Genomic DNA, 72089 nt, shown 5'->3' on the forward strand with positions numbered 1-72089 from the left:
GGGATCGCAACAGTTTTCGAGGGTAGAGTATTCAACCCAAATTTATTGATTCGGCAGAAGGGGAGCCAAAGAATATTCTCACGTATTAGCAGTTGAGTTGTCAATTCAACCACACCTGGATAACTTAGTATCTATAGCAAAGTGTTTAGTAGCAAAGTAATATGATAGTAGTGGTAACGGTAACAAAAGTAACGGTAGCAAAAGTAATATTTTTGGTGTTTTGTAGTGATTGTAACAGTAACAACGGAAAAGTAAATAAGCGGAGAACAATATGTGAAAAGCTCGTAGGCATTGGATCGGTGATGGAGAATTATGCCGGATGCGGTTCATCATGTAACAATCATAACATAGGGTGACACAGAACTAGCTCCAATTCATCAATGTAATGTAGGCATGTATTCCGAATATAGTCATACGTGCTTATGGAAAAGAACTTGCATGACATCTTTTGTCCTACCCTCCCGTGGCAGCGGGGTCCTAATGGAAACTAAGGGATATTAAGGCCTCCTTTTAATAGAGTACCGGAACAAAGCATTAGCACATAGTGAATACATGAACTCCTCAAACTATGGTCATCACCGGGAGTGGTCCCGATTATTGTCACTTCGGGGTTGCCGGATCATAACACATAGTAGGTGACTATAGACTTGCAAGATAGGATCAAGAACTCACATATATTCATGAAAACATAATAGGTTCAGATCTGAAATCATGGCACTCGGGCCCTAGTGACAAGCATTAAGCATAACAAAGTCATAGCAACATCAATCTCAGAACATAGTGGATACTAGGGATCAAACCCTAACAAAACTAACTCGATTACATGATAGATCTCATCCAACCCATCACCGTCCAGCAAGCCTACGATGGAATTACTCACGCACGGCAGTGAGCATCATGAAATTGGTGATGGAGGATGGTTGATGATGACGACGGCGACGAATCCCCCTCTCCGGAGCCCCGAACGGACTCCAGATCAGCCCTCCCGAGAGGTTTTAGGGATTGGCGGCGGCTCCGTATCGTAAAACGCGATGAATCCTTCTCTCTGATTTTTTTCTCCCCGAAAGTGAATATATGGAGTTGGAGTTGAGGTCGGTGGAGCGTCAGGGGGCCCACGAGGTAGGGGGGGCGCCCTAGGGGGCAGGCGCGCCCCCCACCCTCGTGGACAGGGTGTGGGCCCCCTGACGTGGATTTTTCTTCCAGTATTTTTCTTATTTTCCAAATAGATGTTCCGTGGAGTTTCAGGTCATTCCGAGAACTTCTGTTTCTGCACATAAATAACACCATGGAAAGTCTGCTGAAAACAGTGTCAGTCCGGGTTAGTTCCATTCAAATCATGCAAGTTAGAGTCCAAAACAAGGGCAAAAGTGTTTGGAAAAGTAGATACGACGGAGACGTATCAACTTCCCCAAGCTTAAACCTTTGCTTGTCCTCAAGCAATTCAGTTGATAAACTGAAAGTGATAAAGAAAAACTTTTACAAACTCTGTTTGCTCTTGTTGTTGTAAATATGTAAAGCCAACATTCAAGTTTTCAGCAAAGATTATGACTAACCACATTTGTAATAACTCTTACGTCTCATGTTTACTCATATCAATGGCATAATCAACTAGCGAGCCATAATAATAAATCTTGGATGACAACACTTTCTCAAAACAATCATGATATGATATAACAAGATGGTATCTCGCTAGCCCTTTCTGAGACCGCAAAACATAAAGGCAGAGCACCTTTAAAGATTAAGGACTGGCTAGACATTGTAATTCATGGTAAAAGAGATCCAATCATAGTCATACCCAATATAAATTAATAGTGATGGATGCAAATGACCGCTGCGCTCTCCAGCTAGTGCTTTTTAATAAGAGGGTGATGACTCAACATAAAAGTAAATGGATAGGCCCTTCGCGGAGGGAAGCAGGGATTTGTAGAGGTGCCAGAGCTTGGTTTTAAAGCAGAGATAAATAATATTTTGAGCGGCATACTTTCATTGTCAACATAACAACCAAGAGATGGCGATATCTTCCATGCTACACACATTATAGGCGATTCCCAAACAGAATGGTAAAGTTTATACTCCCCCTCCACCAACAAGCATCAATCCATGGCTTGCTCGAAACAATGGAGAAATTGGATCTTTTGCCCCACTTTACTTCTCCATTTGATCATTTGCCCCCCCGTGAGAGGCTACCGGGTGGGGCCCGGGGCCACTGTCATTGAGACAATCACAGGGCAAATCATCCAACCCCTTGTAAAGTGAGGCAAATCATCCAATCCCCCCGAAACAACGAGTGCCTCCAACAAGCAACAGTCCCGGGGGGAGTTTTGTTTGCAATTATTTTGATTTAGTTTGCATAAAGCATGGGACTGGGCATCCCGGTGACCAGCCATTTTCTCGTGAGTGAGGAGCGGAGTCCACTCCTCTTGAGAATAACCCGCCTAGCATGGAAGATAAGGGCAGCCCTAGTTGATACATGAGCTGTTGGGGAACGCAGCAATAATTCAAAAATTTCCTACGTGTCACCAAGATCAATCTAGGAGATGCTAGCAACGAGAGATAGGGAGTGCATCTTCATACCCTTGAAGATTGCTAAGCGGAAGCGTTACAAGAACGCGGTTGATGGAGTCGTACTCGCGGTGATTCAAATCGCGGAAGATCCGATCTAGCGCCGAACGGACGGCGCCTCCGCGTTCAACACACGTATAGCCCGGGGATGTCTCCTCCTTCTTGATCCAGCAAGGGGAGAGGAGAAGTTGAGGGAGAACTCCAGCAGCACGACGGCGTGGTGGCGATGGAGCTCGTGGTTCTCCGGCAGAGCTTCGCTAAGCACTACGGAGGAGGAGGAGTTGGAGGAGGAGAGGGCTGCGCCAGGGGAAGGGTGCGGCTGCCCTCTCTCTCCCTCACTATATATAGGGGGAAGGGGGGTGGAGGAGGCGCCCTAGGGTTCCCTAGGGGGGGGGGGCGGCGGCCACAGGGGAAACCCTAGATGGGTTTGGGCGCCCCCACCCCTAGGAAACTTCCCCACCAAGCCGGGAGGGGTGGCTGCCCTAGGGGAGGCGCCCCCACCTCTCCAGGTTACGTGAGATGGGGTGGGAGGGGCTCTCAGCCCCTTAGTGGGCTGATGTGCCCCCTCCCCTTGGCCCATAAGGCCCCCCAACGCTTGCCGGGGCCTCCGAAACCACTTTCGGACATGCTGGTCGTCACCCGCTACCCCCGGAACAATTCCGGACTCCAATACCCTTCGTCCAATATATCGATCTTCACCTCCGGACCATTCCGGAGTTCCTCGTCACGTCCGGGATCTCATCCGGGACTCCGAACAACCTTCGGTAACCACATACTATTTCCCATAACAACTCTAGCGTCGCCGAACCTTAAGTGTGTAGACCCTACGGGTTCGGGAATCATGCAGACATGACTGAGACATCTCTCCGGCCAATAACCAACAGCGGGATCTGGATACCCATGTTGGTTCCCACATGTTCCACGATGATCTCATCGGATGAACCACGATGTTGGGGATTCAAACAATCCCGTATACAATTCCCTTTGTCAATCGGTATGTTACTTGCCCGAGATTCGATCGTCGGTATCCCAATACCTCGTTCAATCTCGTTACTGGCAAGTCACTTTACTCGTTCCGTAATGCATGATCCCGTGACTAACTGCTTAGTCACATTGAGCTCATTATGATGATGCATTACCGAGTGGGCCCAGAGATACCTCTCCGTACGGAGTGACAAATCCCAGTCTTGATTCGTGCCAACCCAACAGACACTTTCAGAGATACATGTAGTGTACCTTTATAGCCACCCAGTTACGTTGTGACGTTTGGTACACCCAAAGCATTCCTACGGTATCCGGGAGTTACACAATCTCATGGTCTAAGGAAATGATACTTGACATTAGAAAAGCTCTTAGCAAACGAACTACACGATCTTGTGCTATGCTTAGGATTGGGTCTTGTCCATCACATCATTCTCCTAATGATGTGATCCCGTTAGCAATAACATCCAATGTCCATGGTCAGGAAACCATAACCATCTATTGATCAACGAGCTAGTCAACTAGAGGCTTACTAGGGGCATGTTGTGGTCTATGTATTCACACATGTATTACGGTTTCCAGTTAATACAATTATAGCATGAACAATAGACAATTATCATGAACAAGGAAATACAATAATAACCATTTTATTATTGCCTCTAGGGCATATTTCCAACATGAGCTATTCGAGCATACAAAACAGAATGTTTATTTGAAGATTTAGAGTTTGGCACATACAAATTTACTTGGAACGGCAGGTAGATACCGCATATAGGAAGGTATAGTGGACTCATATGGAATAACTTTGGGGTTTAAGGGATTGGATGCACAATCAGTATTCCCGCTTAGTACTAGTGAAGGCTAGCAAAAGACTGGGAAGCGACCAACTAGAGAGCGACAACAGTCATGAACATGCATTAAAATTAATAAACATTGGATGCAAGCATGAGTAGGATATAATCCACCATGAACATAAATATCGTGAAGGCTATGTTGATTTGTTTCAACTACATGTGTGAACATGTGCCAAGTCGAGTCACTTAAATCATTCAAAGGAGGATACCACCCCACTATACCACATCACAACCATTTTAATAGCATGTTGGCACGCAAGGTAAACCATTATAACTCATAGCTAATCAAGCATGGCACGAGCAACTATGATCTCTAATTGTCATTGCAAACATGTTTATTCATAATAGGCTGAATCAGGAACGATGGACTAATCATATTTACAAAAACAAGAGAGGTCGAGTTCATACCAGCTTTTCTCATCTCAGTCAGTCCATCACATATCATCATAATTGCCTTTCACTTGCCTGACCAAACGATGTGAATAATAATAAGAGTGCACGTGCATTGGACTAAGCTAGAATCTGCGAGCATTCAATAAACAGGAGAAGACAAGGCAATATGGGCTCTTGGTTAAATCAACAATAATGCATATAAGAGCCACTTCGAAAATTTAATTATGGTCTTCTCCTATCGACCCCCAAAGAAAAGAAAAGAAATAAAAAATATTTACACGGGAAAGCTCCCAACAAGCAAAAGAAGAACGGGAAATCTTTTTGGGTTTTTCTTTTTAATTATTACTACTACAGCAAGAAAAGTAAACTAACTAAAAGTTACTACTATTTTTTTTGGTTTTTTCTTAAGGTTTATCAAACACACAAGAAGAAAGCAAGAAAAAGGAAAATAAACTAGCATGGATATTACAGTGAAAGAGTATGAGCACCGACATCTAGCAATGAGTGTGTGTGAACATGAATGTAATATCGGTGGGAAATACATACTCCCCCAAGCTTAGGCTTTTGGCCTAAGTTGGTTTATTGCCACGGATGGCCTGGTGGATACCCGTAGTTGTAGCCGGGGTCGTACTGAGCTGCAACACTTATTGCCTCCTGAGCTGCAGTGTGGCGGCGAGCTACCTCCGCCCTCCTCTCGTACTCATCTGCCTCCTCTCTGGTAATAACATATCTTCCTTTTGCCTGATAATCAAAGAAGGCAGGAGCAGGGAGAGTAATACGGACAACACGACGTCTGTCAAAGATTAAGCGATACCGGAGAGGTGATTCATTCCTCTCAACAAACTGGTGGTGGACCATAGCATTATAGTCTAAATAAGTAGGGGGCAACTCAATATCATCCTCACGAACGTCCACACCAAGAAAATCAGCTAAGCGGGTTGCATGAATTCCTCCAAAGAAATCTCCATTAAATCTATTATGATGCAACCTACGTGCAACAATGGCTCCCAAATTATACGATTTGTCTCCTAACACAGCACTCCTAAGAATACTGAGGTCAGGAACACACATATGACATGCTTCATCTTTACCATTTATGCACCTACCTATGAAGAGAGCAAAATAATGTATAGCAGGAAAATGAATGCTCCCTATGGTAGCTTGTGCTATATCTCTAGATTCCCCCACAGTTATACTAGCAAGAAAATTTATAAATTCAGATTTGCGAGGTTCACTAGCACTACCCCATTGTGGAAGATTGCAAGCAGTGGTAAAATCCTCTAAGTCCATGGTATAAGATTTTTCATAAAGATCAAACAGGACAGTGGGAGAATTACGTGAAGATGAAAATTCAAACCTCCTCACAAAGGAACTAGTGAGATAGTGGTATTGGCTGCACTTCTCTGCCTCGAAGCTCACAAGATCAGCGTTACGCAAATATGCGTTAAATTCTTCCTTGATTCCCGCTCGATCCATAAAGTTCTCTGAAGGCCATTCACAAGGCCGCACTGGAGCGTCCCTTGGTGGACGGCGGTGAGCATCATGGTCCAGCAAGCCTACGATGGAATTACTCACGCACGGCGGTGAGCATCATGAAATTGGTGATGGAGGAAGGTTGATGATGACGATGGCGACGGATTCCCCTCTCCGGAGCCCCGAACGGACTCCAGATCAGCCCTCCCGAGAGAGATTAGGGCTTGGCGGCGGCTCCGTATCGTAAAACGCGATGAATCCTTCTCTCTGATTTTTTTCTCCCCGAAAGTGAATATATGGAGTTGGAGTTGAGGTCGGTGGAGCGTCAGGGGGCCCACGAGGTAGGGGGCACGCCCTAGGGGGGCAGGCGCGCCCCCCACCCTTGTGGACAGGGTGTGGGCCCCTGACATGGATTTTTCTTCCAGTATTTTTCTTATTTTCCAAATAGATGTTCCGTGGAGTTTCAGGTCATTTCGAGAACTTTTGTTTCTGCACATAAATAACACCATGGAAGTCTGCTGAAAACAGCATCAGTCCGGGTTAGTTCCATTCAAATCATGCAAGTTAAAGTCCAAAACAAGGGCAAAAGTGTTTGGAAAAGTAGATACGACGGAGACGTATCAAGGAGGCCGTGCTGGCTAGGGTTTAACCCTAGCATATAGAGCGCCTCCCTCGTTGCCGCCGCGACGCGAGCGTTGGTGACCTCCTGCTGCGTGGCGGCGGCGGCAGCCTTGACGGCTTCATCCCTCGCGTCCGCGGCGTGCCTCCGACCCTTCCTCTTGGCCGACTCCCTTGCCCGCTGTTCAGGCGTCAGCGCCTTCTTTGGCTTGGGCGCAGCGGCGGTCTTGCGCGGGGCACGAGGCTTGCCTTTGCCGAAGGGGGTGGTCGTCATGTCGGACGAAGCGAGGGAGGTGTAAGGGCATATTTCTCCCTATGTGGTTTTGGTGATTGATGGCAATGCTTTTGCGGACTAATCGTGTGGAGTGAGCATTTCAGATATATCATGTCTAGGCACAAGACGATTCGGTGCCCCTCGGTACATATCGAAGACGGCGTTTCTCTACGTTTCTTTTCCGTGGACTTGAGTCGTAGGAAATACGTACTATTAACAGGGGCTCCGCTTTGGAAAGGTTTGGGTGGAATCATCCTTTTGCACCACCTTTCCTTTGCCTCTTTGGAGCCACCACCATTTATCCGTGTCTTTGCAAAATGAAGGACTCCTAGTGATTGCTGTGTTGTGGCATGCGGTAGTACTGCTCATGGGAGCAGTTGTACCGCAGAGGCCCACGGTAGTACCGGCCAGGGACGCGGTAGTACCGCAGGTCCTTGCGGTAGTACCACTCCCCGAGCGCGGTAGTACCGTCGCCTCGGGCCGGGCACAACAGCACGAGCGGATGTAGGAGTAGATGTAATTTTTTACATCTGCGCCCTACGCGGTACTACCGCTCCAAGTTTGCGGTAGTACCATGTCGGATTTTTGCACAGATCGAAACTCAACAAAAGTAGCCACGGATGTATTTTATATGTCCGTGCCTTCCCAGCCTAGACAAACCCTGCCTTGCGGTAGTACCGCAAGGGTGAGCGGTAGTACCGCTCTCTGCTTCAACGCAACAGGGCTGGTCTAGCTCCTACCGCGCCAGCGGTAGTATCGTAGTGCCCCGTGGCAGTACCGCAGGCCCTTATGGTAGTACCGCATGTCTGGTGCGGTAGTACCGCTCGTCGCGGGCTGGGTAAGTGGATAACGGTTGGATTTGTCCTATCACTATGTAAGGGGAGTCTTCTTCTCCGAGTTGACTACCTCTTCCATCCCTAAGCTCCATTGTTGCTCTAAACTCCATTTTCGCCTTATCTCTCTCCCTAGCCAATCAAACTTGTTGATTTTCTAGGGATTGGTTGAGAAGGCCCCGATCTACACTTCCACCAAGAGCCTTGCGGATCTTGTTACTCTTGGGTATTTGAGCACCCTAGATGGTTGAGGTCACCGCGGAGCCATATTCCATTGTGGTGAAGCTTCGTGGTGTCGTTGGGAGCCTCCAATTAAGTTGTGGAGATTGGCCCAACCTTGTTTGTAAAGGTTCGGTCGCCGCCTCCAAGAGCACCAATAGTGGAATCACGACATCTCGCATTGTATGAGGGCGTGAGGAGAATACGGTGGCCCTAGTGGCTTCTTGGGGAGCATTGTGCCTCCACACCGCTCCAACGGAGACGTACTTCCCTTCAAAGGGAAGGAACTTCGGTAACACATCCTCGTCTTCACCGGCTCCACTCTTGGTTATCTCGTACCTTTACTTGTGCAAGCTTATATTGTGTTGCATCCCTTGCTTGCTTGCGTGCTTATTGTTGTTGCATCATATAGGTTGCTCACCTAGTTGCATATCTAGACAACCTACTTTGATGCAAAGTTTAAATTGGTAAAGAAAAGCTAAAAATTGTTAGTTGCCTATTCACCCCCCTCTAGTCAACTATATCGATCCTTTCAATTGGTATCAGAGCCTTGTCTCTTTATTAAGGACTTTGCCGTCCGAAGAGTATGGTTGACACCGTAGACGGTGGAGAGGAGCACTCCGGTGTGAATCCGTTCTCGTCTACGGCCGATGGGGGAACCGCGGTCTCTCGTGAGGACTTCAATGTGGCCTTGGACACATTGAAAACCTCCATGACGACCGAGGTTGAAAGTATGTTTAACAAATTCTTAGAAGGCCTTAAACTTTCCACCGCACCAATGAAAGTGGGTGATCCCGCTAACAAGGTGACAGATGCTAACTCCGACAAGGGGGAAGCTACTAGTGACAAAGTTCCTTTATCTAGTGGTAGAAATGGTAGTGGAATCTTTGCCCATGTTGAACCTCCACTTACTTATGGAGGACTGGTTCCCTCCACTCATTTAAATCATGCTGGTTCTCCTCCTAAGATTGTGAAAAATGAGGATTTTGACTCTTGGGTGTATCGCTTTAAACGCCATTTAAATCATGTTAATACTAATCTTTGGTGAATAATTGAGCGAGGTTTCTATCCTCATGACCCAAGCGACTTCACCCCTAGAGAAGCCGCGGATCATCAATTCAACGAGAATGCTCTCTTCATCATCCAAGATGCAATTCCATCCGAAGATATTGCCCATCTCCGACCTTTCACCGTGGCCAAGGAAGCATGGCACCATGTTGTTTCCCTTTACAAGGGAAGCGCAAGCATTCAACGCTCCAACTATGAAGTGGTGCAAGATGAAGCCGATGAGTTTTCAATGAATGAAGATGAAGAACCTCGTGAGCTTTACCGGAGATTAACCACTCTCGCGGTCTCACTCCGAGATCATGGGAGCAAGGATACGGATGACAATTGGATCAAGCGCAAGTTCCTCAAGGCCATGATTCCTTACCACAAGGCCATGTCCTCCATCATCCGTCAAAGGCCGGACTTCCACACCTTGTCCTCAAGTGAAGTGTTGGATGAGTTTGTGGCAATGAGGATCTTGGACAAGACCGCCGACAATGCGGTGTTGCATTCTCAAAGAGCAAAGAAGCCCAACCTTGCCTTGAAGTCCAAGTCTAGTGTGGAAGAAGAGGACAAAGAGGAAGAATAGGAGAGCAACCCCGAAGATACGAAATATGCTTATCATGAGCACATGGCTCTCGCCTCAAGGCAATTTTGGAGCAGAAGAACACAAGGCCCAACTTCAACAAGAACAACTCAAGTGGCGTGAAGGGCAAGCAACGTGTGAGGGCTTGCTATAATTGTGGTAATGTGAGCCATTTTGTTGCGGAGTGCCCATATGAGAAGAGGGAAGACAATGGTGGCAAGCTCATCCGTAAAGACAAGGCCAAATCCTTCCCCAACAAGAGCAACTTCACAAAGAAGACTCCTCCCAAGGGGTTGGTAGCACAAGAAGAGTACAATGAGGATGATAAAGACGGTGAGTCGGTTGCCATGGCCTCCATTGCCATTGCGACAACTCCAGGGGTGTCCCTCTTCGACTCACCCAATGAGAACATCACTGCCAAATGCCTCATGGCTAAAGCCACCAACAAGGTAACCCCCAACATCAAAACTACCATCATTACTAATCCTTCTTTGATGGATTGCATTGATGAAAGGGAGGGGTCTAATGAGGAGGAAAATGAATGAGTCTTTTATGAGTAAGCTCAAGGGTAAATCCAAGAAGCACTTTGTTGCTCTCTTGGAACAACTTGGTGAAGCCAATGACATTATCAAGGCTCACGAAGAAACCATCTCTAAGATGGACGGGCATAGTCGTGACTATGCCAATGAAATATTGGATCTCTCTAATGCTCCTGAGGAAGAGCGTGGTCATTGTTTGGCTCTTGAGGAGTCACACAATGATGATCATGCTAAATTAAAGAAAGATCTTGATCATGCTCTTGTTGTATCTCGTGTGCTCAATTCCGAAAAGGCCAAACTTGGGGTTGATCTTGCTAGACTCAAGGAGGAGTTTGATATACTTGACAAGGCTCACAAGGCCTTGAAGGGTACTCATGCTAGCCTTAAAGAGTCTCATGATCAACTCCAATTGAAGCTAACTAAGAAGAAAGCCACATCTCCTCATATGGTTTTAATTGATAATGCAAATGCTACTAACCCATGTTGTGAGCATGTGCACCTTGTTGAGGAGAATGTAAAGTTGAAGGAGCAACTTGAGAAAGGCCTTGTGTCGTGCATACAAGGTGAGAAGAACCTCAACGACCTTTTGAGCAATCAAAAGGAAGTTGTGGCCAAGGAGGGAATTGGGTTCGCACCCAAGCCCAAGAACAAGAAGAAAAATAAAAGTGCCATCAAGATTTCTCTCAACCCGGTGCAACACTTCAAGATGAAGCATATTGAGATTCGGTATCACTTCATCCGGGATCATATTAGGCGAGGGGAGATCGAGCTCAACTATGTCCACACTCATGATAACCTTGCAGATATCTTCACGAAGCCCTTGGATGAAGCAAGATTTCACGAGTTTAGGCATGAGCTAAATATCATTGATTCGAGCAATGTGGCTTGAACCCTTGCACACCACACCGTACTCATCTTGATATCTTGTTTAGGTGTAGGCATGGACATAGGGGGAGTGTTCTCTCAATGAACTCTCCCTCCCCCCATTATGCATAAATTGATCAACTCTTTCACATTAGCCATTTTTATGGTACTTGTGCTTCAAAGACGAGTTTTGGTCATGGGCCCAAGGATAATTCTTCGCGGTGCCATACCAATTGACTCAAACATAGGTGGCTTCGGCCACCGCCCTCTCCTCTAGAGAGGTTTTGGTTTGTGTTTGTTCCTTGTTGCCTTTTTCTTTCTTGTTGAGCCGTGCTTGTGGTTCAGTTGCCTCGTGTGTGTGTGTGCATGTGCGTGTCTGGTCTCTTGAAGGCTGCTGTGCAAAGGCCGTGTTTCTCCTATTTGTCGAAATGTGCATTTTCTTGGGTTTACGGTACTATCGTGGCAAGCCACGGTACTACCGCCGGAGATAAGTACGGTACTACCGCTACCAGCACGACAGTAATTTTTTAGTGCCGCTGGAAGAGCGGTACTACCACCCTGCGTGCGGTACTTCCGCCCGGGCGGTACTACCGCGATGACCAGTGATACTACCGCGCCGTCGCGAGCGGGTGGGGGTCAAGAGCGGGCAGGGGGAGTTCCAACTCCCCCATACCCATTCGACTCAGTTTCCCCACTTCGTCTCTCTCTCCTGCCCAAGACTGACGCCGGAGGACCTCGCCGGATCTCCGTCTCCGGCCGCTCTCCTCGTATTCCGACCGGTGGGATCGATCCCCACCTCGCCCTCTTGCCATGGAACAAGGTTTCTCCCCAAATCCCTCTCTCTTTGCTTCGTAGTTTTGCTTCTAGGTTTTGGGGAGATGCTTGTTGTTCTTGAGATTTTAGGCCAAATCTTTGCAAGAGAAGGATGTAGGAGAGCAGTAGTGCAGTAGAGATGCTATTTGGTATGTTGCCCCATGGTATTTTCAATCAACCGTAGTACTGTTCCAAAGTTGTGGATGTAACTAGATCCGTTCCGTGTCGGATCTGATTCCGAGCGGTACTACCGCACCTCCCGTGCGGTACTACCTCTCTGGCCGTGTTTGCCTCATGCGGTACTACCGCTCCTCTGGAGCGGTACTACCTCTCGGGGCGTGGAAGTAAAATTTTACTTCCACTCTAGGAGCGGTACTACTGTGCCATCCTGGCGCGGTACTACCACGGCTAGAGCAGCAGTAAACTTTTACTTCTGCTTAGTGGTGAGGTGCTACCGTTGACTTCGAAACTACCGTGTGGCGACTACCCAATCTTATTTCTACGTGTTTCGCTTGTATTGGCTGTGGTCTTTGCATTGATCCTTCTCGTTTCTCTCGTGTGTTCTTGTGTTGTGTGTCATAGGTGGTGGCTCCAATGTCCGTCGCTCAAACCCAAGCCGCGACACGAGCTCCAAGCGTCTTCGCAATCAAGAAGCTTCAGAGGGCTCCAATGCCCCACAACGCCGCGTCAAGACCTCAGCTTCCAAGATCAAGGAGCCCACTATGAGCATGGATGAGATGCCTCTCTCCGAGTTCATTCATCGGAGGAGGATCAACCCCTATGTGCACCCTCGTGAGAATGTTCGAGGCAATGATCTTTTCTGGACCAAGCAACAGAATCTCATCTACCTCGATGTGATTAAGTCCAAGCAGAACATCTATGTTCCAGTTTAGTGGATTGACTTGAATCATATGAGGAATGATCGGGCATACTTTGGTGAGGCACTGGATGCAGTGGAGTAGTTTGGCATTGAAGATTTCATCTCGTTCCACAAGGACTTTGATCCCGAGATCGTGGCTCAATTCTTTGCCTCTGTCCACTTCCACACGGATGAGGCAAGGACCATGACTTGGATGACCAATGGGAAGAGGTTGACTGCTACATGGAAGGAGTTCATCGACATGCTGAACGTTCTTGATGAGGGCCTCTCTGTGCCCGTTGGTGCCCGCCCTCATGGCAACCCGGAGTCCGCAAACAAGAACAAGCTTCAGCCCTACTATGTGGAGAAGAAGTTGGCTAATAACAAGAAGTCGTGGGTGCTCAACTCCTACCTTGACGTCATGTACCGGATCTTCCGCAACACCCTCTTTCCACGCATTGGTGACAAGGACAAGGTGCATGCTTATCTCGTTGATATGATGCTTCTTTGTGAGAAGGTCCGTGTCCAAGTTCCTGGCATTTTTGATGTTTCTCACATCATGTGGTGTGAACTCCTGTTTGCGGTCCTCAATCGCAAAGTGCCTATCTATGGACCATACCTGCAGCTCTTGATCTCGCAGACTTGGGAGAAGCTCTTTCCTTAAGAAGAGTTTCTTGCTCCAAACTGGGTTCGTCATGAGCCCATCCGGCTGCGCCAGAAGAACAGGTGGGCCAATACCACTACCAGGGCTGAGGCTGAGGCTGCACAGAGGGAGGATGATGAGGCAGAGGCTGAGGAGGAGGTGGCCGCTGATCGTGCTGGGGGGTCCGCTCCTCCGTCTGCTGAGCCATCTTGGGCTAAGAAGCTCAAGGACAAGATGAAGACTCTTTTCTGCATGCAGGCTAAGGGATAATACATGACTCACATTGCTCAGAAGGAGAGTCGCCGACGCGACAAGAGGATCTTAAGGACTTTTGGCGAGCAGGTTTCGAGTGGGTCAGAGAAGGAAATCACTCCTGAGGCTGCCTGGATGGCGAAGCAGGGCTACAAGTGGTCTGAGTCCGAGGAGGAGTCTATTCCCGCTGCCAACACCGATGAGGAGGTTGATGGATGATCACTGCAATGCGAGCTACCACCTGTGTCGTAGGTGCCCTCTCTGCCTTTTTGGTGTCTCGATGCCAAAGGGGGAGAGAGTGTAGGATTTGCGTGTTTGCGTGTTGAGTCTTGTTGCTTTCCTTTCGTTGAACCTTCGTGCTTTGGTTTGTGTTTGTGCTCGTGTGCTACCAGGAGACTACTATCATATGGGTGTGAGACATATGCACTCTAGCTTATCTTATTATCTAGTATGTTTAGTACTTTGTGAGCTCATGTTAAATTGTGCACTTATCTTCATGCTCACTTATCTGACCTTGCTTCTATGCTTAGTATCCTTTTTATTTTAGCAAGGTTTGCCACGTTTCTAAAATATAGGGGGAGTGGTGATCCTAGTATGTGTGCCGTGCAGTCCAAAGCATATCCACAGAGTGCACACATCTAGGGGGAGCCCGTTTATATTTTATAGATGTTGGGTTTGCTTATGATCATTGTATATCATTATGTGCAAATCCTGTATTGTCATCAATCCACCAAAAAGGGGGAGATTGTAAGGGCATATTTCTCCCTATGTGGTTTTGGTGATTGATGACAATGCTTTTGCGGACTAATCATGTGCAGTGAGCATTTCAGATATATCATGTCTAGGCACAAGATGATTCGGTGCCCCTCGGAACATATCGAAGACGGCGTTTCTCTACGTTTCTTTTCGGTGGACTTGAGTCGTAGGAAAGCCGTACTATTAACAGGGGGTCCGCTTTGGAAAGGTTTGGGTGGAATCATCCTTTTGCACCACCTTTCCTTTGCCTCTTTGGAGCCACCACCGTTTATCCGTGTCTCTGCAAAATGAAGGACTCCTAGTGATTGTTGTGCTGTGGCATGCGGCAGTACTGCTCATGGGAGCAGTAGTACCGCAGAGGCCCACGGTAGTACCGGCCAGGGACGCGGTAGTACCGCAGGCCCTTGCGATAGTACCGCTCCCCGAGCGCGGTAGTACCGTGGCCTCGGGCCGGGCACAACAGCATGAGCGGATGTAAATTTTTACATCCGCGCCATACGCGGTAGTACCGCTCCAAGTTTGCGGTAGTACCGTGTCGGATTTTTGCACAGATCGAAACTCAGCGGGAGTAGCCACGGATGTATTTTATATGTCCGTGCCTTCCCAGCCTAGACAAACCCTGCCTTGCGGTAGTACCGCAAGGGCGAGCGGTAGTACCGCTCCGGCGGTTCTACCGCTCTCTGCTTCAACGCAACAGGGCTGGTCTAGCTCCTGCCGCGCCAGCGGTAGTACCGTAGTGCCCCGCGGTAGTACCGTAGGCCCTTATGGTAGTATCGCATGTCTGGTGCGGTAGTACCGCTCGTCGCGGGATGGGTAAGTGGATAAGGTTAGATTTGTCCTATCACTATATAAGGGGAGTCTTCTTCTCCGAGTTGACTACCTCTTCCATCCCTAAGCTCCATTGTTGCTCTAAACTCCATTTTCGCCCGATCTCTCTCCCTAGCCAATCAAACTTTTTGATTTTCTAGGGATTGGTTGAGAAGGCCCCGATCTACACTTCCACCAAGAGAAATTTGATTCCCCCCACTAATCCCTTGCGGATCTTGTTACTCTTGGGTGTTTGAGCACCCTATACGGTTGAGGTCACCGCGGAGCCATATTCCATTGTGGTGAAGCTTCGTGGTGTCGTTGGGAGCCTCTAATTAAGTTGTGGAGATTGCCCCAACCTTGTTTCTAAAGGTTCGGTCGCCGCCTCCAAGGGGCACCAATAGTGGAATCACGACATCTCGCATTGTGTGAGGGCGTGAGGAGAATACGGTGGCCCTAGTGGCTTCTTGGGGAGCATTGTGCCTCCACACCGCTCCAACGGAGACGTACTTCCCTTCAAAGGGAAGGAACTTCGGTAACACATCCTCGTCTTCACTGGCTCCACTCTTGGTTATCTCGTACCTTTACTTGTGCAAGCTTATATTGTGTTGCATCCCTTGCTTGCTTGCGTGCTTATTGTTGTTGCATCATATAGGTGCTCACCTAGTTGCATATCTAGACAACCTACTTTGATGCAAAGTTTAAATTGGTAAAGAAAAGCTAAAAATTGTTAGTTGCCTATTCACCCCCCCTCTAGTCAACTATATCGATCCTTTCAGGAGGCGAGGCCGGTGACGGCGTCGAGGTCGAGCTCGTCTTCCATGGCGGGTGTGGGGCAGGAGCGCGCGCGGGCGGGAGGGTTTTTGGAGGAAATGGGGGGAAATGGTGGTGGCTGCCACCGACCGGCGGGCCCGAGGAGAGGAGTAGGCGCGCGCGCACGTCTGTCTCGTGTCCGCGCCGACGCAAATGTGGCTCAAAATTGGGCCGGGAATGGGTCGCCATGCAGACGCCAAGCGGACGCGCGTCCGTTTGGGTCGGCGTGTTGGGCCGCCTTTTGTGTCCGTGCCGACCCAAACGGACGCCAGCGGACAAAATGAGTCGCCCCATTGGAGTTGCTCTAAGTGTCGTTGAAATGAGTGGATCTAGACGTGTTTAAAGCATCTCCAATAGATGATGTAGATGCAAAAGTAACAGATTTTTACATCACCGAAGGCACAAAAACGCGGCTTCAACAGATGATGTAGATGCAAAGAAATAATTACTCGAGATTTGCTCCTAATATAAAATAGGGCACCAAGTGATGGCAAATTTTGCATCACTTGGGCCGCTCAAGCAAAATGCGTGCAGCCCCAACTGCCACGCGAAACCTTCCCGACCCCATGGACGCCTCCTAAAACCTGGCGGCCACCAATGCTGCTCCGGCGCACCTCACCATGGCCGCCTCCACGGCGATGTACATTTTACATTATTTGTTGAAGTTGGAGGTTTTTTGGCGATATGAATTTTATATCATCCGTTGGAGTTGGAGGATTTTTGTGATGTAAAACCCCATTTTTTAATGATGTAAATTTTAATTGAAGCACTATTTGGTGATTTATTTCACATCATCTATTAAAGATGCTCTTACATATGCTCATTTCAGCGACAGTTAATTCCGAATGGAGGTGTACATACTTTGTGTTTCGTCAACTTTGTGAGTTATAATAAGGCATTTTTATTTGAGTTATTAATCTTACTATCAAGAGCTTGGATATTGGCATGAATGCTAATTCCTGGGAGTTAATGAAATTAAATGGAATTACTTTTTTCTTTTCTTTTTTGTCCAGAAAAAGGACAAGTCTATCACATGTGAAGTAATGAAATAATGCCAAAACATATCAATCAAGATTCGAGTAGGACCCTTATGATGGTCCTAAGAAGGTTTTTCGTGACCACCAAGGCACCAACCCTAAACACGTACGGCACAAGTTTGCACTGTCAAAACGTTGCCCTCGTTTAGCAAATCAAGCATGGCAATTTCGCTTGCTCTCACAAGAGAAAACACAACGGAAATCATTCATTGATAAATATCCTTTTTTTCTGGCATCAATTGATAATTATCCTAGTACAATTAGAAATTATACTTTTTTTGGCAAGGCCCAAAGTTGAACTAACAATATAGCAAAAGCAGATATTGCAATAATCTATTTTTTAATAATTTCTTTGCATGTAATCCTTTAAAAAATTGCATGCCATAGATGGTCATGTTCTTTCTTTGTAAAGATTCATATTTTTTAGGTGAAGATTCACATGTTTATGGCATAAAGTGCATCTTGCATCTTCTTTGCAATAATTTATGAGGAGCGCTACATGAATGATCTGAAAAGATCGATCACTCCGCCCGCCATCGGATGGAGCCCAAAATAGCCGTCTGATTGATCGCCATGTGAGTGTTAGCCTTTGTAATGCGGTCGTGTTGTTGCAACAGGAGCCTTGTTGCAAACACCTCCCAAACCATTATATTCCTTATGAAACAAGACCCGTGTTGTAGAAAAAAACTGCGTTGCTAACAGAGCATCGCTAGCCTTTGCAACAAGGATAGTGTTGCGCTAGGGCCCTCTGCAATAAGAGGCTTGTTGCAATCACCCCAAAACATATCCTTCTGAAACACGACCTCTGTTGTAGAAACAAAATCCCCTTCGCCTAAGAAAACAGAGTTGGGGAGGTCTCCACCGACGGGGACCTGTGCCTTCGTCGTTGTCGTGGAGATCTACGTCGATCGTCACCACTGCAGGTCCAGCCGTTGACGCGGGTCGTATGCATCGGTCATCGCCGCTGCGGATCCAGCGGCCGCCGTAGGTCGGGGAGCTGTGTCGTAGACAATATGGATCCAACCACGACCGCCTCCCTCGCCCTAGCCGCTCTGCAGCAGACCGACTGTTGCGCTTGAAAGGTTTGCAACAAGGATGGTGTTGCAAACCTCATTCACCTTGGGTCGGGGGGGGGGGGGGTTGTGTGTGTTGCGGGTCGTCAGATCAGATTCTAATTGGACGGTTGGCCGAGTGAAAGCATTTCCGATAATTTATTCTTCTTCCCCCTCTGTAAATTATATATTTGATTCTCCTCCAAGAAATTCCCAAATGAACACGGCATGGCATATGTGGTGAGCAACCATATGAAACAACAAAAAGAAATTCCGAAATGAACATACATGACCGGATACCATCCTCCGTGTGCACCCCAATAATTGCTGTTCCACCACGCCAAAACACCATCTCGTCTCACCGACTGACCGCGTGGACCCACACATCATGTTCATTCCCCTCCAGAGCGAAACGCACCTGTCTCCCGATTGGTCGGACGCGCCGTGCCGTTACCCCCGAACCCACTTGTCAGTGAGGGGTCCCGCCCCTCACAGTCTGGAACGCGCCGCGTGCCACCGACGCGCGGGGCCGCCTGGCCCACACGTCGGTTCCGTGCACGCGGGTATAAACCCCACCGCTGCCGCTGCGGCGACGACTTCCTTCCCACCTCAGCGCAAACCACCGCTTCGGTTTCTGCGACCACCACCTCCGCACCCCCGGCAATCGCGGCGGCGAGGGAGGGAGCGTGCTCGCCGTCGCGCCGCCGACGCGTAGCGCGGTGTGAATGAATGGTGCGGCCTCTCGTCTGGCGTTCTCGTGGATCTGAGCTCTTCCTGCTGGGGTGGTGAGGAGTCGACGGACGGGCGGACGGGAGGTTCCCGAAATGGCGATATCGGCCAAGGAGCGCAAGCTGAGCAGGCTTGGCAGTGGTAAGGCGGTAAACGGAGGAGGAGGCGGGAGCCTCGGCGCGAGGGGTGGTCACCGGCCGCCGACGGCGGGGGGACGGCGGAGACTGTTCGCCGTGTTCTTCGCGTTCCTCTGCGCCGGCGCGGTCGTCTTCGGCGGGGTGCACGCCATTGGAGGTGAGCCGCTTCCCCTGCCCCTGGAATCTGGAGCCCACGTGGGCCAAATTGGTTTGGGTTTAGGTAGGATAGTGGAATTATTTATTTTCTCAGGGAAATCTCGTGGTGGGATCATTTCGAATGATTTTGGAAGAAAGACCACACAAAAAACTTTTTTTTACATGCGAAATTTTGTTTGGGTTCGATGTTCATCGTCTGGATGATGAAAAAATAGAAGTTGGACTCTTTCTCGCGAGGTTGCCGTTAGATCTGATTGGAGTCCTACCATTCACCGGAAAAATTGCAGTTCTTATCACTCGATTCTTGCCTCAATTATAGCAGCTTGCTGTTTCTGAATTGTAACTCTAGCCATCCAGTCAGTCACATGCTGCTGCCTTTTGACTGATTGATCCCAGAATAGAACACAAATGCCTCACGTCGTCACATGAAGAATTTAGGCACGCTAAATCCGTTTGGCTATTTCTTCATGTGATGTGCTAATTGATCTTGTGTTCTTGTGATGCAGCGTCCTTCCGGCCGGTGCTCTTGACGGCCTGGCCGTCCGCGACCCTTAACGCCCTCTCCTCGGAGCGCCGGGTGCAGCAAGCTGGAGGCAACGGTGCTGGCACCGTTTTAGCGTCTGTCCAAATCCGGCATGCTGTCGCTCTGCCGGACCATGTTCTCGTAATCCTCAGTGACGGATCATTGCTGCCAGCTCCCGGGCACTTCGAGTGCCTGTACTCCACTGCCAACTCAACGCAGCTGCGCCGTCGTCCCCTCTCAGTTGCTGCCTTGCCGGATGGACCCAGCCTCGTGCATTGCCCTGCCGGACCATCTGAGATGGCTGTGTCCCTGTCGCTGTCCCAGTCACCTCCGGTGACACCATTCCAATGGGATCAGCTCGTGTACACCGCACTTCTTGACAGCCGGGACAACTCCACCGTTGTGTTTGCCAAAGGGATGAACCTCCGTCCAGGCCGTCTCGGTGTGCCATCACGGTATGAGTGTGTCTTTGGCCGGGACCTGTCGAAGCCGAAGCTCGTTGTCACCTCCCCTGTGGTTTCTGCTGCGCAGGAGACATTCCGGTGTGTGACACCTGTCCGCATTCGCCGGTACCTCAGGATGACAGCTGATGGAAACATCAACAGAAACAGTGCTGGCAAGCCTATGCTGGTCTCCATCAGGACTAAGGGCCGGGGGAGCTCTACACTCCCCTCAATCGCGCAACCAGAGCCACTTCATAGGTATAACAGGCATCGGCATACAAGGCATCGGCAGCAGAAGGTACACTCGATGTGTGTGTGCACCATGCTGCGCAACCAAGCACGGTTCTTGCGGGAATGGGTCATGTACCACTCCCATATCGGAGTGCAACGGTGGTTCATCTATGACAACAACAGCGATGATGGCATCGAGGAAGTCCTTGGTTCCATGGATCCATCCGCATACAATGCGACACGCCACTTGTGGCCTTGGATGAAATCTCAGGAGGCTGGATTTGCACATTGTGCACTCAGGGCGCGGGAGAGCTGCGAGTGGGTGGGGTTCATCGACATCGATGAGTTCCTGCACTTCCCTGGGAACCAAACCCTACAAGATGTCCTCCGGAATTACTCAAGCAGGCCAAGGATTGGTGAACTCAGGACTGCGTGCCACAGCTTTGGTCCATCAGGTCGGACTAAGATTCCGAAAAAAGGCGTCACGACAGGCTACACCTGCCGGCTGGCTGCGCCGGAGCGGCACAAGTCAATTGTCAGGCCAGATGCACTGAATCCATCACTGATCAACGTGGTGCACCACTTCCATCTGAAGGAAGGGATGAAGTATGCGAATATTGGCCAGGGAGTGATGCTGATCAATCACTACAAATACCAAGTCTGGGAGGTGTTCAAAGAAAAGTTTGCTGGCCGCGTGGCGACCTATGTTGCCGATTGGCAGGACGAGGAGAATGTTGGATCCAGGGACAGGGCGCCAGGTCTAGGGACCAAACCGGTGGAACCGGAGGATTGGCCAAGTCGGTTCTGTGAAGTATATGACACTGGTTTGAAAGATTTTGTACACAAAGAATTCACAGATCCACAGACTGGAAGTCTTCCATGGTAGATGGGTAAGGACGGCATTTGATCCGCACAGCACACGGTACATGATATGGAGAGAAAAACAGATAACGAAAGAAGAAACACGAAATTAAGTTTGGTGGTAGAGTGGGTTTTGCTCTTTGGTATATTTTTAGACCTTGTTGTTAGGTTTGCTGTCCGTAATTTAGAAGCATCATTTTTTTTCACTGATCATACTATCTAAGAGAGAAATGATTCTTTTGTAGATACAGATAAGTAAACAGCTCACTGTCGAAAGAGAGAATGCATAGATTGTTTCCCTGTGTTTTCGTCTAATCCTACTGTGGCTGCGAGCAACTAAAATTATAGTGCTTAATTTGTTCATCCCCAATCTAAAATCTGCGCAAATTCGTTATGGAGTTATGGGGACAAAGATGGTACACCTTGCTTGATGTAGTCCTGAAAGAATATTAGACTTTTCCGGGAAAAATGACCTGTGCCGCCTGCTTTCTTTTACTTTCTATATACATGATGGCAACCTTATGCTTAGCATCTTTAGATGTAACCCCGTAGTTGCTTTGGGAAAGTGCCATTCTCTGTCAAACCAGCTATTCTCTTGCACAAATAGAGAAATCAAATCTAACGCAACCGGATCCACATCAAGATCACTGTCATCACGAGCTTTTTTCCGACAGATCACTCTCACAATCATTGCGTTCTTGTCCATCTTTCATTACTGAGGTTTCAGAGGTTTGGTTACTTGCTTACTTAACCAGTTAACCTTGCACATAGACAAGCACACTCTAGTGAAGACCTAGGCTTCTTTTCCTCTTTGAAATGTACTGCCTTCTTACTTTATCCATTTATGGCCTTATCTACTCTCCAACGGTTCCAATTGTGTGTTATTCTACTACTACTACTATTCCTATGTTTGTTTACAGGACAGATTCCTCGTAGTTACAACTTACAAGTCAAAGCAAGGAATCAAGCAGACCAAAACCCTTTTTCTGTTTCCTAATCCCGACCCGCTAAACCAGCCAGTTGTTGCCATATGTTAGTTTAGCTGTGCTAATCAAGGAGAGCTCTGGACAAGAACCCAAGAGCCGGCTGGCGAGTGTGGATTGGCTTGGTGCCTTCTGGGGATGCTGCCGTCTGGTGGTGCTGAGGATGAGTAAACTACACATTTTGAGCTGCGATTTGGCGTCTTGGTGCTGGTGCGCCGTCGGTTTACGATGCTACAACGTCTACATGTATAATAATAACAACAACAATGTTTTGGATGCAGTGCATGTATGTAGACATGTGAGCTGCCGTCCATGATGAGCTGAATGCCGTTCCTAGGTGGCCGCTTGGATGGTTCTTGAATTTGGCAGCAGGTGCCTGGTTTCTGGCTGGAAGGGTATGCTAGTACCTTTGCTTGTCTCTCTGGCACAGCAAAGTTGTGCTTGCTGCAAGGAGGTGCTGTAGCCTGCCTGTTGCTGATGACACTGGGCAGAATGCAACGGTTCACATGGGGTTTGCTGCTGGGTTCCACGCGAATTGCAGCAGTTGTGCGTTTTGCAACTGCGGAGACGGTCACCGAGGGTGATTTAACTGAAAAACCATTCGATTCTCGTACTTGCAGGTCCGAAATACAGATGTTCATTTATGTTCTCACCAGAAAGCTCTTTTTTGCCTCCCATCGCTTGAAACTTTGAGTAGCTGCCAAACCATATGATTTGTACAGAGTGGATGCGCCTGCCATTGCTGTTTCTCTTGCCCTTTCTGAATATCAAAATACTCCGGAAATACTTGTTATCAAAATGGAGAAAAATGAATGTATCTAGATGTATCTTAGTTTTAGATACATATTTTTTTATTTATTTTGATAACAAGTATTTTCGGACGAAGGGAGTACAAGAAACGCAACATGAAAATGCTAAAATACAGGTTCAGTGGCGGGCCTCATGTTAGGCGGTCAGTCGGATGAGGAGCTGCTGTCTACTGAGGCAAAACTCCAGAAGCCATCTTCCGCTGCTGTGCTGGAGCATTCGACCGTTCTGCAAGTAAACGCCAGCCGCATGCATGCACGGTCGCCAACTCGGCGAATCGCCAGAAAATCGAAGCAGAAGAAGAAGGGCAGTCCCAATCATACGCCTAATAACACCAAACTCCCCCCGCGTGGCAAAATGAAATGGACGTGTTCATGTTTCTTCTCCCTTCTCGTCGTTTCCTTCACGTCCTTTTTTCTCACTTATTATCACCAACACGCGTTAAAACGTGGAATCATTCCTTACCTTTTTCCTTTTGATTGAAGAAGAGCGAATTGAAAAGCGTCAGCTGCCACTGGGCCGACACTGAAGCCAATACCAACTGCCATTAGTCCGTCTTGCAACCCGCTCGGTTTAAATGATCATGCATCTTGCTTTTGAAGAAAATGGGGAAAAGTTCAGGCCCTTGGTTTTCCTAGTCGGAGAGGGTAGCCCGGTTTTCTTTTCTACTAGACGAGTAATCTTTTTCATCAGGCATCCATATACGGAGTAGTATATGATTAATTACTGAAGAATTTTGGAACCACTGCAAAACATAGCCATGAGTTACAAGATTTAGATCATTTTTCAGGATATGGAACTGCCAATTTGTGTATCGCCAGTGAATTCATTCATTCGCAAAGCAGAGGGGAAAATGAACTCTTTGTTCTTGCAGCTGCAGGGCTCTTAGCCCGCTGAATCTGGCCCATTTATGGGCCAACTATAAATCAGCTCCGTGTGTTTCCTCTAAGCTGCACAATGCAGCTTCCCTTGACCAAAATAATAATAATATAGTTTTACACACTACACCTCTCAAAATAGAAATGGATGAAAAGATTATTAGGCCCTGTTTGTTTCAGCTTCGCTTGGATTTTAATCACCTGTGGATTGCTTCAGGTTCACCACACCAAAGTGGCACTGTTTGTTTCAAATTCCAGATTCAGCTTCACTGGCAAAGCTGAATCTGGTCGCAGAATGTGAAACAAACGGGGCCTTAGTCCCTCCGATCCATATTAATTGTCGCAGCTTCAATAGAACTTTACTAAAGTTCATAAAGGAGGGAGTAGATAAAGTCTTTGCAACAGCAAACCATCAATTCTATTCCAATAGAAGAACACATGGCGTTGAGCCATTGCAGCAAACTGGCGATTCTACCAGAATTACACACTCACACGGTGCTTTGAGATATACTAGGTACATAACATCCATAGCAGGACTTTCAATCCCAAAGATGCATGAAATTCACCCTACCTAGCCAAGTCCTACCTCCTCCTAAATGAATTAGGGATCCCCACAAAATAAGTTAAGTTCCTCCTCCAACTACAGAAATATAACTGAAGTTGCATGGTCGGAATTCTTTGTCTGACAAACCATCAGTAAATGTAGCTTCTTGGTTCATCTGAAAGAAGGAAACTCTCCTCCAGGAAGCTCCCAGTTGTCACGCCCATCATCGTCGGTGGTTCGCTCCTTCGACCCCTGTTCATCGTCAAATGGATATGGACCCTTGAAACGCCTGCCAGACCAAACTATTAGCACCAATTAAGCAATCAATAAGAAAAATGGTACAGTTGGAATGAACTCAAGGTGCTTCCGGATCACTTATGTATAATCGTGTACTTTACAAACGTTGACAGGCCCCTTGCACACTACAAAGTTTAGTTTAAATTTTGCTAACCCCTTGCACACTACAAAGTTTAGTTTAAATTTTGCTACACAATTCTTCAACGAATAATCGACTTGGAATCTATTATAGGTTTCGTTTCTACGTACTGTAAACGCATACTATCAGCATGAATTCATGATTAAAAATGACACCACAAATGACAGATACGAAGATGACAGTCCATAATCAATCCAAATAATGTGCACAGATACACAACTCTACATATATCATTTGAAATTCATGATCACTTCCATTCTGAACTAGTTTGTAGTACAGTACATAATACAGCTACCGTTGATTGGTTCAATTGCTACTCTGTAATACTCCCTCCATCCCAAAATAAGTGTCTTGACCTTATTACAACTTTGTACTAGAGTTAGTATAAAGTTGAGACACTTATTTTGGGACGGAGGGAGTATATGTACGGTGGTCTGATGTTTAACATAGCAATCTAATGTGGCATGAGTTTGCTGCTTAATTTCGATCGAATTCATATGTGGACGAAATGTTGCTAACATGGATCAGACACAATTGTACAACATTAATCAGTAATCATGTGATCTGTAGCACTTAAAATGGATAGGGCAATAGAGCAACCATTAGTGAGAGAAGATGAACAGGGGAGGGGTTGGGGGGTGGGTGCAAAATGATCGAATTTGCTCATTGGTCCCAACGGTAGGATCACGGGATCAAGCAACAGATCGATGGATGGAGCGGGGCGCACCTGCGGCTGAACCTCCATGCGGCGTCGCGGGACTTTCGCTTGCGCTTGTCCCGCGCGTTCTCGTGCCACCGCCGCCGCCTGACCTCGTGCATGACGCCGGCTCGCCCCACCTCCCGCGTGAACTGCCGCAGCAGATCGCCCCCGTCCACGTCCTCGTCTCCCGCGTCCACGTTCGCGTTGTGGTACTTGGGGTTGGCCGCCGGCGCCCACGGCGAGGTGGGGGCGGAGGCGGAGACCGAGAGGGAGAGCGCGACGGCAGGAGGAGATCCAAGCGGGAAGGAGGCGACCGTGGCCCGCGATCCAGCGTGGAGGAGAGAAGGCGGTGCTGCCGATGAGAAGAAGGATCGTGCGACGGCCGTGGTTGGCATGGTGGTAGACAGGTGGCGCTCGCCGGCGACGGACGGGGACAGGGTGGCGGTGGGCTTTGGGGTTTCGGCCGGATCGAGAAAGTAGGTAGAAAGCTACTAGTACTACAATTGGGCTTACATTTATTTTTCATACCAACTAATACTGGGCTTACATGGCAGGCCACCGGAAACAGCAAAGCTAATCTGCAGCCTCAGAAAAAAAGAGTGCATCCTGTCGGTAACACCAAAGCTGGGGCTATTGCTTTTTTTTAGGAAGGCCATCATGGCAGGCTTTATTGAATTATAGAACACTTACATCGTCCACGAGCTTACTGACAATGACATCAGGTGGCTCGTTTAACCAACTGAGATTCGACTTATTACAAAGGAAGAAGTTAACTAGCACATGCGCCGCTTGATTACAAGAACGAATACAATGCTTAAAAATGACCTTCCCAATCGACGTACTAATATCAACGCATTCCGCGAAGAGAGCCGCAGCTTCATCCCACCATCTTTCTTGGCCATTGCAGAAGTTAATTACCTGAAGAGAATCTGATTCCGCTTCAATATGGTTTAGTCCTAGAGAGTTGGCAAAGAATAGCCCATCCCTCATGGCCACCGCCTCCATTATAATTGCATCCGCCGCCACCGGTACAAAATTGCATTGCGCGGCAATGAAGTTTCCATGAATATCCCTCATAACAGCCGCAGTTGCCCTACTCCCTTCATCTGGAGAAAAGGCTGCATCAACATTTAGTTTTGTGTATCCTGGGTCCGGCTTACACCATTTAGTCTCTGTCATTACATGTGAACTTGTCAATGAATTCTGGAAATTTGAAGCAATCGATAGAATGGATATGGGCCATCTCCAAGAAGGTGGCACCGGCTCATCATGTGTCATTCGCCTACGTATCCACCACAAGTACCATGCTCCCACCATTAGTGCTTGTTTGAAGTTGACATTAGAATGTACCATCAGTAGATCATCCGGAAGGGTTACAAGATGTTCGAATATAATCGAGCCTGACCTATCCACTGGTACAACATCTTCCACCAGCTGCAACATCCCAAGACGCCTCCACACTTCCTTTGCATGCACACATAGAAATAAAAGATGCCTAATATCCTCAGCACCTTGATGGCATATCGGGCACGCCCCATTAGAACCAATATGTCTGTTTGTCAGGATTGCTTTTAGCGGAACGATTCCTCGCAGAACCCTCCACCCAAAAATCTGAATTCTACGTGGGACTTGCACTTTCCAAAGTGTATTCCACAGTGCCAAAGGCGCTGAACCACCAGCCATCTCCATCATATTTGCATGTGCCCTATAAGTGTGCATCCATTGCAAATGGTACGCAATTTTCACTGAAAAAATTCCAGTGCAATTAGGTTGCCAGGCAATGAAATCCTCAAATGCGTGTGTGTTGAGTGGGATCTGAAGTATTCTTCTAACATCCACAGGGTAGAAAAGGCTCTGTAATAGCTTTTCATCCCACTCCCCGGTCACCGGATCAATGAGTTCACAAACTCTTGTAATAATTGATTGGCCTCTCAGTGTAATTACCTTCATATCTGAGCTTGTAGGTATCCAAAGATCCCTCCATATATTTACCTCCTCACCAGTACCAATCCTCCATATGTAACCTTTCTTGAATGTATCAAGGCCCTTTAAAATACTTTGCCATGTAAATGATGACCCATTCTTTGGGGCAGCATCCAAAAGAGTTCCATTGGGGTAGTATTTAGCTTTCAGTACTTTTGCAACCAAGGAATCTGGATTAGTGATGAGCCTCCAGCACTGCTTAGCTAGCATAGCTAAGTTGAATGAATATAAATCACGAAATCCCATACCTCCCTCATTTTTTGGAATACATAGCTTCCACCACGCCATCCAATGCATTTTCCTGTGCTCTTCATCATCACCCCACCAAAATTGTGCAATAATATCTGTGATTTCTTTGCAAATTCCTTTTGAAAGACTAAAAACTGACATGGCAAAAACTGGAATGGCCTGTGCCAGACTTTAATAAAATCTCTTTACCTCCAATTGATAGTTGTTTCTCCATCCAACCTATCAATCTTGCTTTAATTCTGTCAACAAAATGCCTGAAACAGTCACTTTTGTCAGCTCCCACAATTGCTGGCAACCCAAGATACTTGTCAGATAATGCTTCTGTGTCAATATGAAGAATTTGACTAATTTCTGCTTTTGAAACAACTGAGATGTTGGGACTGAAGAAAATGCTAGACTTGGCCAAACTCACCATTGTCCTGAACTTGCACAATAGGTATCCAGTACGTTTTGTAAGGAAGTTGCATTCATCACATCTGCTCTCATGAGAATTAGAGAATTGTCAGCAAAGAAAAGGTGTGAAACTGACGGTGCATTTCTGCACACTCTAATCCCATCTATGCCACCAACTTCTTCTTCAAACGTCAACATACTGGACAACCCTTCCGCACAAAGAAGGAACAAATAAGGGGAGAGGGGGTCCCCTTGCCGAATCCCCCTAGTAGGGGTAAATATCTCAGTCTCCTGGGAGTTGAATCTGACCTTATATCTAACAAAAGACACACAGGCCATTATCATGTCTATCCAACCAGTATCAAAACCAAGTTTTTCCATCATAGCTCTCAAGAATATCCACTCAACCCGGTCATAGGCCTTATGCATATTCAATTTCACTGCACATAGCCCCCCGCGACCTTCTCTTGAGTTTTTTATCTTATGGACACACTCATATGCTATTAGTACATTATCAGTAATTAAACGTCCCGGAACAAATGCACTTTGAGTGGGGGAGGGATAATGTCAAGTAGAATACCTTTCAGTCTAGCAGCCAACATCTTTGAGATAATTTTGTAAAACACATTACATAGACTGATATGTCTATATTGTGTAATTTATTCAGTCTACCTTGGGAATGAGTACAATGGACGTATCATTCCACTCTGCCGGGATCTGCCCTGTATTGATCGCAAACAACACCTCCTAGGAAATCTCATCACCAATAATATGCCAGAACTTCTTAAAAAATATAGCATGGAGACCATCAGGGCCAAGCGCCTTGAGATCTCCTATACTGTGCATAGCCTTACGTACATCATCATGGGTATACGGGTCTAATAACATTTCATTCATTTGCTCAGTAACTTTCGTTTGCACATTTTGTAGAACAACAGGGTTAACATGGTTTACTTCTGAAGCAAAGAGGTTACCGAAATAATTCTGGACATGTATGTTGACTGCTGATGTACCTTCAATCACATTCCCCTGGTCATCATTTAATTTTTTTATCAAGTTCTTCTTACGCCTCGCCGAAGCAAATGCTTGGAAGAAACCTGTGTTCCGATCCCCATGCTTGAGCCATCCTGCTCTAGATCGCTGCATGACATGTATCTCCTCGAGTTATAGCAGAAACTCGATTAGCTCAGGCAGTTCTTTCCTTTTCGATTCACTTTCATCATTCATAGGGCCAGACATAATTTTCTCGAGCTCTCTCTGTGCTTTCCGAAGTCTCTTTTTGGGCTTCTTCAAAACTCTCTGATCCCAATCATGGAACTGATTGTGCATGCGATTTAGTGTTTCATAGACCGTATTTTGTCCCGCAGCTGCGCTTGCCGAGTCCCATGCCTCCTGGAGGACATCCGAGAATGACTGTTCACGCAGCCACCTCGCCTCAAATTTCTTGCTTGCTACACCATTGGCCGCCACTCCCGAGTAATACTCTGTGTCCACACACAAGGGTCTATGATCTGAATGATTATAGTTTAAATTTTGTAATGCAGCATGAGGATAAAGAGTGGACCATGCATCATTAACCAAGCCCCTATCCAGTCGTTCTCTAATCCTGCCTCGAAACCACGTGAATTGGTCTCCCACATATCCCATGTCCCTCAACTCGCAGTCCTCAATGGCTGCGTGAAAGGCGTGCATATACTGCTGTGGTCTTGGATTACCACCTTCTTTCTCATGTAGGAATTGTATTTCATTCAAATCCCCAATCAGAAGCCATGGTAATGTATTATTATGATGCAATCTTCTCATTCTCTCCCATGTTCTATGCTTGTGTTCCCAGCGGAATTCACCATACATGCCGGTTAATCTCCATTCGTTATTCTGTTCATCCGTCACTCTAACATCAATGAACATAGGATCAAGTTCCATGCGCTGCATTTTTATTTCTTTCCTCCACAATAACATCAGTCCACCTTTCCTTCCATCTCCAGCACATACCAATTTCTGATCCATTCTCAATCTCCTCCTCAAACACTCTGCCGGATAGCTTTCTAAGTGTGTCTCCGACAAAAACATCACATCTGGGCCGCAGCTTCGCTGGACATCCAACAAAGCACGAACCGCCGGGGCGTTACCAAGCCCCCAGCAGTTCCAACATAACAGTTTCATTGCTGCACTAGAGAGCCAGCTTCAAAGAGAACCGATCGCTGTCAAACAACGCCGGGACAGAAAACCGATCACTGCACCAGGCAGCGCCGGGACAAAAAGCTTGAACAAATCCAAAAGTTGTCTTCAGATCTGATCAACAACCAAGTTCCCTAAACACTAGCAGGGAAGCTATACACCAACGCAATGGATAAATTCCTCATGGCATGCAAGCACTAGATAGACGATAAGATCGAGTCATGAAGTCAGCACCATCGCCGGACTTGTTGCCGCACAAAAGCAAGGCCGAAACTCTAGCTGAGCACACTAGACCAGCGACGGCACCTCCGGTACCGTCCTGGGAAAGAGACGCCGGCAGCCGCGCCGCCGCCACGGAGGCGGCCGGCGGCGAGCCGGCTAAACCCTAGTCGCCTTGGAAGTCGCCTTCCACGAGAAAAATGCTAAAGCTGGGGCTATTGCTAAAAGAAGGACCCCGATATCTCTCGAACATTTAGTTTGAGAGCTCTCCAGATCGAACGAATCGTTCGCTCGGAATGATCGAACGAAATGAAAGAAAGTGGTCAATGTGGGAGGGAGCCCAGATCGGACGATTTCTCCTGACCTAACTAGGCGGGAGCTCCTATACAGCGCTGCAGACACACGTTAATGATTCGGCGCGTGCAGTGCTGCTAGCAGGGGCTGGCCCACTAGCTTGCCGCCCTAGTTTTTTTTTTGATTTTTTTGTGACGAAAATAAAAATATGAAATCAAAAAAGGTTTACAGATTTAAAGAAAAAAGGTTCATCCATTTGAAAAAAAGTTCATATCTTTAAAAAAAGGTTCATCAATTTTAAAAAAAGTTCATCAATTTGATTTTTTCTCATTCAAACTGAAAAAAAGTCCATCCAATTTAGCAATAGTTCATTACTTTTTAAAAAGTTCAATAAATTTCAGAAAAGTTCATAGAAATTCGAAAAAAGTTCATGTATTTTTATAAAAAGATCATTGAACTGAAAAAAGTTCATAAGTAAAAAAAGTTCATCCATTTTCAAAAAGATGTTCATCAAATTTCAAAAAAGTTAAGAGATATTCAAAAAAGTTAAGAGATATTCAAAAAAGTTCATCAATCTGATATTCAAAAACTGTTGAAATTTTTAAAAAGTTCATAGATATTCAAAAAATACATAGAATTTTCAAAAAAGAAAATGTCAACCCGCGCCTTGATGGGCCGACCCATTTACTGACTCCACATGCGCCAGTTAATGAAAATGCACGTTAACTGGCGCCTGTGGCGCCAAATAGGAAATGCCTAACTAGGCAGCCTAAAACTAAAAAATGACAGCGACAACCCAGTTTGAGTGCCGTTGTAATAAAAAAAATCCCAAAACCCAAGAAGAAAGAATGAAGAAAACAGAAAAACCTTGCAAAAAAGAGAAAGTCTTTCAAATATAGAATTCAAAAAATATATCTAGAAATTCATATGTAAAAAAATAGCTAAAGGGGGGAATATAAGAAATGTCATGGATTAGCTAATAAAAAATGACCATATACTAAATTTTCCATTGTCCCTAAAAATAGTAATTTTGCCATGTTGCAAGAAAGGACGAGATTTGCCATGGTCCTAAGAACACACATTAATGGAAAAAAATGAATAAGTTTGCCATGGTGACAAAAGTGAGGTAAGCTTGCCGTGATGCATATGTGATGCTTGCCGTGATGGCTAGCGAAAAGGACATGAAAAGCAAAAAAGGTGCGAAAGTTTGTGATGATGACCAAATTTAGTGTAAACAATGATGGAAAAATCACCATGCTACATACAAAACCAATTCCCACGATGCTCGAAAATAATAAAGCACAAAACTAAATTGCCATGGTTCAAAAAGAGAGAATAGTGTCATGAGAAGAATAAAAACCGCCATGATCATAAAACTAAAATTGCCATGATCTACAAATTAAAATTGCCATGGTCAATTACTAAAATTCCCCTGATCCATAACCTAAATTTGCCATGATACATACATTGGTTTTGCCATGGTAAATTATAAATAAATGCCATGGTCAATAACACGGCAATAACTAAATTTTTCATGATCTATAAACTAAATTTGCCATGATTCCTTTTTTCTTGCCATGGTCAACTAATAAAAAATTGCCATGGCAAATTGCTTCTATGATACCATATGATTTTTTTGAAACTTTACCATATGAATTTGCCAACAATATCATTTGCACATGGAAAAATAATAGGGAAAAAAGTTCTCTTGACACATGGCAACTATATGAATTTTGTTCCCTAGAAAAAAATGTAGACGGGACATGGAAATTGTAGTAACATTTTGGAAGTGGTCAATTACCCCCTTCGGTCCTTTTTAGTTCACATATAAGATTCGTCTGAAGCCAAACCTCGTAAAGTTTGACCAACTTTATAAAAAAAATACGAACATTCACAATGTGAAACCATTATCATTAGATGCGTCGTGACTTAAATTTTCATATTGTATAACTTTAGCATTGTAGATGTTGATATTTTTTCATATAAATATGATCAAACTTTTCAAAGTTTGACTTCAAACAATTCTTATATGCAGAGTAAAAAGGACCGGAGGGAGTACTAAAGATCCCGTGATCCATAACCTAAATTTTCCATGATACATAAATTGTTTTTTGCCATGGCCAGTTGCAAAAATTGCCATGGTCAATTACTAAAATTTGCGGATCCATAAACTAAATTTGCCATGATCTGGATATTCTCTTGCCATGATTCAACTACCAAATTTGCATGATAAAAATTATTGAAAATGTAGTATAAAAATTAAAAAGAGACCATGGCAGAAAAGTTTGTCATGGTTAGTTGATAGCTAGCAAGCAATTTTTCCATGGAATGAACAAAAGGAGCTCTTGCAAAAAAAAAACAAGTTTAAGATGCCATGGCAAAAACATGTTTAAAAAAGTTTATCGTGGCATGTCTATACATATATTATGAAACTAGGGGGTGGCATGGCAAAAGGATCTTAGATTTTTTTTCCATGGTAATATATAAGCATCTAATGGAGGTGCCATGGCAAAAACATATTAAAGTTTGCCATGTCAATTGTATGGATGTATTAGAAAACTTAGACTACGCTTGTTTTAATTGTAGTTTGAACACCATAGCAACCTAGATTCACAAAAAAGTATCACGACAAAAATAAGGGTTGGATATTAATAGCATGAACTAAAAATTGGCACGGACTGCAAAAGATTTCATCTCAATTTGCCCATAAGCGTATCAAAGGACAAAAAGGATGAATGGACACATGTAAAGAGAGGGCACTGGACAAATTCCACGAGGCAGACCTTCACGGCGCCGGTGGCTTGCAGCGCGTGGGCATACGCCCTTTCGACTATCCCGCCTGATAGCGGCCGACACGTTGGCTGACACGTGGTCCGCGTAGTGCCCGGCGGCAGGAACACGCGCCACAACGACGCCAGCTGCTCTGGCACCCCGAATGGCGCGTAGCAGACCGCTACTCGGACGCGGAAGGCGCCCAACCGCCAAACAACACCTACAATAGGATTAGCCCAGCCATGCAGCACTGCAGGCGTGTGCGACATGGTGGGTGGCTTATCCGAGGATTCCACACTCCTCTGTCAAGGATCCTATTTGCTGTTGATACGTCTCCAACGTATCTATAATTTTTTTCTTGTTCCATGCTATTATATTATCAATCTTGGATACTTTATATGCATTTTTATACTGTTTTATATCATTTTTGGGAACTAACCTATTAACCCAGTGCCTGGTGTCAGTTGTTGTTTTCTGCTTGTTTTTGGTTTTCCAGAAAATTAGTACCAAACGAAGTCCAAACGCTATGAAACTTTTTGATGATTTTTTGGACATAAGAGACCCTAGAAGCTTCAGGAGGAGACCAGAGAATGGACAAGGAGACGGCAAGGCAACCGGGCGCGCCCTGTTGCCTTGTGGGCCCCTCGAGGCTCCGTCTAACCTAATTCCACTTCTATAAATTTTCAAATATTGGGAAACCCCCAGAGAGCCATCCGAAACACTTTTTCCACCGCCACAAGCTTCTGTTCTTTCGTGATCCCATCTGGAGGCCTTTCCCGGTACTCTGTCGGAGGGGGAATCGATCACGGAGGCCGTCTGCATCATCCTTGCCGCCTTCCGATGATGTGTGAGTAGTTCACTACAAACCTACGGGTCCATAGCTAGTAGCTAGATGGCTTCTTCTCTCTCTTTGATCATCAATACAATGTTCTCATGGATCTTTTTGGAGTTCTATCCGATGTAATCTTCTTTTGCGGCGTGTTTGGTGGGATCCAATGAATTGTGGGTTTATGATAGGAATATTCATTGATAGTAATCGAGTCTTTACTGAACTTTATTATGCATGATTGTTATAGCTTTTCTCTTCGATCTATCCGTTTGGTTTGTCCAGCTAGATTGATTTTATCTCCAGTGGGAGAGGTGCTTTGTAATGGGTTCAATCTTGCGGTGCACTACATCCCAGTGACAAAGTAGGGGACAAGACACATATTTGTATTGTTGTCATTAAGGGTAAAACGACGAAGTTTATTCACATTGATTGGGTTTACTTTGTCTACATCATGTCATCTTGCTTAAGGTGTTACTCTGTTTGTCATGAACTTAATACCATAGATTTATGCTGGATAGCAGTCGATTGGTGGAGTAATAGGAGTAGATGCAGGCAGGAGTCGGTCTACTTGTCTCAGACGTGATGCCTATATACATGATCATTGCCGTGAATACGTCATAACTATGCGCTTTTTTTATCATTTGCCCAATAGTAATTTGTTCACCCACCGTATGCTATGTGTTCGAGAGAGAAGCCTCTAGTGAAAACTATGCTACGTGTTTGTCACCGTAGGTCACGTTTTCTGTCATGCATGTACATCCATGACGATTTTATGACAGAATCAAGATGGTCATACCTGTGCTATCGTAGAAGTGTTCCATAACAATACCAAAATTATCATCACGGAAGTGTCCACTTCCATGACGATAATCGGCGCGTCATGGAAGTGGTTTCGTCAAGGGTAACCGACACGTGGCATCCACTGTAATAGGTCGCTGTTAAGCTATCGGGTTCCGGTTTGGATCCGATAACCCGCTAACAGCCCGAACCAATGGGGATTTTCCATGTGTAAAATTCTCATTCGCTAGAGGATCCACGTGTCGGCTCAGCGTTGGAATAGATGTCATCCGTACAATGGATGGAACGCGCCTATGATACCTCGACACGTGGCACGGGCCAGCAATAGCCCATTTAAGATAAAAAGGCCAGCCCGTTAACAGCCCGCCATAGTTTGGGCCAAATTACAGCCCACATAAGATCCGGCCCGTTAGATGTCTGTCACATTTTGGGCCAAATGACCGCTCGCATTAGATCCGGCCCGTTAACAGTCTGCCACGTTTTAGGCCAAATGACGACCCATATCGGAACCGGCCTGCTAACTGCGTGACATATATGGGCCAAATTATGGCCCATATCAGAACCGACCCGTTAACTGCCTGACATATTATGGGTCAAATTACGACCCATATATTATCTAGCCCATTAATAGGCACTGTTCTTTCGGCCCCATTAGGGGCCCATTTGAACTACGACCTCTTAAAGGCCCATGTAGTAGTTCAGCCCAATATTACTTTCGGCCTATCAATGGCCATTGGTACGTATGGGTCGTTGTCGACTCAGTTTCACTTTCGACCATTTAACGGTCTGTGCTGCATGTGGGCCTATTTCTGGGCCGAAGTGACTTTCGACCTCTTAAAGGTCCGTAGTCTTCGTGGATACATTTTAGCCCAGCCTAACTATTGGCCCGTTAAAGGCTCGTGAGATAACTGGGCCTAATGATGGCCCGCTTTGCATCCGGCCTGCTTACGACTCGTCATGTTATTGGGCCAACTGTGTGCCGACACATATTTTGGCATGTTAATGGTCCATCTTGTGGTTGGGCCAAGCATGGGCCTCCGACACTGTTCAGGCCCAATCTACTTTTCGGACTGTTAAAAGCCCATTCTATTTTCTAGCCCAACTTAGGAAACTGGTTTACTCGGCCCGTTAAAGGCCTGAAACTAATAGTTGGTGAGTTTACATCTAGGACTGCTATTGGCCGGACATGATTGTAGGCCCACGTTTTGGCCCATTAATAGCGATTGGCGGGGTGAGCAGTTTTACTACCGTAATTTTTTTATATAATAAACCAAACGTTTAGGCCCATTGCGCTCCGTCAAAGCTTATGACCTTATCAGGGAGCGACGACAGCATATACAGAAATTAAATTACAACATCATGACAAAGAATACACCTAGACTATACAACAATGAAATTACTGCATATTACATGCAATGGGCATAAAAGTTCGCCGCTAGCAATAATAAAGCGCAACCAGACATCATATTACATACACTGGGCATCAAAGGTCACCATCGGTGCAAATAAAAAAGCCGCCTAAAATAATATACAGAACCAACATCACTTCAACACAGTTCAAGAAAGGTTAGCCCTGCCTGGGAGCTGCAGCGCAAGCAGCTGAGCAAGCTGATGACTGCACTTGTTTGACACTTACACCCAACTCTAGCGGCATAGCATCAATGGCAGTTCTTGGCGTGAGTGATATCACCCTTAAAGAGAAAAAAGCAGATAGATAACATGCTTTGCACATATAAGCAACAATGTTGTCGATTCATCCAATTTCTTAGTAGCAAATAAAGAGACCTAGATTAAAATAGAATAAAAATTGTTCACAGTTAAGACATGGCAGGAAATGGTATTGTGCAGGAGTGGCCAGCTTCACCACACCACTAGATTACAGATCAAGGACACAAGTGTACATGCAGTCCTAAAGAATGTATAAGCATCGATGGTCAGTGTACTGTAATTTATCCTGTTTTAGATTGGTAAATTGATGCGGAGCATCCTACGGACATCACCATGTCAAGAGTCCATTTGGCAAGTGACACATGCGACATCTACTTCACATACTTAAAGGTGAATCATCTCCTTTACACGTGTTCCCTTGACCCCTTCGAGGATGGTATACTACTTGACACTCCACTCGTGTGCATGCATAGGTCTTGTCGAAGCATCACGGATGACGAGGAGGAGTGCAGGTGCCAAGGAACAACTACACCATCCGCGAGGGAAGCGTGGAAGCGAGGACGGAAGAAACAGAGCTGCTGCAAGCTACAGCCACCGGACGTCTGGACGCCACCGGACATTCGGTACCTGAAGCAGTCCAGACGGCCAGTAGAGCTACAACCTACGAGACCTACAGTGGCCAGACGACCGACGACCACCGGATGTCCGACGAGTCCCAGCGACCGGACGACCGACGTCGACCGCACGACCGGTGCCACCAATCCAGAGAAGAATCGTCAGAAGTCTGATGCCCTCCGGACGTCCTGACCCCCGAGAGCGACCGGACGTCCGACACTGCCTATGCGTAGCCAGGCCTTTGGCCTTGTATCCCTCTCCCACTTACCCCCTTCGTGGCTTAGACTATAAATAGACCGCCTCCACCTCCTTTCTAGGGTTAGCAAAGTGACAGCTCATTCTTAGGTGAGCTTTGCTCCTTGTACCACTCCTCCTCTAGAGAGAGAGAGAGAGAGAGAGAGAGAGAGAGAGAGAGAGAGAGAGAGAGAGAGAGAGAGAGACTACCACTGCCATGGAGTTCAAGACCTCCATGTGAGAGATCCTACGGGATATCATCAAGACCCCTCATGGAAGATCCATCTAGGATACCATCAAGACCTCCTCTTGGAGATAAACTTTACCTTGTATCTTTCCCTTTGTTGTTCATGTACCTTGTGGATCTTGTGTGTTTGATTGTCTAGTGGATGTGTGATTGGACTTGTTATTCAGTGTTTCCCCTTGTGATTTCTCTCCATTCTTCCCCGTGTTCATCATGTTCTTTGAGGGAATCCACTCCAATCGTGAAAGCTCGGCCTACATCGAGCTAGCCCCGTATCATCTTGGTATCATGAGCCATGTTGATCACGAATTTGGAGCCCCTACCCCCGCTTTCTAGCCTTGTTTTGTTTGATTTAGTCCCCAATTTCGAAATCCCCACCAAAAATAGCCCCATTTTTTTGTGATTTGTTGGTTTGATGATGTTTTATTGATTTTGATCCATGGATTTGATTGGTTTCAAGTGGATCTAGCATCTCCCCAAGTTTCCTCACTTTCCATCCACGAAATCTCATCAATTTTGACCCCAAAATCTCCATTTTCTGCCCAAAATCGCGTCCCAAATCTCAGATCTCAAGTTGACCCCGATACATCGGACGACCGACGTTTACCGGACGTCCGGAGCCTGCCGAACCACCGGATATGCGACACTTTCCGGACGACCGGTGCAACCCAACAGAAAGAAATTAACGGATTTCCGAGACTTCCGGACGTCCGACCACCGGACATCCGACACTTACCAGACGTCCAGTCCCTGTAGATATTGACTTCGGCTGATTTTTGTTTCGGCCATAACTAATTCATCCGAATTCCAATTTTGACGTTCTTAGGTCGTTTTGAAGCTCTTGACATTCCCCATCCCACAAAAATACTACCAACATCATTTGACACCATAATTTTTTTGAAACTTTGGCATCTTTTTCTAGGGCCCTCACCACATCATCCGCATTACCACCACCGACTTTTGCAACCTAACCCATTTTGTTCACCATAGCATTAGTGGTTGCTTGAGTAGTAATTCGAGTCTCCTAAGGTTTTTTGGCTACTTAGCGATGGTTGCTTATTCATCAACCACCACCATAACTTCCGCATAATCTTGCCCACCATACACTTTCACCACTCCAACTTAACCCAATTTTGTTTGTGTTGTGAGTTGTGTCTCCTAAGGTGTTTCGGCTACTTAGGGACGGTGACCTTCAACTCTGACTCGCATAACCCATCATTGCACTTCCGCAATCCCATTGAGCTTCTACAAAACCACCACCACATTTCGCTGCCACCATTTGACATTTGACATTTGAGATTTTGAGTTTGCGGTTTTCCCGTTTCCTAGGGTGTTTCAGCTAACTAGGAGCGGTTCGACATCGACAACACCGCCACTCATCACCGCCTCGGACGGTAACCTCCATATCATCTTGGTATCGTGGTATCCCGTCATTGTACATTCTACTTGCAATTGCATTGATAACCCCTAGCCCATTTTGCGTCACTTGCCTATCGGCTAGCCATTGAGTATTGCCGGGAACGTTACTTGTGCACATTAGTGATCATCGATCTGCACCTTCCATTGCATTCATACCATATCACATTGGTATCATCTTGGTATCATCATATCATCTCTTGTGCCACAAGATTGTTCCCGCATATACATAATTGCTATCTTGGTTTGCGCATTTCGCATAGTGGCCATACAAAAAAAGAATAAGCTTTTAAGCAAAGAGAAAAACAAAGAGCTTGTAAGCAATACCATAGCATCATACCACATTGCATAAGATTGTCACATCTGATCATCTTGGATCATCTTGAGAAGAACACTGAAACATCATACATATATAGCATACTTGGGATAGAAAGTCCATACATTTTGCATCTTATAGGTTGTGCACAAGTGTCATATCTGCCTATAGAGCAATCATGCTATCGTCTCTCTTGAGTTGTGCAACACGAGCGTTTTCCGTGGATCCCACATTTTGTGCTCATTCCTTGGTTGCACGACCCCTTTTATCTATCTCTGTGTGTGTTTTCGTGTACCATTCATTGCTATTGGTCTACTTGTTTCACTTGCGAATTTGTGAATCTCTTTCAACATAATTGACTCTTGATAACATTTTGCATCAAATTTTTGTGCCACTATCCTCACCAAGCTACTCCATAAGTTTTACTTTGTAGGTGTGAGTGAGCAAGTCCGGTACCAATTCCATTATTCTTTCATTTCACATTGAGTGAAACGGGATACATTCTCAACTTTGGGAAAAGGTAACTTAGTATTGTTTATCTCATTTCCTACTCACTTCTTCTCGAGTCTTGTGATGGATAGGCAAAGCACACCCCCTTCGGTCTACAACAACAATGACGAGTTTGGTGCCATGAAGAACAACTTGGACGCCAAGATGGATGCTCAAATGGAGGAGATCAAAGCCCTCATCAAGTCCTACAAGAGATATTCCTCATCTTCGAGAAGACGCTCTAGTGCACATGCTTCCAAGCTTTCATCTCCGGCAAGGTCACATCGGCATAGACACAATCACCGACGACAACGTGAAGGTCAAGAGCTCTACACCAACCACCACTCTATGGCTTCACCATCTACCTTGGAATCTTCGCCAAGCGACTACAAGGCATCTTCGCCTATGGACATACAACATCTTCGCCTACAAGCACCTCAAGACTACGCTCCAGAGAAGCTCCCCAAGCTCAAGTCCGCGACTTCCACGAGCTACTACGACCTCGACACCGATCACAAGATTCCTTTCTATGGGACTCAAGAACCCGAGGAGTATCTCGAGTGGGAGCGCCTGATGGACGACTACCTCAAGCTACATCAAGTTACTCCTGAAGATCAAGTGAAGTGCGCCACAACAAACTTCCATGACTATGCGTCGACATGGTGGTTTCACACACCTTCGGAGAGCTATGACTTGAGTTGGCCCAAGACGAAGAGAGCTATGTGGGAGAGTTCGTGCCTCCCACCTACACGAAACAACTTCTATGCCAATTGGAGAACACCATCCAAGGATCCAAGTCCATCAACGCGTACTTCAAGGAGATGAAGGATGCCTTGCGACGAGCCGGCGTGGACGACCCCATTTCAATGAAGTTCCACTTCATGATGGGATTGCACAATGACATCTCCAAGACTATCTTCCTCGAGAACTACAAGTCCCTCGATGACAATTACATTGGTGCTCTCAAGGCGGAACAAGAACTCATGAAGGCCAAGGCTTCTCGACCCCCAAGTACACCTCTCGAAGACCAAACTCCAAGACAGCGAGCATGAGGCTAGTACCACCACGATGTCCAAGCCCAACGGGCTCCAAGACGATGCTCCCAAGTTTGACTTCACCGCCATCCCTCTTTGTGGCATTGATGATGCCGGGTCTACTTCAACTCTTTTTCCAGATGGTGCGGCGACGACTACGACTATGGAGCCAATCAAGGAACAAGCTTTGGAGGCGAGCGCCACGGTGGTGAGCAAGGATGATGCTTCCATCTTTGGAGGTGAGCGTGATGATGTGCCATCTTCGGCCTTCATCCACGGCGACGAGATGATCGAGCATGGGATTTTCCCTTCGGTCATGGAGAAGAGTGATGATATGCCATCTTCGGCCTTCATCCACGACGACGGTGACAAGATGGTTGAGCATGGGATTTTCCCTTCGACCACGGTGACGTATGATGAATTGAGTGACTTTTGCCACCATAATGAGAGTGAACGTGACTTCACCACTAGCCCCATATATGATGAGTTGCCCCAATTTCCATGCGAGGAGAGACACAACCCCTACCACTTGAGTGAGATGAGTGACTCCACCATATGTGACTTTGAGTGCACCTATTTTGAGGGAGCGAGTGAGCCACCACATAGAGAGAGTGTGATAGTTGATAGGGCATGTGAAGCCACTTCGATTTCTAACGACTTAACCACTACCTCTATTGTGTCTTCTCATTTGGTGTTAGGTCCCATATATGATGACACCCCAATTCTCGATGACTTCGTCCTTCCTTTGGACAAGACGATGGCCATGGTGGAATATGATGCACCCCCACATGGTTCCATCAAGATGATGATATTGACCACCATTTGGTCTTTCCCACCTCACCTACACCACTTGAGTGGAATGAACAAGGTAACATAGGTGAAGGTGATGCTCTAGTCCCACTAGTGGACATTCATGACATTGATCGCTTGCATGATGTTGATCCACCTATTACCATGCTTCATGCTAGAGAGACTTCCCCATGCGATGATTTACCCATTTATGATGAGTTTGATGATTGCCATGTGGAGTCTGTTAGTTGTGATGCCATGTTACATAGGATCTCTTGTGACAATTATTTAGGTCACATCATGTTTGATAATCCGCTTGACTTGTCAGATGCTATGCATGAGATCAACCATATGTCATATTTGCAATCTCATCGTAGTGACTATGCATATGCCATTAAAATTAACCCAATTTGCACTTATGGCATAGATGACAAGCCCATGGTTATTGGCATTTGTTTCTCTTGTGATGATATTGATATGCTCCCTTTGCATCATTTCAATCATATGCCATGCCATGACCACCTAGCTTCGGATATGCATTGTTTTGGATGTTGTCCATTTTCTCCATATGACGTTTCCGATATTGCTCATGAGGAGACCCCCATAGTTTCCTCATACATTTTAGGAGATTTTGATACATCCCATCCATTGCATGATCCCAATAATTATGTGCACAATATGCTCTCCATGAATGATAATGCTATTGTTGTGCCATATACTTGCCCGCTCAATTTGTGTCCCCATCGTGTCATACATAACAACTATTCTTTCATGATGGATGACATGTTCTTATACCATGCATCAAATTTCTTTGAGCGATGCTTATCTAGTGCTAACTCACACGTGCACATACACATCATGATGGATGATGTGTACATTTACCACACACACAATTTCTTTCGTTTGTGTATTTGTTGTGTAGGTACCCATGCTTACTTGTCAACCTCACAACCCCATGAGTTTACAAAACGAGCTCTAGAGAGCAATGATGACTTGGGATCCTGTGGATTGTCTTTATCACCATTCCCATTGCGGAAAAACTTCACGCATTTGTTCTACATGGCCCTCACATGGTTATGGGTTATTGTCCATTACATACTCTATGCCCATCTTGCCATGTTCACCTTGCATGATATGCTTATTCCTATGCCTTTACCATGCATTTGTGACCAATGCTTTGCATTACACATGATGATTGATTCTAGTACTTGTATGTGTCTTTGCAAGCTTGGTGGAGATATATATCACTTGTTATTGCCATATTCCTTTTGTGACCCATTCCTATGATGATACTATGATCTTGCTTTGTGTTCGTGCTTGCGATATGTCATGTGCATTGTCTATGCCTATTATTTGCTCACATGACATGATTGCCATGATTTCCCCTAGCGTGTTGCATCTTTGCTCCAGTAGTTTGCACGACATGATTGATATGCTTACTCATCTTGCATCACCAATGGTTCATACTTGTTCTATTCATGAGGTTGATGACAACCATTGCCATGCTTTGCACATGATTGTTATTGCTTCTTTTCATCTCTCCATGTGTTGCCTCTCTCATTTTAGATGATTTGACATGTATTGAGTGCAACAATGCCTTTAGTCTTGCTAATGAGATTGCCCCCATAGCATTCTCGCATATATTTGGAGATTTTGACATATTACTTGTGAAGCATGCTTGCCTTACTTCTTTGCACCATATACCAAGTGCCATGAATATCGCCATTGTTGCATCATATTATTCATGCACTTGTGCTTCTAATGGTTATGTGCAAAAGATGAGAACCATCATGATAGAGGATGTGTTTATCTACCATGCGCATACGTTCTTTGCTTTGTTTTGTGCATGTGTAGGATACTTGGACTTTGTGTCGACTTCCACTTCACGTGAATTGACAATCTGAGCTCTTGAGAGCAAACCACCTTCTACCCCGACGATACTACATCGCATTTGCTTCTACTTCGACATTGTGAGGAATGCACAAGGACACGCCTTCAAGGTGACATCTTTCTTGAGCATGGATATTGAGGATCTTACTACTTGTGTTGCTTGCACCATGAAACTTATTGGCCATCTTGGACCACTTGATTGCACACATGTTAGAGATCTTGCTTCGACTTACCATTTTCACATTTCCATGCATCATGATATATATATATGCCTTGTGTGTTGCATCCAATTCTCGGATTACTTACTCCTATCATATGCTTGGTTGCAACAATGTCATTTCTTCACATATGACATTCCCCATTGATTGCTACATGCTTACCTTGATTGCCTCACACATGTTGAACAATTGCTCTTTCTATTGTGTTGAGTGACACTCGATTTTCACTACATCCTATGCACATTATGCTTGGAATGTCTTGCTCTTGACCCATGTGTTTAGACACTTCATTTTATTTGGTGTGGTGAATACTTCCTTTGCCTACCATAGATCGTTTGTTGAGCACTTTATGCATGTTTGCTATGACCTTGAGGTAGATGCTTCTTCTCTTGTCACACATATTTGCATCACTACCTCACATTTACATGCTTGTCCCCATGATATCTTCACTTGTGCTCAATTTATGTGCTTACATGCCATGTCATGATTCTTTGTCACGCCATATGCTATGCTTGATGACGACACTTGTTTGGCGAATGGCCACTTGAATGCTTGGTTTTGCACTAACGATAACCACATTTGTTTTTCCAAGTGTTTGTCGTTCTTGCTCCTTTTGAAGGAATCACAAGATGGTGCAACATTGGAGAGTGCCCATTTCGAGTTACTAGATGACGAGTACTTGGTGAACGTCCACTTCTACACGGCAAAGCCGTCTCTTTCCCATGGTGATTTGGTTTTTGATCCGAGGTCGGATCTTTCACAAGGAGGGGGGGATGATGCTGAGCATCCTACGGACGTCACCATGCCAAGAGTCCATTTGGCAAGTGACGCATGCGACATCTACTTCACATACTTAAAGGTGAATCATCTCCTTTACACGTGTTCACTTGACCCCTTCGAGGATGGTATACTACTTGACACTCCACTCGTGTGCATGCATAGGTATTGTCGGAGCTTCACGGATGACGAAGAGGAGTGCAAGCGCCAAGGAACAACTACACCATCCACGAGGGAAGCGTGGAAGTGAAGACGGAAGAAATGGAGCTGCTGCAAGCTACAGCCACCGGACGTCCGGGCGCTACCAGACATCCGGTACCTGACGCAGTCTAGATGACAAGTAGAGCTACAACCGATGAGACCTACAGCGGCCGAACGACTAACGACCACCGGGCGTCCGACGAGTCCCAGCGACCGGATGACCAACGCTGACCAGACGACCGGTGCCACCAGTCCAGAGAAGAACCGTCGGAAGTCCGACGCCCTCCGGATGTCCGGACCCCTGAGAGCGACCGGACGTCCGACAACGACCGAACGTCCGACACTGCATGTGCGCAGCCGGGCCTTTGGCCTTGTATCCATCTCCCACTTACCCCTTCGTGGCTTAGACTATAAATAGACCGCCTCCACCTCCTTTCTAGGGTTAGCAAAGTGATAGCTCATTCTTAGGCGAGCTTTGCTCCTTGTACCACTCCTCCTCTTGAGAGAGAGAGACTACCACTCCCATGGAGTTCAAGATCTCCATGTGAGAAGATCCTGCGGGAGATCATCAAGACCCCTCATGGGAGGATCCATCTAGGATACCATCAAGACCTCCTCTTGGAGATGAACTTTACCTTGTATCTTTCCCTTTGCTGTTCATGTACCTTGTGGATCTTGTGTGTTTGATTGTCTAGTGGATGTGTGATTGGACTTGTTCTTGAGTGTTTCCCCTTGTGATTTCTCTCTGTTCTTCCCCGTGTTCATTGCGTTCTTCGTGTTCTTCGAGGGAATCCACTCCAGTCGTGAAAGATCGGTCTACACCGGGTTAGCCCTGTATCATAAATAAAGAGGCACGATTTAAATAACACAAACATAATATGCATTGTTCATAGTTAAGACATACGCAGGATATGACATTGTCCTGGAGTTGGTACTTGGTAGTTTGACCACACCACTGGATTACAGATCAACAACACAAGCATACATGCAGTGCTAAGAAAGATCACTTGCTATGTTTAGTTTAATTTACACGATATGAATAAGGAATTAGGTTGTACAGCCAAAAAGTAAAACAGAGAAGGAGAAACTTATGTTTATGATCTTCTTCATAATAAACTTTAAACATGCAATTTGATGCGAACGACAAAATAAATAGCAGTTGCAGTCATTGCTATCCAGATATACACAAGAAAGTTTGAAGGCTAGAGAAGCACAAACTTACATTAGTAATGAAGACCGGCTTTATAAAGCCCTTTTCCATGTTGATAGGGGGGGGGGGACAATTCAAGAAGTTTACCACAGAGTCTTCTTCATAAGCATTGGCTTTATTCTACATTTTGTTAAGAGTAAATATAGAAGTGATAATATAGGAACAAATGGAGATTATTTAAGCTAAGATGCAGAGTGATGCTACGTAATCAACTAGCTATAAAGTAGGTACAACATACAGGCCAAAGGTACTGACAAGAGTAATGCAGAGCTAAACGTCTTCAGTAGCATTGGTTTTATCCAACATTTTGGTAAGACTAAACATAGATCTGATGTGTACAAAATGGATGCCAAGGAAAATAAGCTGCAAAGTGATGGTACATGAACAACTAGCTGATAGTATAAGTACAATGATAAAGGACAACAGATACTTACAAGAACAATGTAGAGCTAAACTTCTTCATAAGAATCGGGTATATTCTAGATTAATGTAAGGATTAATATAGATCTGATAATTGGGAGCGAACAGTGGATATGCAGGTTATCATGCACATTGATGTCACATAATCAACCAGGTATGAATGTAAGCACAGCGATACAAGACAACATGTACTAAAAAGAGCAAAGCAGCGAGCAGCATAGTGGTGATGTCCTAGGTTTTGTGGCGCTGGTTCTATCGCTAATATAAGTGGGGTGTTGTCTGATTTCTGCAGTACCACCACCTTTTTCAAGGGCTTTGCTACTACTCCTTCAGGTTCTGCAATCACTCTCTTCCTTTTGGATGTCTGATACACAAGAATTACATTTGAATGGAAAAACATGGTATGGTGACAAATGGAATGCGTATTGATAATGGGTGGGCATGGCATCGTCACATATATGATGAGTAAACTAAGCAGATGTCGGTGCAAAAGAGCAGAAGAAACGCAAGACAGCTTATGCAAGTTATGTGCAACCAATAAAACCTTGCCAAATTAGAACAGACACCTTGTAGGATGAACATGATAGGCCATCTGCCTTTGACTCCTTGAGCTCAGAATAGTCATTAAGATCATATTGTGAGCACGAACCTGTAGGAGCAGAGCGTGTGGGCTTCATTCCATTCAGAATGGAACTTAACGCCTTGATGCCATGTTTGTTAGTCATTGCACTGTTCCGTGACACTCTTTTGATGTGCGCATTCTCATATTCACTGTGATTTTGTTCAATATCTGAGAAACATGACAACATAAATAGTAGTGAGATTATCTTTGTAATGCAGAGGATATTCTAATATAATAGGGGCTCCTTGTAAACCCTTGTGTGCTATCACTGGACTTTGATGAGAGAGCCCTTGTGTGCTGTAATTTGGTGCGTACAATAATATAATCTGGCATAACTATACAACAATAGGCTCCCTGTTGGGAGCTCCAGAAGTAAGGATAGTTGGCAGATGATAGGTTCATAATATACTATATTGAAAGTTTATTGTGAAGCCATGACAACGAGAGTGCACAGAGAAATAGTATTCCAACACGTCTCTATATCTGGCGCACATGCATTTCAAAACTCACGTAGTAACATTATCTGATCAATTAAATGTAAGCTTTGGAAATATGAGTGGCATGCAGTTTCGCTTGAAGGATGGAGTGCTGCTATTAGGACACAAAGCCACTACGTAGATTGTATTGTCGATAAAAGGGCGACACCATAAGCATCATACATAAATCGGGGAAGTGGAACTGGCTGCAAAATATAGGGTTGTATTGCCGCTACTAATCGTAAGCCTATCGATCACCTACACGCCAGCTCTATTCACCTAAAGGTAGTCATGGCCATGGGTAGTCTGGCCCGAACGGCCCTGCCCGATCCGACCCGAAAAAGCCTGACCCAGCCCGGCCAGACGCTACTCCCGGTCTGGGCCCAGGCCTAGATTTTGAGCTCGAAGGCCGGGCTGTGCCCGAGCCACCGTTTTTGCGATTTACTGAAGGGGCTTGGCCCGAGGCTCGACGGGCTTTTACACGTGTGGGCCGGACTTGGGCCTGATTTTCTAGGCCCGACGCCGGGTCGGGCTGGTCCCAAGCCTGGGTTTTTTTGTGTGTCGAGCTTGGCTAGGCCCGGCTCGAAGCCCAGCCCAGCCCGAGGGATGGCCAGGTATACCTGAAGGCGCACTACTGTTACTATTAGTGTCGGTGGAAACGACACCTATGGGATCACGGGGAATCCCTTCTACGGTTGGCGGGCGCGGGGCTGTGGAAAGAGCGGGTTTAAGAGCTCAACACGGGAGATTTATCCAGGTTCGGGCCGCAAGTGATGCGTAAGACCCTACTCCTACTGGCTTGTGTTTATCTGGTTTTCTTGGACTAGCTACAAAGCGTGCAGGGTCCAAAAAGTCCGAATCCTCTCTCAGTACGCTGCGGACCTCCTTTTATAGTCAAAGGGGCTGCCACAGTGGCACACATGAGGTGGAAAGTTGTACAGTGGTCGATTTTATCGCCTGACATCACATGACTAAATGCATTAAATGCGCTACTTAGGTGTCCACTTACTTTATCGGGGACGGCAGCGAGGCCTGCCCCGTCCGTCGCCGCTTCGCCTCGCTTCGCCACGCGTCCAGTCCAACGAGGCATGCAGCGCCATGTTGGCTGGCAGGCTGCTGAGCTGGTGTGGTGGCAGGGTCTTCACGAAGATCTGCATGCCACCACATAGGCGCTTGACTAGTTGGCTTAGGAGCCATGTACCACCACGTGGGTAGCTGCTCAGTTGGTGGGCTGGCCTCTGTGCTGGGGCGGCGACGGGGCGGTAAGGCCTTGCCGCGGTCTTGCTGATATTCCCGGCAAGGGTCTTGTCGGGGCCTTGTGGGTGCCCTCGGCAAGAGTCTTGCCGGGGCCTCGTGAGTATCTTCGGCAGGAGCCTTGCCGGGGCCTCGTGGGCATCCTGGGCCTCGTTAGTATCTTCGGCAGCCTCGTTGATGGCGTCGGAACTCTCAGACTCAAGGGTGGCGTCCTCGTTGGTGTTGGGTAAGTTGCCCCGACAAGGCTCTTGACGGGGCTGTGAAGGCCGTCCGGCAAGGGCCTTGCCGGGGGAGTTTCACCTCGCCCCTCTGCTCCTCATGCTTCTGGTCTTGAGCATGGCTCTTGTGTCTTGTGCCTTGGCTTCCTCTTCTGTCCCGCCAAGCGCGGCTGCGGGTGCGCGGCTACGACTGCCCACGCACAAGTAAAGGGGTGCAAAAAGGGGCCCTACTTTTGTACACCGACAGGAGCCCCCGAGCCTGGGCCACAAATAAGCGCAGGGCGTTATTGGGCCAGGCCCAGAACGGTGCGCGGGTGCACGCGTGGCGGAGTTTTTACTACAGTAACTCCCTCGCTCGTTGCGCTTCCCCACGACCCGCATTGAATGCATGACATGGGGGTCGTGCGTGGGGCGGTTGCAGCACGCCTGCGTCACATCATGGTAAAGAGGCGGCCCGCGCCTTCCCCATAAAAAGAGGAAAACGCAGGGGCGCGACTCATTTACTAAGTGGACTCGAGTCGTGGCCTTCAAGGCGCCCGCGCCCCACGATCACGGGGTGGAAAACAGCCGCTTCACTTGTCTTCTCGATTTTAGCTTGCTCTCCACGTGTCCCTCATGCCCCGAAGATGGTAGGCGGTGGACGCGGAGGACACAGACCTTAATGGCGAGGTGGGAAACCGGGTCGTCGCTGATTGGAGCAGCGGGTCGGTCCCGACTCCCTGCGCCCCTGGCGGCCGGATTGGTTAAGTGGGGCAGCGGAGCCCTGGCCCCGCCTCTTTATAAGAAGAGGAGGGGATGGCATCCCTCAATCCTTCAACATTCATCTCCTTCCACCTTGACTCCTTCCTTCCCTTTGCTATGGCGAGAGGGCGCGCCGACACTCCGATGGCGGCGACGAGGGTCTCTGCTCGACAGCGTGCCCCTCCTTCCCAAGAGCTCGTGGCGGCGGAGCCGGCCGTGAGAGGAAGGGGGAGGGGCCGAGGCCGAGGCTGAGGCCGCTGTGGCGCTCGGGGAAGAGGAGGATGGGGCGGCGTACTGGCCTCGCCTCCGCCAGCGGCCCCTCCCCCAATGGAGGGCCATGTCGGAGACCAACCCCGCAAATTCTTCATCAGGCTGCACAGGCCAGTGCGCCGTCGTCTTTGTCTCCCTACTCCGTTCGCTTGGGAGATGGAGCTCGACCTGCCACAGGCTTTGAGGCTGCATATGAGGGCTGCGGGAATGGTAGCATGCGGGTCAACGTCGACTTCCCCGCCCCCACGTTATGTATCTTCTTCGTGGATGGAAAACCTTCGCTCGTGCCCATAGCCTGTCGGAGGGGCTCGTTCTCCACTTCAAATTGATGGAGAACGGCCTGCTCTCCGTCAAGGTCTTTGGGCACTTGGGAACTCGCCTAAGGTGTTGCGTGGAGAGCTCCTCCGATGATGAAGACTCCTCCTCGAGCGGGAGTGATGAGGAGGACAGTGACAGCGACGACGGGGGCGTCAAGCGGGAGGACGCTGACTCCGACTGACCGTGCCGCCCTCCTCTCTCGGCCACGCGCCCTGCCGAGGGTCTGCCTCGTCAAGCTCTCCATCAGCGCGTTCCCCGTCGCCTCCTTTTTTCCTTCACCTGCCGCACCTGGGAGGAAAGGGGCAAGAACGGGGATCACAGGGCACTTATCTTTTTTAGTTTTTAAGCCTGCAGGCACTTGTCAGATTTAAACCTTGTAATCCCCTTTCTCATGTTTACATTCCGTACGAATTGTACTTGTTTGGAAGGTATTAATGAAAAAGGGTGCTTGCCGGGTTCTTTGTGCGTGAACGAGGCCCATGCCAAGGAATGAATCCTTGTTATTCCTAAGATAAACATTGTTACCCGGCAACAGGCCTCGCCGTCTGTAACATCCCAAAATTCTAAATTTTGGAATGTTATAATAAACAGATAGATTGGATTGATTGTTTGACTGATTGACTGAAAGTGAGTGGAATTCGAAATCTTTTGAAAGTTAAATGAGAGGGAATAAAAGGACTTTCCCAAACTTTCATTTTGCTTTTATGATCTCCATGAATTCAAATTCTTTTCATCACAAAACCCTCGAGAGAAGATGACATGACTTCTTCCATTTATTAAATGACAAGGGGTGTTGAAAATATTTGAATTTTATTTGAAAATATTTTTCATTTCTGAAACTTTATGCAACTCAATGATTTTCACGAGGGAAGATAAAATGACTTCTTCAAAACAAATGAAATATGAGTTGGGAGTTTCAAAGGATTTATTCAAAGTCCCGTTGCAATTATTTTTCAATATTGGAGTCATTTGAGTTTTATTCAAATTATGTTTCTCCAAAAATAAAATATACAGAAAATAGGGTAACATGATTCCCTACATCAGAAAATTGGAGAAAAATAAATTTGAAATCATTTTGGTATTTTTAAAATGATTTTTATTGGATTTTATTAAGGCAGCAGCACTGTTTGATTTATTAAAATTTGTGTGGATTTTATTTGACTCTACAAAAATGCTCACATTGTAGGAATTTTTTTTCTGAAAATTTTGGTATACTATATGCCTATAGTATTTTTATTTATTTAAGTTCTTTTTATTTTCCTTGCGCTGTTCAAAAAAAATATTTTGGACCGACCGGACCGGGCCGACCCAGTTCGCCAGGCCACGGCCCAGCCGGCCCCCGCAGTTCGTCCCCGACCCCGAGCGGAGTCCGCCGCCCGCACGGCTCGCCGGCGACGCTGTGTCCGCCCCGACCTCCTCGCGCCCCGGCCCCTCCCGCACGCCACCTCCTCGCCCCCCTCTTAAATAGCCGGCCCCGGACCCCCTCTCTCCTCCTCCCCGCCGCAACCGCCGCCCTCGCCGGAGCCCGCCCCGACGAGATCCGCCGCCGCCACCGCGCTTCGTCCCGTCGCCGTGGACCACCGCCGTCGCCACCATCGGCTCCGCCGCACTACGCCGCCCCTCCCCGACCTCTCCGTTGCCCTCCTCGACGACCGGAGCCGCCGGACCCGAGCCGCCGCCGCCGCGTCACTCCGCCGCACTTCGCCGGAACCGCCGACGCCGCCGGTTTATTTGCCCGAGCCGGTATAAACCCGTGAACCGCCCCGGTTTTTTTCTCTTCGTTTTGGTTTTATTAAAAAAAAACCTAGTTCTGTTTTTTTAGGTTTTTCTAAACTGCGAACGTCCACTGGTTAGGTCTTATAAACGAACGTTCGCTATTTAAATTTTTCTTTTTCTGTTTATTTACGCCAGGGACCTATCCGTAAATATTTTATTTGCAGATTAGCCCCTGGTTTTCAAATAATCACAACTTTTCAACCGTTTGTCCAAATCCAACGAAACCAACGCCCACTTTTTCGTTACAATCCCCTCTATCTAGTTAAACAACTTAAACATGTTTTTGAATGTTTTAAAAATTTGAATTCAAACTGATTTGTATCCAAACTTATTTTGATCATAACTTGAGTTTCGTAGCCCCGTTTGAGTTGATTCTTTTTGCAAATCGAAGCTCTTGACCTAAACTTTCTGATAAGGCCAAATTCACATAATTTTGGTACTGTTAGAAATTGTTTTATGTTGCAATAGTTAATTGCTTGGTTTTGAAGTTTTCCGAATTGTTTTCCTCGTTCTCTCTGATCTTTTGAGTGATTGCTTATGTATGGTTACCATTGCTTGCGTACGATAGATTGACCGGAGTGTGACGAGTAGATCTATCCAGAGTATTGAGTGCGAATCATCTTCATCAACATTGCAGGCAAGTAACACTTTGATCATACCCCGTTCATACCCAGTTTTATTGCATTAGATCTGTTTTCCTCAAACACATTGCATTGTTAGGATCTAATTAAACTGTGGGTATTGGGAAGTAGTTGAGGTAGTACCTATTACCTGTTTTATTTATCAAACCCTTGGGAGTTACTTCTACGTTGTTATTATATTGCCATGCTATGCGTAGACGTGGTTTGGGTTTGAGAGACATTCATGACAGATGTGAGATTGTTAATAATGGTTCAACTTAAGGTGGCAACTAAAACTCACATCTGGGTGGATTGAGGCACCTGGAGAACCCAGTGTTGCCTGTATGTATAAGGTCCGCCACCCAGGCTCAAAGGGATCATAAGATTATTCATGCTAGAAACTTCCGTGTGCAGCCATAAGCTATTATGGGCTCTAGCATAGCTGAGTAGGTTACAGGATCTCTTGAAGAGGTGGACTAGCAGATGTAGGGGAAAGTAGGTGTACCGGTCCATCCAGAGTAAAGAGTGATTGTTCCTGAAAGACTGTGTCTCGGTCATCCGTTTCTCAAACATCATGCAGTGCGAGAATCAAGCGGAGGCGATCGAGTCTTGTGGGGAAAAGTGCGCAAACCTCTGCAGAGTGTACAAACTAATCATGGTTAGCCGTGTCCCCGGTTATGGACATCTTGAGTATCTAGTTCTTGGATTATCCCGTTGATCTCATCATGTTACTTTTAATTAATTTTGCTGGGTTAATGATGACACTTAATTGGGATTGAGTTGGAGGTACCTTCTCAATGTTTCACAACCACCATGATAGTTAAATAAAATTTATTCCTTTGAAGTAGGGAAAAACTGGCTTTTCGCAAAAACATTATAACCATAGAGCTTTTCCACCAGCCATATATGCATGTAGTGATAGCCTTTGTTCATCATTTCTCTATGGTGTGAATTTGCCAGCATATTCCATGTGCTGACCCGTTTTCGGGCTGCAACGTTTCATGTTGCAGGATATCTTACGACGAGTAAGTGATTCGTTAGGGTTACAATTTCTACACTCAACTTTGCCGTTGGTGTTGATGGGAATCCACAACCTTGTTACTTCTGCTATTTGGATTGAGGTAATAGTTCTTACGTTACTTTATGCATGTGATTTACCTCTGTTATAAATCCTCGAGTACTGTGTGTGTCAGCATACCGACCCAGGGATGACACTTAAGCACAGAGACTTGATCCATTCGGGTCGGGTCGCTACACCGTCCCCTCACTCCATAGCACGACCATACTCACGCTGTGGACGGAGGCAGGGGCGAAGTAGGATTAGGCACTTCGTTTGTTTCCTTGTCACCGCAACTACAACCAAGTTCCGGCCCAGAGAATACTTCTTGGGAACAGGAAAGGGGGAGCACGGTGGCCCAGGAATAAATGAGGTTTCATACGTCCCAGTTCCATACGGAAATGCATAACAAGGGATGAAAGGCTTATCTGTATCTGCAGCCCCCGGCAACCTTGGCTTGCCGTGGTTGGATACTTGAATCTGCAGCTCCCGGCAATGGCTTGCCGGGGTCGAGGATGTCGGTCCGTCTCCCTGCTCTTAAATGGCTTGGCAGAAACGCCTGTGCAGCCTGCAAACCAAAGAAAGGACTGGAAAGGACGGAAAGACACACACTCGACCTCTATGCTAGGGGTTAGTTGCCGCTGAGCACTATCAACCCTACCAAAGAGAGAGACTCAACCTAGCATGCATGCGAAAACTTAGGGCACCAGCGCTTCATTTATTTATGCTCAGGGTCTGCGCCTGGCTCTGTACAAAGGGTTACATGCCTTGTCGGCAAGGCTTGTACAAAAGGTGGTTTGCCGGGAGGCCCGGCAACCGCGCCTCATGGGTAAAACTTACGAAGATGTTCGATGTTCCAGGAGTTGCTCACTGGGATACCATCTTCGGTCTCCAGGCGGACTGCGCCAGGCTTGGTGACTCGTATTACCCGATAAGGGCCTTCCAACTTTGGCGTCAACTTGTTGGAATTCTTGGCCGACTGAACGCGCCGAAGAACAAGGTCGCCTTCCTCAAAACTTCGGGCATGAACCTTGCGGCTATGGTAGCGGCGCAAGGCTTGCTGGTGGCGTGCAGCTCGCACAGCCGCCCGAAGACAATCTTCCTCAAGGAGCGTCGCGTCATCTTGCCGCAACTGCTCTTGCTCAAGCTCATCATAAGCGAGCACTCGAGGTGACCCGTATGTGAGTTCCGTGGGGAGAACTGCTTCTGCCCCGTATACCAGGGCAAAAGGTGTCTGGCCGGTGGCTAGATTTGGCGATGTTCTGATCAACCAAAGAACCGGCGACAACTCATCAAACCAGCGCCTCCCACACTTGTGTAGCCTGTCAAAAGTCTTTGTCCTCAGGCCTCGCAGTACTTCAGCATTTGCCCACTCCACCTGGCCGTTGCTCCGTGGTTGTGCTACTGAAGCGAAACAGACCTTGCTGCCGAGGTCCTGGATGTATTGCATGAAGGTGCGGCTTGTGAACTGCGTGCCGTTGTTGGTGATGACCCTATTCGGCACACCAAAATGACAGACTAACCCCTTGAAGAACTTGACGGCTGACTATGCTATCACCTTCCTCACTGCTTCCACTTTGGGCCACTTTGTGAACTTGTCGATTGCGACATACAAGTACTCAAAGCCCCCGATAGCACGGGGGAAGGGGCCCAGTATGTCGAGCCCCCAGGCCGAAAATGGCCAGGAGAGAGGGATCGTTTGAAGGGCTTGAGCTGGTTGATGAAGCTTCTTCGAATGGAACTGACATGCTTCACACTTGGTTACTAGCGCAGCTGCATCCTGGAGGGCCGTGGGCCAGAAGAAACCTTGCCGGAATGCCTTGCCGGCAAGGGCTCTTGACTGTGACGCCCCCGATTCAATCGTACACTAATCATGCACGCAAACGTGTACGATCAAGATCAGATACTCGTGGAAAGATATCACAACACAACTCTAAAAACATAAATAAGTCATACAAGCATCATAATACAATCCAGGGGCCTCGGGGGATCGAATACAAGTGCTCGATCATAGACGAGTTAGCGGAAGCAACAATATCTGAGTACAGACATAAGTTAAACAAGTTGCCATAAGATGGCTAGCACAAACTGGGATACAGATCAAAAGAGGCGCATGCCTCCTGCCTGGGATCCTCCTAAACTACTCCTGGTCGTCACCGGCGGCCTGCACGTAGTAGTAGGCACCCTCGGTGTAGTAGGGGTCATCGTCGACGGTGGCGTCTGGCTCCGGGGCTCGAACATCTGGTTGCAACAACCAGGTAAAAAAGGAAAGGGGGAAAAGAGGGAGAAAAGCAACCGGGAGTACTCATCCAAAGTACTCGCAAGCAAGGATCTACACTACATATGCATGGGTACTTGTGTAAAGGGGCAATGTCGGTGGACTGAACTGCAGAATGCCAGAATAAGAGGGGGATAGCTAGTCCCGTCGAAGACCTACGCTTCTGGCAGCCTCCATCTTGCAGCATGTAGAAGAGAGTAGATGGTAAGTTCACCAAGTATCATCGCATAGCATAATCCTACCCGGCGATCCTCCCCTCGTCGCCCTGTGTGAGAGCGATCACCGGGTTATATCTGGCACTTGGAAGGGTGTGTTTTATTAAGTATCCGGTTCTAGTTGTCATAAGGTCAAGGTACAACTCGGGTCGTCCTGTTACCGAGGATCACGACTATTCGAATAGATAAACTTCCCTGCAGGGGTGCACCACATTACCCAACACGCTTGATCCCCTTTGGCCGGACACACTTTCCTAGGTCATGCCCGGCCTCGGAAGATCAACACGTCGCAGCCCCACCTAGGCACAACAGAGAGGTCAGCACGCCGGTCTAAATCCTATGCGCGCAGGGGTCTGGGCCCATCGCCCATTGCACACCTACATGTTGCGTGGGCGGCCGGAAGCAGACCTAGCCTCCCTAATACAAGAGCAGGCGTTCCAGTCCAATCCGGCGTGCGCCGCTCAGTCGCTGACGTCAAGAAGGCTTCGGCTGATACCACGACGTCGAGTGCCCATAACTGTTCCCGTGTAGTTGGTTAGTGCATATAGGCCAGTAGCCAGACTCAGATCAAATACCAAGATCTCAGTAAGCGTGTTATTTTGAAGTAACCGCGGACGCCGACCAGGGCCAGGACCACCTCTCGCCTAGGTGGTCTCAACCTGCCCTATCGCTCTGCCACAAAGTAACCGTCGGGGGCCTTCGGGAACCCAGGCCCACCTCTACTGGGATGGAGCAACCTGTCCTTTCAGCCCCCCACATCAGAATCACTTGCGGGTACTCTACGAGCCGACCCGACTTTAGTCACCACATGTATCATATAATATGTATGTAAGTATATACCCGTGATCACCTCCCGAGTGATCACGGCCCGGTAGTATAGCATGGCAGACGGACAAGAATGTAGGGCCACTGATGGAATACTAGCATCATATACTAAGCATTTAGGATTGCAGGTAAGGGTAACAACTGTAGCAACAATGACAGGCTATGCAGCAGAATAGGATTAACCGAAAGCAGTAACATGCTACACTACTCTAATGCAAGCAGTAGAGAGAAGGAATAGGCGATATCTGGTGATCAAGGGGGGGGGGCTTGCCTGGTTGCTCTGGCAAGAGGACTCATCGTCGATGTAGTCGATCACGGGGGCATCGACAGCGGTCTCGGGGTCTACCGGAAAGAAGTAACGGAGGGGGAACACAATAAATAACAGAGCAATCAAAGCATCACAAAGCATAACATGGCAATATGCGGTGCTAGGGGTGACCTAACATAGTACTAGGTGCTATTGGTGAAGGGGGAAAACATCCGGGAAAGTATTCCCAGTGTTTGACGTTTCGTGCAGATGAAACGAAGGTGGATTGTTGCATGTTCGCTATGCTAGGGACGTGCGACGAACGAACAGACTGCATATTCGGTTTCGCCTCGTCGTTCTGAGCAACTTTCATGTACAAAGTATTTTCATCTGAGTTACGGATTATTTTATATTAATTTTTAAAGTTTTATTCCTTTTTTGAAATTATTTTATTTCGAAATTAAAAGACAAAATGCTACTGGTACCCAACCCTGTGTACACAGAATGTACACAGAGGCTGACAAGTGGGCCAGGGTGACCCAGTTGACCCGCCAAAGTTTGACTGGTCAACAGGGGGTGTGGCCCCCCTATTGTGTGCCTAGTTAACTAACACGATTAGTTAGGCTAATTAGGTAGTTAACTGGTTAATTAAGCAACATTAATCAAGCTAATTAATTATTAAATTAATCAATTAATTTTTTATTGTTTTTTATTCTTTTTTTAACTTAACAGGGGCGTGGGCCTCGGCTGTCATTGGCCCATAGGCCAATGGGGGCGGGTTAGCGGGCGATGGGCGTGCGGGCGAGGAGAAGGCCGCGGGGCGGCAACGGGCGGCGAGCGGCGGGGAGCTCCGGTGAGCAGCGGCCGGGCGGAGAAGGGGGGGGGGTGGACGTGCCACGCGGTCGGCGAGTGGAGGCGCGCGGACCTGCGCGAGCGCACGCGCGGAGGGGTCAGCGGCGGCAGCGTGGCCAGGTACGATGGCGGGGCTTGCGGCCAGCACGGTCAAGGGGCGCCTAGCAGATGTAGGCGGGCGCGGCTGGCGGGTGGCGCGCGGAGCGGCGGCCGTTGGTGGATGTAGGCAGAAGCAGCAGCGGCAACAGTTAGCGGCGGAGCTAGCAGCAACGGCGGGGCCAATTCACTACAAAAAAAGACACATCTGTGACATTTTGGGCCGAATAGATTTTTTCTGTCATACTTATAACACTTCTATGATGATAATTGTGACAAAACCCGGTATCATCATAGATGTGGTGGGCTCCTACTTCTATGACAAAAAATCATGACAGAAAATGGGCTTTTCGTCCTGGGCGGGCCGGAGACGCAGCTGCATGACATTCTTTGGGCCGTCCATGACGGAAAAAATCATGGTAGAAGCGAGGGCGAGGAAAATATCGGGGTGTTCCCGGTTACGGTGGGTGGTCGGGGCCGAGCGATGCATGGAGGTTTGCGCGTTTCTCTCGGACACGCATGCGCATGGGTGCGAGGCGTTGGGCTCTAAGTGAACCCAAGCGAGGCGTTCTCCTACTGAACCCGAGCGATTGCACTGCAGGCTACGCATTACTGAACCCGAGCGATCGATCGATGGCTGTTAACTGAACCCGATCGAGCAATTCCTTCGCTACTGCTGCTAACTGAAGCCGATCGATGCTGCCTCTGGATGAACAGTGAGCGTTGCTGGGGGGTTTGGATGAACAATTCCCAGTGGGGGTGGATAAACAGGACCCCGTGGTGTTGCCTCTGGATGAATAGGACCCAGATCGATCGAGCCGGTTGGGGCTTGATGAACAGGACCCCGTGGAGGGCTGGATGAACAGGACCACCCCGTGGAGGGCTGGATGAACAGTAGACGATGGAAGGTTGGATGAACAGTAGCCCGTGGAGGGGTGGTTGAACAGGAGCCCGTGGAGAGGGCTGGTTGAACAGTAGCCGGTGGAGTAGCGCGCGGTGGAGGCTGGATGAACAGGAGCCCATGGATGAACAGTCGCAGGTGGTGGCTGGAGGAGGTCGACGGTGGATGAATAGTAGCCCGTGGAGGCTGGAGGGGGTCGACGGTGGAGATGAACAGTATCCCGTGGAGTCCCGTTTTGCGGTACGCCACACCCCTCCCGATGACCCCCGTTTCGACCGTAGCGCTCCAACACAAGTCCGTTTCCTCCGTTTTGCAGTACGCCACACCCCTCCCGATCAACAGGACCCCGTTTCGATCGTAGGAGGTCCGTTTCCTCCATTTTGCGGTACGCCAGACCCCTCCGATGAACAGGACCCCGTTTCGAACGTGGCCGGTCGAACACAAGGTCGTTTCCTCCGTTCTGCGGTACGCCAGGCCTCGTTTCCATCGGCTGTTCTGTCCAAGCCGGTTGGCTCCCACGCGTTCCGTTGCCTCCCGATGAACAGGACACATTCTGTTGCCTCCCCATGAACGCGACGACGATGCAGTTTCTCCATTCCGACCCAGCCATGTACATGAGCCCTGGCCATACGTACGCGCGAGTAGGCGTTCGAGACCCCGCCCGTATGTACGTACGTGGCCGTATTTACTTTCTTGCACCCTGGACGATGTACGTTCATGTACATGCTACGTGCGCGCCTCTACATCGACCAGTATGTACGTACGCATTCGCGACCAGAATGACAACACTACGTACGCTTCAACCAGGTGGGTCCCGACTGTCAGGCACTTCCTTGCGTGCGAAGATGTAGCTGGTGGGTCCCAGCAGTCAGGGGGCGAATCATTTTTTTGCCCGAACGCACTTCCTTGCGTGCGAAGATGTAGCTGGTAGGTCCCAGCAGTCAGGGGGAAATATTTTTTTCATGAAATACGGTTGCCCGTCTGGTGGGTCCCTGCTGTCAGGTGGAGGAATCATTATTTTCCATGTAATAAGGAGGCACTTCCTTGCTGCGGCCGTGGACCCAGCTGTCAGCCTCTCGATGTACAGTCCACGTTCTATGGAAGCCATTCCTTGACCATGTTGACCACGCCGTGCTGAGAGCACCAGGGCGGTGGATGACGGCGAGGCCTAGGAAGGGGACGACGCGGAGCCGGGGAAGATGCGGCAGTGGATGCCCACGCGTAGAGGAGTATGAGGGTTCACTGGTTCGCTGCGGTGTGAGGCTGCCGTCACCGCAGAATAACAGGGGGTGTGGGTGAGTAGAGGGATGGCCTGGCCAGCAGTGGGAGTAGTAGGGGGCGGTGAGACCTCTGTGGCATCGCAGCCGGCCACGGGAGGCAGGAGCACGAGGCACGACCGGCGCTGGTTTGGGCGGCTGGAGCAAGAAGACCAGAGGTTGAAGAAGCACTATGGACGTTGGATGGACATCGTACGGTCACTGGAGCTAGAATCATTCATATTGACTAAGTTGACAAAGCCCTCCGTCCCCGTCAACTTAGTTGGCCCACAAGTCAGCCTCCCACTATTATGGGTCCCAGCTAGCAGGGGGTATTCATTTTTGTGTGCGTAATAAGGAGCCACTTCCTTGCGTGCGAAGATATAGCTGGTGGGTCCGACCTGTCAGCGATGGGAACGTTTTTTCGCAAAATACAGAGGCCCTTCCGGTGGGTTGATACGTCTCCATCGTATCTACTTTTCCAAACACTTTTGCCCTTGTTTTGGACTCTAACTTGCATGATTTGGATGGAACTAACCCGGACAGACGCTGTTTTCAGCAGAATTGCCGGTGTTATTTTTGTGCAGAAATAAAAGTTCTCGGAATGACCTGAAACTTCACGGAGAATCTTTTTGGAATCAATAAAAAATACTGGCGAAAGAATCAAGGCCAGGGGGCCCACACCCTGTCCACGAGGGTGGGGGGCGCGCCTACCCCCTGGGCGCGCCCCTGCCTCGTGGGTCCCCTGGTGCTCCACCGACCTCAACTCCAACTCTATATATTCACGTTCGGGGAGAAAAAATCAGAGAGAAGGATTCATCGCGTTTTACGATACGGAGCCGCCGCCAAGCCCTAATCTCTCTCGGGAGGGCTGATCTAGAGTCCGTTCGGGGCTCCGGAGAGGGGAATCCGTCGCCATCGTCATCATCAACCTTCCTCCATCACCAATTTCATGACGCTCACCGCCATGCGTGAGTAATTCCATCGTAGGCTTGCTGGACGGTGATGGATTGGATGAGATTTACCATGTAATCGAGTTAGTTTTGTTAGGGTTTGATCCCTAGTATCCATTATGTTCTGAGATTGATGTTGCTATGACTTTGCTATGCTTAATGCTTGTCACTAGGGCCCGAGTGCCACGATTTCAGATCTGAACCTATTATGTTTTCATGAATATATGTGAGTTCTTGATCCTATCTTGCAAGTCTATAGTCACCTATTATGTGTTATGATCCGTTAACCCCGAAGTGACAATAATCGGGATACTTACCGGTGATGACCTTAGTTTGAGGAGTTCATGTATTCACTAAGTGTTAATGCTTTGGTCCGGTACTCTATTAAAAGGAGACCATAATATCCCTTAGTTTCCATTAGGACCCCGCTGCCACGGGAGGGTAGGACAAAAGATGTCACACAAGTTCTTTCCAATAAGCACGTATGACTATATTCGGAATACATGCCTACATTTCATTGATGAATTGGAGCTAGTTCTGTGTCACCCTATGTTATAACTATTGCATGAGGAATCGCATCTGACATAATTCTCCATCACTGATCCAATGCCTACGAGCTTTTCACATATTGCTCTTTGCTTAGTTACTTTTCCGTTGGCACTGTTACAATTACTACAAAACTGCTACTGTTACTTTTATCACCGTTACCGTTACTTCCATACTACTTTGCTACTAAATACTTTGCTGCAGATATTAAGTTATCCAGGTGTGGTTGAATTGACAACTCAGCTGCTAATACTTGAGAATATTCTTTGGCTCCCCTTGTGTCGAATCAATAAATTTGGGTTGAATACTCTACCCTCGAAAACTGTTGCGGTCCCCTATACTTGTGGGTTATGAAGACTATTTTCTGGCGCCATTGCCAGGGAGCATAACTCTATTCTTTGAGTCAATTGGGATTTATATCTGCTGATCACTATGAGGAACTTGAAAGACGAGAAAACCAAAATTTATCCCTCAACTACGAGGGGAGGTAAGGAACTGCCATCTAGCTCTGCACTTGATCCACCTTTTGTTTTGAGTAAACTTGCGACACCTAAACCTGCTTCTGCTATTAATTCTGATATGTTGCATGTTATTGATGATGCCACTTCTGCTATGCATGATACTTATGATGAAACTACTTCTATGCTTGATACTACTGTGCCACTAGGTGAATTTCTTGATGAACAACTTGCTAGGGCTAGAGAGAGTGAGATTATTGCAACTGATAATATTGATGGAAGTGATGATGAAGATTCTCCCCCTAGATATGAATTGCCTGTTGTGCCTGAGGGCTATGTTATGGATGAAGAAACAGCTAGAGACTTTCTTGCTTGCAATGATAGGAATGATCTTAAGAAATTATTAGCTAAGCTAAAACAAAAATCCTTGAATGCTAGAATGAAATATGACCCTGCTTTTGCTACTTCACCTATCTGTGTTACTGATAAGGATTATGATTTCTCTGTTGATACTGAGATAATTACTTTGGTTGAATCTGATCCTTTTTATGGCTATGAATCTGAAACTGTTGTGGCACATCTTCTAAACTAAATGATATAGCCACCCTGTTCACTAATGATGAGAAAACTCGTTACTACTATATCCTTAAATTATTTCCGTTCTCATTAAAGGGTGATGCTAAAATATGGTTTAATTCTCTTGATCCTGATTGTGTGTGTAGTCCCCAGGATATGATTTATTACTTCTCTGCTAAATATTTCCCCGCTCATAAGAAACAAGCTGCTTTAAGGGAAATATATAATTTTGTGCAAATTGAAGAAGAGAGTCTCCCACAAGCTTGGGGGAGGCTTCACCAATTACTTAATGCTTTGCCTGATCATCCTCTCAAGAGAAACAAAATACTTGATATCTTTTATAATGGACTAACCGATGCTTCTAGAGACCACCTGGATAGTTGTGCTGGTTGTGTTTTCAGGGAAAGAACAGTTGATCAAGTTGAATTACTATTGAATAATATGTTGACTAATGAAAATAATTGGACACTTCCTGAACCAACTCTTAAGCCAACTCCGAAGAAAAGGGGTATTCTATATCTCAGTCCTGAAGATATGCAAGAGGCAAAGAAATCTATGAAAGAAAAGGGTATTAATGTTAAGAATTTACCACCTGTTGAAGAAATACATGGTCTTAATTTTCCGCCTGTTGAAGAAATACATGGTCTTGATAACCCGACACAGGTAGTAAAGGTAAATTCTCTCTATAGATTTGATGAAGGTGATATTCCTCGTTATAAGTCTGCTAGCCAATGCTTAGATGAGTTTGATAATTTTATTGTTAAACAAGAAAACTTCAATGCTTATGTTGGTAGACAATTGAAACGAAATGCTTATATGATTGAACACTTGAGTGATTATATGTCTAGTGTTAAAGGTGAACTTAAACTCATTAGTAAACATGCTTCTATGGTTACCACTCAAGTAGAACAAGTGCTTAAAGCTCAAAATGATTTGCTCAATGAATTAAATAATAAGAAAAATGATAATGTTGTTAGAGTTATGACTAGAGGGGGTAAAATGACTCAGGAACCTTTGTATCCCGAGGGCCACCCTAAGAGAATTGAGCAAGATTCTCAGAGAACTAAAGTTGATGCACCTAGTCCTTTTAAAAAGAAGAAAAAGAAAAATGATAGGACTTTGCATGCTTCTAGTGAACCTATTGTAGACACACCCGAGAATCCCAATGATATTTCTATCTCTGATGCTGAAACACAATCTGGTAATGAACATGAACCTAGTGATAATGTTAATGATGATGTTCATGTTGATGCTCAACCTAGCAATAATAATGATGTAGAGATTGAACGTGCTGTTGATCTTGATAACCCACAATCAAAGAATCAACGTTATGATAAGAGAGACTTTGTTGCTAGGAAGCACGGTAAAGAAAGAGAACCATGGGTTCAGAAACCCATGCCTTTTCCTCCTAAACCATCCAAGAAAAAGGACGATGAGGATTTTGAGCGCTTTGCTGAAATGATTAGACCTATCTTTTTGCGTATGCGTTTTACTGATATGCTTAAAATGAATCCTTATGCTAAGTACATGAAAGATATTGTTACAAATAAAAGAAAGATACCGGAAGCTGAAATTTCCACCATGCTTGCTAATTATACTTTTAAGGGTGGACTACCAAAGAAACTTGGAGATCCAGGAGTACCAACTATACCATGCTCCACTAAAAGAAACTATGTTAGAACTGCTTTATGTGATCTTGGAGCCTGTGTTAGTGTTATGCCTCTCTCTTTATATCGTAGACTTGATTTGAATAAGTTGACACCTACTGAAATATCTTTGCAAATGGCTGATAAATCAACCGCTATACCTGTCGGCATTTGTGAGGATGTGCCTGTTGTGGTTGCAAGCATTACTATTTTAACGGACTTTGTTATTCTTGATATTCCCGAGGACGATAGTATGTCGATTATACTTGGTAGACCCTTTTTGAATACTGCAGGGGCTGTTATTGATTGCAACAAAGGCAATGCCACTTTTCATGTTAATGGTAATGAGCATACGGTACACTTTCCGAGGAAACAACCTCAAGTCCACAGTATCAATTCTATTGGAAAAATTTCAACTATTACTATTGGAGGTTTTGAATTTCCTCTTCCTACTGTCAAGAAGAAATATGATATTCTTATTGTTGGGGATGTGCATATCCCCGTTGAGGTAACATAGTGTTATTCGAAATTTCTCCGGCTCCATGTTATTCGGAATGAGTTCGTTAACAAGACTTGATCGACCTTGTTAGTGGATTACTTTTGATGAGCATGAGATGGATGAAGTTAGAAAGCACAACCTTCTATACCCTCCTTTTACTTTCTATTATTTAGATTAAATAAAGCAAAAATAGTGATTTCTGTCTGTTTTCTGAATTATCCGTGCAATAAAAAATACCCCAAAAATAAAAGTTCTCCAAATGTCCCGAAAATGAAATATGATTTTTTTCTAGAATATTGGAGAATATCTAGCACTGAGAACACATCAGGGGGAGCAAGCACCTGGCCACGAGGGTCCAGGGCGCGCCCACCCCCCTGGGGCGCGCCCCTGCCTCGTGGGCCCCTGGTGGCCCCCTCCACTTATTCCAGCCCCCCCACACTCCTTCTTCCTCCCAAAAAAAATCACCAACCAGCTCAAGCACGAGTTCTAGCTCATCTTGCTGCGATTTTCGATCTCCTTGCTCAAACCCCATTTACAAAACTGCTTTGGGGGATTGTTCTTGGGTATGTGACTCCTCCAATGCTCCAATTAGTTTTTGTTCTAGTGCTTTATTCATTGCAAATTTTTGCTGCCTAGGTGACCCTGTTCTTGAGCTTGCATGTCAAATTTATATGGTCCCAAGTAGTTCTAATGCATGATATAGTCTCTAGGCACTTGTGGGAGTAGTTGCATCAATTTTGTTGAGTTTGGTTCACTTTTATTTTAAGTTACTAAAAATCTTAGAAATTTTCAGAAAATGATGAAGAGATTTTTGAGGGGCTCTTCGAGCCGAAGCTCGAAGGACAAGCAAAGTGAAGAGGATAAAAGGCCCAAATATAATCTCCCTCGCACCACGGAGGTTCGGCCGTGTGAATGGCCTTGTGATGATTTCTTGAGGGCAGCCAGGATTCATGATGATTTTTATTATTTGGCTGAGAATGCGGGCCTCACCGACTTCCTCCGCGACCAGCGCGAACAATATCTCCTACTCACTAATATTTTTGAGCAAAATTTCCATATCCATGCTAGTTTATTTTCTTTTCTCGCCTTTTTCTTGTGTGTTTGAAAAACCTTAAGAAAAACAAAAAAAAATTTAGTTGTAGCTTTTATCGAGTTTACTTTTCATGCCTGTGGTAGTAGTAATTAAAAGAAAACCCAAAAAGATTTCTCGTTCTTCTTTTGCTTGTTGGGAGCTTTCCCGTGTAAATGGTTTTATTTCTTTTCTTTTCTTTGGGGGTCGAGAGGAGAAGACCTTAATGAAAATGCTGAAGTGGCTCTTATATGCATTATTGTTGATTTAACTAAGAGCCCATATTATCTTGGCTTCTCCTTTGTATTGAATGACTATAGATTCCAGCCTAGTCCAATGCACGCGCATTATTATTATTATTCACACCGTTCGGTCGTGCAAGTGAAAGGCAATAATGACGATATATGATGGACTGATTGAGATGAGAGAAGCTGGTATGAACTCGACCTCTCTTGTTTTTGTAAATATGATTAGTTCAACGTTCCTGATTCAGCCTATTATGAATGAAACATGTTTGCAATGACAATTAGAGATTATAGTTGCTCATGCCATGCTTAATTTGCTAGGAGTTTATAATGGTTTACCTTGCGTGCCAACATGCTATTAAAATGGCTGTGAGGTGGTATGATAGGGTGGTATCCTCCTTTGAACGATTCAAGTGACTTGACTTGGCACATGTTCACACATGTAGTTGAAACAAAATCAACATAGCCTCCACGATATTTATGTTCATGGTGGATTATATCCTACCCATGCTTGCACTCAATGTTTATTAATTTTAATGCATGTTCATGACTGTTGTCGCTCTCTAGTTGGTCGCTTCCCAGTCTCTTTCTAGCCTTCACTTGTACTAAGCGGGAATACTGCTTGTGCATCCACTTCCATAAACCCCAAAGTTATTCCATATGAGTCCACCATACCTTCCTATATGCGGTATCTACCTGCCGTTCCAAGTAAATTTGTATGTGCCAAACTCTAAACCTTCAAATGAAATTCTTTTTCGTATGCTCGAATAGCTCATGTATCAACTAGGGCTGTCTGTATCTTCCATGCTAGGTGGGTTATTCTCAAGAGGAGTGGACTCCGCTCCTCACTCACGAGAAAATGGCTGGTCACCGGGATGCCCAGTCCCATGCTCTAAGCAAATCAAATCAAAATAATTGCAAACAAAACTCCCCCAGGGTTGTTGCTAGTTGGAGGCACTCGTTGTTTTGAGCAAGCCATGGATTGATGCTTCTTGGTGGTGGGGGAGTATAAACTTTACCATTCTGCTTGGGAACCGCCTATAATGTGTGTAGCATGGAAGATATCGAGATCTCTCGGTTGTTATGTTGACAATGAAAGTATGCCGCTCAAAATATTATTCATCTCTATTTCAAAATCGAGCTCTAGCACCTCTACAAATCCCTGCTTCCCTCTGCGAAGGGCCTATCTATTTACTTTTATGTTGAGTCATCAGCCTCTTATTAAAAAGCACCAGTTGGAGAGCACCGCTGTCATTTGCATCCATTACTATTAATTTATATTGGGTATGACTATGAATGGATCTCTTTTACCATGAATTACAATGTTTAGTCAGTCCTTGATCTCGAGAGGTGCTCTGCATTTATGTTTTGCGGTCCCAGAAAGGGCTAGCGAGATACCATCTTGTTATATCATATTATGATTGTTTTGAGAAAGTGTTGTCATCCGAGATTTATTATTATTGCTCGCTAGTTGATTATGCCATTGATATGAGTAAACATGAGACCTAAGTGTTATCGTGAATATGGTTAGTTCATAAGCTTTACTGAAAACGTGAATGCTGGCTTTACATATTTACAACAACAAGAGCAAACATAGTTTGTAAAAGTTTTTCTTTATCACTTTCAGTTTGTCAACTGAATTGCTTGAGGACAAGCAAAGGTTTAAGCTTGGGGGAGTTGATACGTCTCCATCGTATCTACTTTTCCAAACACTTTTGCCCTTGTTTTGGACTCTAACTTGCATGATTTGGATGGAACTAACCCGGACTGACGTTGTATTCAGCAGAATTGCCATGGTGTTATTTTTGTGCAGAAATAAAAGTTCTCGGAATGACCTGAAACTTCACGGAGAATTTTTTGGAATTAATAAAAAATACTAGTGAAAGAATCAAGGCCAGGGGGCCCACACCCTATCCACGAGGGTGGGGGGCGCGCCTACCCCCTGGGCGCGCCCCTGCCTCATGGGCCCCCCTGGTGCTCCATCGACCTCAACTCCAACTCTATATATTCACGTTTGGGGAGAAAAAAATCAGAGAGAAGGATTCATCGTGTTTTACGATACGGAGCCGCCGCCAAGCCCTAATCTCTCTCGGGAGGGCTGATCTAGAGTTCGTTCGGGGCTCCGAAGAGGGGAATCCGTCGCCATCGTCATCATCAACCTTCCTCCATCACCAATTTCATGATGCTCACCGCCGTGCGTGAGTAATTCCATCGTAGGCTTGCTGGACGGTGATGGGTTGGATGAGATTTACCATGTAATCGAGTTAGTTTTGTTAGGGTTTGATCCCTAGTATCGATTATGTTCTGAGATTGATGTTGCTATGACTTTGCTATGCCTAATGCTTGTCACTAGGGCCCGAGTGCCATGATTTCAGATCTGAATCTATTATGTTTTCATGAATATATGTGAGTTCTTGATCCTATCTTGCAAGTCTATAGTCACCTATTATGTGTTGTGATCTGTTAACCCCAAAGTGACAATAATTGGGATACTTACCGGTGATGACCGTAGTTTAAGGAGTTCATGTATTCACTAAGTGTTAATGCTTTGGTCCGGTACTCTATTAAAAGGAGGCCTTAATATCCCTTAGTTTCCATTAGGACCCCGCTGCCACGGGAGGGTAGGACAAAAGATGTCATGCAAGTTCTTTTCCATAAGCACGTATGACTATATTCGGAATACATGCCTACATTACATTGATGAATTGGAGCTAGTTCTGTGTCACCCTATGTTATAACTATTGCATGAGGAATCGCATCCGACATAATTCTACATCACCAATCCAATGCCTACGAGCTTTTCACATATTCCTCTTTGCTTAGTTACTTTTCCGTTGCCACTATTACAATTACTACAAAACTGCTACTGTTACTTTTATCACCGTTACCGTTACTTCCATACTACTTTGCTACTAAATACTTTGCTGCAGATATTAAGTTATCCAGGTGTGGTTGAATTGACAACTCAGCTGCTAATACTTGAGAATATTCTTTGGCTCCCCTTGTGTCGAATCAATAAATTTGGGTTGAATACTCTACCCTCGAAAACTATTGCGATCCCCTATACTTGTGGGTTATCATGGGTCCCAGCTGTCAGGTGGAGGAATCATTATTTTGCGCGTAATAAGGAGGCATTTCCTTGCGTGCGGCCGTGGACCCAGCTGTCAGCCTCTTCACGCACAGTCTACTTCCGATGGTGTCGTTCGTTGACCACGTTGACCACTCCGCGCCGAGCGCATCCAAGGTAGTGGACGATGGCGAGGCCCCGGACAGCAACGAGCCGGAGATGGGAAGACACAGGAGTAGAGTCGCAGATGGAGAGGTGTACAAGGGTTAACTGGTTCTGGTGCGGTGTGGTTCGGCAGTCGGTGGAGAAGAACAGGAGGTGTGGAGGGGTGGAGGGATGGCCTGGCCAACGATGGAGTAGCGCTTCACAGCGAAGCGTGCCAAGCAGAGCTGCTAGCAGCAGGAGGCGGGAGCAGGTGGTCCGGCGGCGCTGGAGGAAGAAGACGAGAGATTGAAGATGGATGCCGGTCGTTGGATGAAAATCCAACGGCTAACGATGTCAGAATCATTTGTTGACTAAGTTGACAACGACGTGCATTGGCTTTGACCTATTGGCCCACATTTCAGCCTCAAAAAATGAGGCACGTATTCAACCCATTTTTTCAGAATTACAGTCTTTTTTTTGCGGGGTAGAATTTACAATCAATTTGATCTCTTTTTTTTGAATTACATTCCATTAGCTGGGCTGGGTGAACAAATAATGTAGCGTCCATGCGGCCCATTTATGTTTTTCCTAAAAAATTACAGGCCATTTGCACTTTCTCGAAATACACGATTTTGCTAGGCTGATTCTAATTATAATGTTGGGGTGGGCGCAACAATGTTATCAAAAAATAAACAGGGGCTGAGCATTTTGTTATATATATATATTTAAATAATAAGTGATTTATTATTACATTGGTCCTTAAATCTTACCAAGCTTTCGTACACAATCACCAGGATTTTCGTTGCCAAAAAAATCCAGGATTTTATTGTTAAGAAATTATTTTTATAAGTTAATAAGATGTGGGATATTGTTTTCTTACATATGTAAGTATCTGTTAAATATATGATGACAATAACAATAATATATAAAATAATTTAAATATATAAAATATAGTTAGAAGGGAAAACATAAGTTGGACCAGGCGTTCCTATTCTTATATAGAAAAATAGAACAGACCTCTGCGTTTTCTTAAAAAAAAACATAAATTGGGCTGCCGATGTTTCAGGAAAAATAAAACCTCGGATGGGAGGTCCATAGGCCGGCCGATACATGACGGCCCTCAAGAAAATACAAACTGGCCTATGGACCTCCGAGCTGAGGTCGTGGGCTGCGCATGTTAAAAAAGAAAGCCTAGACGGGGCAGCCCAAAACCCAGCTGATACTTGCTTCCCCAGTGATAATAAATGATACCTGCCAGCTCCCCGGCTTCGTTGTGAATTTATCTCCTATAGTAACTACGTTGAAGCACCTAAAAACATGTAACTATGTTGACAAACCCGTGGGCCCCAATGTCAGTATAGCATTAGGAGGAAGTATTTTTCGATGAGGCACTTGCTTGCGTACGGCCACAGACCTGGTGGGTCCCGACTGTCCGCCTCTTCACGTACAGTCCTCTCCAGATTCCTCTTGTTTGTTTAGCATGTTCACAACGGCAGACAGCGGTGTCGCGGCGAGTGCACAAAGGCGCAGGAGGAGATCCGACCACCTGAGGAAGTGCCTTATTAGTAACGAAACAACTGAACTAGCCTAGTGGCCGAGTGACACTACCCGACAGCTATTCCGCCCGGGTTCGATTCCACCTGTGCAGAGAAAATATCTACAATTTTTTGCCTCTGCCTTTATTGACATGTGGGTCCCAATTTTCATCTATGCACACCACGTCCAACACTTGCCAAAACTTCGTCCCTCGTTTTCTCTGTTTTTCGCACACTCGATATTGTGTGGGCATTTTGAAAATAGCATATCTTTTTGACTGTGCATCATATGAAGATGTGCTATGCATGAATGTTGATCAGCATGATGTTAGCTGGCTGGTAGTTCCAGTTTTGACCATGAATAAAACTTCCAACATGATGTTAACACTG

At 46.3% G+C, this 72089-nt stretch overlaps 2 protein-coding genes across 2 annotated transcripts; one reads left to right on the plus strand and one right to left on the minus strand.

The window, feature by feature from the left end:
- The first annotated feature begins 18863 nt into the window (after nt 1-18863).
- Nucleotides 18864-21663, plus strand: LOC123165678 (glycosyltransferase family 92 protein Os08g0121900). Its single transcript, XM_044583368.1, has 2 exons — nt 18864-19298; nt 19804-21663. Exons 1-2 carry the CDS (start codon nt 19100-19102, stop codon nt 21378-21380), a joined length of 1776 nt encoding a protein of 591 aa, XP_044439303.1. The 5' UTR covers nt 18864-19099; the 3' UTR covers nt 21381-21663.
- Nucleotides 21664-24360: 2697 nt separating this feature from the next.
- Nucleotides 24361-26206, minus strand: LOC123165845 (uncharacterized). The gene is made up of 2 exons (XM_044583582.1): nt 25731-26206; nt 24361-24856 (listed from the first exon to the last, which is right to left on the minus strand). The coding sequence occupies exons 1-2, from the start codon at nt 26096-26098 to the stop codon at nt 24739-24741; spliced, it is 486 nt and encodes a 161-aa protein (XP_044439517.1). The 5' UTR covers nt 26099-26206; the 3' UTR covers nt 24361-24738.
- Nucleotides 26207-72089: the final 45883 nt, after the last annotated feature.

The sequence above is a fragment of the Triticum aestivum genome, chromosome 7D (genome assembly GCF_018294505.1).
Source record: "Triticum aestivum cultivar Chinese Spring chromosome 7D, IWGSC CS RefSeq v2.1, whole genome shotgun sequence".
Taxonomy (NCBI): Eukaryota; Viridiplantae; Streptophyta; class Magnoliopsida; order Poales; family Poaceae; genus Triticum; species Triticum aestivum.

Excerpts from the sequence above, each read along its gene's own strand:
- LOC123165678 (XM_044583368.1), top strand. The coding sequence starts at position 19,100 with ATGGCGATATCGGCCAAGGAGCGCAAGCTGAGCAGGCTTGGCAGTGGT. Across the intron at positions 19,299-19,803 it reads CGGGGTGCACGCCATTGGAG|CGTCCTTCCGGCCGGTGCTC; the intron begins GTGAGCCGCTTC and ends CTTGTGATGCAG.
- LOC123165845 (XM_044583582.1), bottom strand. The coding sequence starts at position 26,098 with ATGCCAACCACGGCCGTCGCACGATCCTTCTTCTCATCGGCAGCACCG. Across the intron at positions 24,857-25,730 it reads GCATGGAGGTTCAGCCGCAG|GCGTTTCAAGGGTCCATATC; the intron begins GTGCGCCCCGCT and ends TTGGTCTGGCAG.